Source organism: Peromyscus leucopus, chromosome 2 (genome assembly GCF_004664715.2).
Source record: "Peromyscus leucopus breed LL Stock chromosome 2, UCI_PerLeu_2.1, whole genome shotgun sequence".
NCBI lineage: Eukaryota > Metazoa > Chordata > Mammalia > Rodentia > Cricetidae > Peromyscus > Peromyscus leucopus.
In genome coordinates, this window is record NC_051064.1 from 146408033 (window position 1) to 146478732 (window position 70700).

The following is a 70700-nucleotide window of genomic DNA, read 5'->3' on the forward strand; positions in this document are numbered from 1 at the left end:
CTACAGATCAAGATCCAGGACAGGCACCAAAACTACACAGAGAAACCCTGTCTATCCCCAAGCTCAAAGATCTACTTGCCTCCGTTTCCTTGAGTGCTGGGATCAAAGGCATGTGCCACCAGGACATCTTTCTCATACTTATAAGAACAGCGGTAGTAAGAGGCGGGGAGAATAAGACCAAAAATCTTAAAATCAAAGTAGTTCTATAGTAATTCAGAATTGTGAGCCAATGCATTTGATGTTCATTTAAGGAGGGAAAAGAGAGGTTAAAAGCACCTGCTGCTCTTCTGGAGGATCAGGGTTTGGTTCTAGCACCCGCAGGTCAGCTCACAACCATCCAATTCCAGCTTCAGAAGGTTGGGTGCCCTTTTGCACCAGGCAGACATAGTGCATTCATACATATGAGAAAGCCAGGCCTGGTGGCACACACCTTTAGTCCCAGTTACAGACAGTTGTAAGCTGCCACATGGTGCTGGGAATTGAACCCAGGTCTTCTGTCTACTCTTCACCACTAAGTCATCTTTCCAGCTCCCAAGGAATTTAAAAAAAAAAAAAAAAAAAAAAGATTTATTTTATTTATTATATAGTGTTCTTTCTGCAAGTTTGCCTGTACTTCAGAAGAGGGAGTCAGATCTCATTACAGATGGTTGTGAGTCACCATATGGTTGCTGGAAATTGAACTCATGACTCTGGAAGAGCAGCCAGTGCTCTTAACCTCTGAGCCATCTCTCCAGCCCAGAATTTAGTTTTAACAGCCTAAATTTGGCACCAAATTGCCAATGACTGTTCCAATGGCTTAATATTTAAATAGATACTCCTTTAAAAGTCCCAGCTGGGCAGCGCTGGCACATGCCTTTAATCCTAGCACTCATGAGGCAAGGGGATCTCTCTGAGTTTGAGGCCAGCCTGGTCTACAGAGTGAGCTCCAGGACAGGCACCAAAACTACAGAGAAACCCTGTCTCGAAAACAACAACAACAAAAAAAACCCTAGTCCTGCAATTTTCAATTATCACTTATTTAGACTGGGAACTTGCCAGAGTAGTCTAAGCAAAATTGAAAAGAACTGGGTTGCAGAAGACACTTTGCCACAAAGACCAAACCCTGAGGACGAAGCTCAATAGACTACCTGCCCAGCAAACTGGATATTACACTGGCACCAGTCCCCACACGCAAATAATAATCTACAACTTAGGCTGGCCTACAAGTCTAACTGTAGTCAGCAATACTGCAAAACCTACAATGATTAACAAACCTTTGGGATAGTTGACAACATATACCAGATTGCCCCAGCCAGCATCTGGAGCATGCAGAATTCCTTCCACCAGCCGGACACCTCTCATACACTGAGACACTGGATTGCGGTAGCGCAGGCCACATGCCCCCGGAAACTGGGCTGTAACTGTGGACAACAATACTGTTCCATCATCTTCTGATGGTATTTCAATGGGCTCATCGTTCTCATCTTCTGTTACCCGAATATATTCAGACATCTTTGCTTAGTTTTCTAGAGGAAAGAGAGAGAGGGAGAGATGAATGATCAAAAGAGTAAAAGCAATTATCTTTCTATGTCAGCTGCCACCACAACACCCTGTGCCACCTGAAACCTATGGTTTCCTTTGTCATGCTCTAAAAAAAAAAAAAAGTGGTATTTTTGCCAATCCACTTACTCAAATATTTTTCTCAGGGCTTACTATATGCTTCAGTTGCTAAAATTCCAACATTGTTACCAGGGGGCCTGGTTGTTCCAAAACCAGACAAAAATAGAGTGTTAAAGAACTAAGCACTGGGCCGGGCAGTGGTGGCGCACGCCTTTAATCCCAGCACTCAGGAGACAGAGGCAGGCGGATCTCTGTGAGTTCAAGGCCAGCCTGATCTACAGAGCGAGATCCAGGAAAGGCACAAAGCTACACAGAGAAACCCTGTCTTGGAAAACAAAAAAACAAACAAAAACACCCAAGTATTGGCCAGGCGGATCTCTGTGAATTCGAGGCCAGCCTGGTCTACAAAGTGAGTTCCAGGACAGGCTCTAAAGCTACACAGAGAAACTGTTTAGAAAAACAAAAGAACTAAGTACTTGTCAAGACTTTTTCTCTTGCAAAACACCGTTTTCTTACCTGGCGTGCAAAGATTACAGACCATAACATTTCATCACCATCCTGAACGAATTTATTCTAAAGTCTGAGAACCTAAATTGGGTTTAGCACGTGCTCTAAGTGGGTGGAAGAAATCAACAATGGATTTCCTTTGGTGTTGGTGGAGCACGGAAACTGGCGACCAGAACAGAGAGATTCAGTCCTGTTCCTCATTTTCGGGGAGGGATAGCTAACTTGAGCGTCGAGGACCGCAACGACGGACGCTCCGTGATGCAGGCCACGGCTTCCCAGAAGGCTATGCGTGATGGACGACGTTGATCATTTTCTCCCCCCTTTCAACTCGGCCCGGGGTGGGGCCGCCAGAGTGCAAGGCCCGTGGCGGCAACGACTCTGTTCAAATGCGGAAACCCGAAGGGACAGGCACTGCTGGAACCCCGGGGCCGCGACAAACTTCCGCCCACGGCTTCACGGCCCGGCAGGCTCGGCGCCCCGCTCCGGCGGCCGCCCGCGCTAGGCCCTAACGACGCGGCGGCGCGAGGCCAGCCAGGCCCCCGCTCCACAGCTCCCTTCCCGCGACGCAGGTCGCCTTAGGCCTCCCCCGAGCCAACATCCGAAGCACAAAAGCCGCCCTTGGCTAACAACTCACCCGCTAGGCCGCGGTTAGGAAGCACGACGAGGAAACGGAGACAGCGAGAAACCCGATACAAGCCGAGCTACCGCTTCGTGCCCACAAAATGGCGCTAGGGCCGCCTCCCGCCCCCGCCCGCCTTCGGCCTCTCCCATCTGCTTCCCGTCGGGAGGGGAGCTCACCTAGAGGAACCACAGACGCTCTCTCCTCGAAGCGGCTCGGGTCCTATTAGACGCTTGAGCCTACATAAACAACGCGGAGAACACAGGGAGGAGAGTGGCTGTGCCCGACAAGCTGAAAAATGAAAAACAGTGTGGCTACGTAGGCCTCAGATTCCCCCCACGTAACGTGGCAAGTGGCTTCGTCCGACCAACCGCCGGCCCTAGCTGAGGAGCTCGCGCTCATTGAAAGTGCGCGAGACTAGCGTAAGCCGGGAAGAGCGAGGCGGGACCGGAGCGGGCGGGGTGGGGCTACGAGGAAAGGGGCGGAGCCAGGAGGCGGGCGGGGCGCGAGAAGGTCGGGCGCGGGATGGGGCGTCTCTCCGGGGACCCTGGCTCCCTGGTCTAAACGCTAGTCCAAATAGGTCTTCTGCCATTGCTCGGTAATTTCCAAACGTGTTAACACTAACTTTGGTTTACAAAATGGTAGCTGTCCTAAGTACTACTTTGTGTCAGGTACCTTTTTACCCACGCTGGCTGTAGGGGAAAAAAAACAGAATCGTGTGAATGGCAAGCAAGTGTTCTACCATTGACCTTGGGCTGTGCTCCTCCCTTGGAGTTTTCAGAGTTAGGGATAGTCTTTGCCACCAAGTATTGTTTTAGAGACAGGGATCTCAAAGTCACTGTGTAGCCCAGGTTGCCCTTTAACTCATCACGTCTCCCCATTTCCCATCCTCAGCCTCCCAAGTGTTGATGTTGCCCTAGCAGTCTGATGATGTCACTTACTTCTTGGTAAGTGAGGAAACTGAGGCAGAAAGCAACTTTTGCATGAAGTTTTGCAATGTTTTGCATGAAGCCAGGCGGTGGTGGCGCACGACTTTAATCCCGGCAGAGGCAGGCGGATCTCTGTAAGTCTGAGACCAGCCTGATCTACAGCGAGTTCTAGGATAGCCAAGGATACACAGAGAAATCCTGTCTTGGAAAAAAACAAAACACAGAGAAACCCTGTCTTGGAAAAACGAAAACAAAACAAAACAAAAATAAACAAACAAAAACAAGAAAAAAAAAACGTATCTTGCATGAAATCGCCAAAAGAGTAAATGGTCGCCCTAGGATTTGAGCCCTACAACCGAAAACACTTGGAAGTGCCAGTCTTTCCGTTCCAGTTGATGACGTGACCTAGTTAAACTTTGTAAAGGCTGAAGGCTAGCTCTACCACCAAGCGCTTGCAGGCTGTAGCTCCGTTAGGCAGGATTTAAATCTCTTGGTGCGTATGTGTATCTGATTCTTAGCTGAAAAGGTTTACACAGTGACGGGGTTTACACGGTTTTGCAGAACAGGATGGCCTTGAACTTGCAGTGATCCTCCTGCCTCTGCTTCCTGGAGGCTGGATTTACAGGCATGCTATCATGCCAGGCTGAGTCTTCCTACTTTACAGTTACAAACGAAATCAGTTCCTCTTCACAGCAACCTAGAAAGGAGGTGCCACTGTGAGCATGGAGATTAATGCCTGGCCCATTTATAGTCCAGGCTGGCCTGGAACTCCTGGATAATCCTGCCTCAGCCTACTGACTCCTTCCTCCCAGTATTATTTATTTATTTTGTGTTTCAAGACAGGGTGTCTTTTCTTTTTGCTTTCTTTCTTTCTTTGTTTCTTTCTTTCTTTCTTTTTTTTCAAGACAGGGTTTCTCTATGTGGTTTTGGTGCCTGTCCTGGATCTCACTCTGTAGACCAGGCTGACCTCAAACTCACAGAGATCCGCCTGCCTCTGCCTCCCAAGGGCTGGGATTAAAGGCTTGTGCTACCACCGCCCTGCCAAAATTTTTTTTTAATTAAAAAATAAGCCAGGTAGTGGTGGTGCACACCTTTAATCCCAGCACTCGGGAGGCAGAGGCAGGTGGATCTCTGTGAGTTCGAGGCCTCCAAAGTGAGTTCCAGGAAAGGCGCAAAGCTACACAGAGAAACCTTGTCTCAAAAAACCGGAAAAAAAAAATTTTGAGGTTGGGCAGTGGTGGTGCACACCTTTAATCCCAGCACTCAGGAGGCAGAGGCAGGTGGATCTCTGTGAGTTTGAGGCCAGCCTGGTCTCCAAAGCAAGTTCCAGGAAAGGTGCAAAGCAACACAGAGAAACCCTGTCTCGAAAAAAAAAACCAAAAAAAAAAAAAAAATAAAAAAAATTGAGACAGTCTCATGTAGCTCATCTGGTCTCCAATTTATTGTATAACCTGTGCTGACCTTTGTTTCTTCTATTCCTATAGTACTTGTAGTATAAATATGAACCACCACACCTGTGAGTTTTTATTATTAAAAAAAATTTTTTTAAATGTGTATGGGTGTTTTACCTGAATGTATGTCTGTGTACCTTAAGCATGCTTGATGCCAACAGAGGCCAGAAGTTGTTAGACCCCCTGGAACTGGAGTTACAGATGGTTGTGAGCTGCTATGTGGTTGCTGAGAATTGAACCCAGGTCCTCTGGAAGAGCAGTCAATGCCTCTTAACTACCAAGCCATCTCTCTTATCTTTTTTTTTTTTTTTTTTCTGAGACAGGGTTTCTCTGTGTAGCTTACACCTTTCCTGGAACTCACTCTGTAGTCCAGGCTGGCCTCGAACTCGCAGAGATCCGCCCGGCTCTATTATTTATTTGTTGTGGTGCCATGCCTCAAGCTGAATGCTCTGTTCATTACATTATTCCCCAGACCTACAACAAATTTTATAATTCCCCCACCCCCCAGATAGGGTTTCTCTGTGTAACAGCTCTAGCTGTCCCGGAATTCACTTTGCAGACCAGGCTGGCCTCAAACTCACAGAGATCCGCCTGCCTCTGCCTCAAGAGTGCTGGCATTAAAGGTGTGACCCACCGTGCCCCGCTCAAATTTTGTAACTTTTAAATACACACACACACACACACACACACACACACACACACACACACACAGTTTGTATTTTGTATATGTGTCTCTCTGTGCGGTGTGTGTGGTTTGTGTGGTTGAGTGGCCAGGGAGACCAAAAGGTATTAGAACTCCTGGAGTTAGACTGACCAGAGATTATGACTTTTATTTTGAAAATTTCAAAGCCTGCTTAGGTGAGGCATACTTTTGGTCCCAGATCTGGAGGGAGAGGCAGGTTGATCTCTGAGTTTAAGGCCAGCCTGGTCTACATAGCTAGTTCCAGGCCAGCCAAGGCTACATAGTGAGAACCTGTCTCAAAAACACTAAAAAGGGGGCTAGAGAGAATCATCTGCTCTTGCAAAGGACCCTGGGTTTGGTTCCCGGCACCCACATCTGGCCCCTCACAGCTGCCTGTAACTCCAGCTCCAGGGGATCTGAAACCCTTTTTTTTTTTTTGGTTTCCCTGTACACCTGCACTCACATGCACAAACCCACACTCAAACATATACATATAACAAAATAACTTTTTTTTTTTTTTTTTTTTTTTTTTTTTATTTTTCAAGACCGAGTTTCTCTGTGTAACAGTCCTGGATGTCCTAGAACTCACTTTGTAGACCAGGTTGGCCTGGAACTCACTGAGATCCACCTGCCGCTGCCTCCCAGGCATTCGCCACACCACTTCCTGCACTGCCTGGCTTTGTTCAGTTTTTTTTTTTTTTTTTTTTTTTTTTTTAAGTTATTTTTGTTGCTGGGCGGTGGTGGTACACATCTTTAATCCTGGCACTAGGGAGAAACAGGCAGGCAGATTTCTAAGTTCAAGGCCAGCCTGGTCTACAGTAATTTCCAGGCCAGCCAGGACTACACAGAGAAACCCTGTCTCAGAACAACCAAAACCAAAACAAAACAAATTCAGACATGAACAGTTGAAGTAATAATACAATGCATACCAGCATAGATATCACTCATATGTAACTCGTAGGGGGCATGTAGGTATTTGTGCTCACAGGCAAGCACTAGGGGAATCTGGAATGTTAATCACACAGGGCTGTTACTTCAAGGGAAGGAACGCAAGATCTGTTATTCACCTAGGAGGTTGGGAATGGACATGCTTTCTAGGGTGGTGACCTTTGCACTGTCAGACCACACCAAGACCTCCCGCAGACCCTTATGAGCTTGTTTTTTTTCTCAACTTACTATAGACACTATCTTTATGGAAGATGTCACCTACTTTGCAAAGACTTTTGATGAAGTCACATCTGATCTTTATTTGGCTTACTTTGTTCTTCAGAGATTTATGTGTGCTTTGTTGTACATATGAGTTAATTGTCACTAGAAAAGTTTTCATCAAATTGTGCCATGCTTAAATATGCCTAAAATAAACCGCCTGGGATCAGACTCTCAGAGTCTGAAACCACCACCACCTACTGAGCCCTGTTGAACCGAACTGCCTTCCTGCCTCCCTAGGAGCATCTCTCTGCCGGCTGTGGAGGCCGTAGAGAGCCCTGCAGTAACTGGCTCGTATTTTGTAAGATCTGCTTATGAATGCGTACCCCCAGGTTGGGCCCACTTTCCCTTCCCCCACCCAGGCCGCTTGGAAGTAAGATGTCCATATGCTACAGTCTCTTCTACCCCAAACAAGGGAATTCTCCTACGTGGCTTCAGTGACCCTATCTAGGAGGTGGGCTCGGTGGTGCAGGCTGTAATCACAGCTACTCAGGAGGCTGAGGCAGTAAGGTAGAACAAGGCAGAAAAGATCAATGATTAGTTACTGTTTTATTTTGTTTTTTGTTGAGTGATCACTTACAGCACAGCTTGTATGCCTATGTATGACTTAACCTGCTACTTGAACAGAATGGCCTGGAGAAATAGTTGAAACAATAGGTCGTTACCCTCATGTCAATTTACAACCTGTGGATTGTAGCACATGCCTTTGAAAACCCGAAGCCTCCAGGCTAACTGCCAAGTGTGTTTCTGCTTGCTCGCCCTGCCCCACTTGGTGGTTTTAGAGTGTAAATGAGACTTTGGGGCTATTCAGCTTCTGTCCACTGGTGACATTTCTTCTCTTTCTTCTCCTCCTTTCTTGGCTTTTCTTTCTTTTCTTTTCTTTTCTTTTACAATGCCATTCAGTTCTACATAACAGCCACAGATTCCCTTGTTCTCCCCCTTCCTGCCCTCCTCCCCTTCCCCCCAGTCCTCCCCCCATTCCCACCTCCTCCAGGGCAAAGCCTCCCCCGAGGACTGAGATCGACATGATAGACTCAGTCCAGGCAGGTCCAGTCCCCTCCTCCCAGATTGAGCCAAGCTCCCTGCATAAGTCCCAGGTTTCAAACAGCTAACTCATGCAATGAGCCCAGGACCTGGTACCACTGTCTAGATGCCTCCCAAACAGATCAAGCCAATCAACTGTCTCACCTATTCAGAGGGCCTGATCCAGATGGGGGCCCCTCAGCCTTTGGTTCATAGTTCATGTGTTTCCATTTTCAAGACAAGGTTTCTCTGTGTAGTCCTGACTGTCCTGGAACTCATTCTGTAGACCAGGCTGGCCTTGAACTCAAAGATCGGCCTGCCTCTGCCTCCTGAGTGCTGGGATTAAGATGTATGCCACTACCACCCGGCTCTTTTTTTCTTTCCCTTCTTTCTTTCTTTCTTTCTTTTTTGGAGAGAAGGTCTCACCACACAATTCTTGCTGGCCTGGAACCACCAGACATTTTTGAAAGGTAAAATAGTATCCAGATACAAAAAGTCTCCTTTCATTGTGATACACTTTCTTTCTGATTCCTGCCTAGAACCTGCCAGAATAAAGGCACACATACCTTATTTGGCCTAGGCCTTAGCTTTTTAAAGTCATTTTTGTAGGGGCTGGAGAGATGGCTCAGTGGAAAAGCACCTTCTGTTCTTCCAGAAGACAGGAGTTTGGTTCCCAGTGCCCACTAGGGCTGGGTGGCTCATAGCCACCTGTAACTCCAGCTCCAGGGGAGTTTAATGCCCTCTGCTGGCCACCATGGGCACTACATCCATATGCACATAGACCTATACAATACACATAAATAAAGATAAAATAAATCTAAAAAAAAAAAAAAAAAAAAAAGCCAGGTGGTGGTGGTGGTGGTGGTGGTGGCGGCACACGTCTTTAATCCCAATGGGAGGCAGAGGCAGGTGGATCTCTGAGTTTGAGGCCAGCCTGGTCTACATAGTGAGTTCCAGAACAACCAGTGCTACACAGAGAAACCCTGTCTCAAAAACAAACAAAAATAAAAAAGTAAATAATTCTAAAAAATAATAAATATGAATAATTTACAAGAAAAGCAATCAATGCAAACACCAATAACAAAACCCTGAATCAAACTAGGCTGACCTCAACTTGCAGTGATCCCCCTGCCTTAGCCTTCCAGGTGCTGGCATTATAGGCGTATGTACCATGCCCCTCTTTAAAATTCCTTTTATAAAATGATATCCTATTTGCATTTAACCTATGCAAATGACCCCATATACTTTAAATCGTCTCTGCATTCCTTACAATACCTAATAAAATGTAAATGCTATGTAAATAGTTGTTGTATTGAGTTATTTAGGGAATGATGACAAGGAAAATTTATGTACATATTTAATGCATGATTTTTTTCCTACTTTTAAAAAACAGATTTATTTGCTTATTTGTGTGTGTATGTCTAAGTGTGAGTATATGTGCATGTGTAGGGGGGGCATGTATGTGCACATGTCAGCCAGAAGATCACATCACACATGCGCCTGCATCACTCTCTACCTGTTCTCTCCCTGAATCTGGGGCTTAGGTTCTAGACCAGCAGCCAGAAAGACATAGTTCCTCTGTCTACTCCTCCCAGAGCTGGGGTTACAGACATTCTCTGAAATGCCCTGTCTGCTATGGGGTGTTGGGTTCCATACCGTTTCCCCACATTGCACAGTAACTGCTCTTAACTACTGAGCCATTTCTCCAGTCCCCTATGAATAAGTACTTTCCTTTTTCCCTTTGTTGTGAGACAAATTCCTGCAGCTTAGCCTAGGTTGGCCGCGCACTCACTGCGTAGGTGCTCAGATGGCAAACCCAGGGCAACCTTCCAGCCATCCTCTCTGTAGTGCTGGTAACACTGTGCTGGGGGATGGTCTGTATGTCAAATCTGTTGCTCTGATTGGTCAATAAATAAAACACTAGCCAGTGGCCAGGCAGGAAGTATAGGCGGGACTAACAGAGGAGAAAAGAAAGAACAGGAAGGCAGAAGGAATCACTGCCAGCCGCCACCAGGACAAGCTGCATGTGAAGATCCCGGTAAGCCACGAGCCATGTGGCAAGGTATAGATTTATGGAAATGGATTAATTTAAGCTATAAGAACAGTTAGCGGCCGGGCGGTGGTGGCGCACGCCTTTAATCCCAGCACTCGGGAGGCAGAGCCAGGCGGATCTCTGTGAGTTCGAGGCCAGCCTGGGCTACCAAGTGAGTCCCAGGAAAGGCACAAAGCTACACAGAGAAACCCTGTCTCGAAAAACCAAAAAAAAAAAAAAAAAAAAAAAAAAGAACAGTTAGCAAGAAGCCTGTCACCACGACCATACAGTTTGTAAGCAATATAAGTCCTGTGTTTACTTGGTTGGGTCTGAGCGGCTGTGGGACTGGCGGGTGACAGAGATTTGTCCTGACTGTGGGCAAGGCAGGAAAACTCTAGCTACAACACTGTATGTACACTACAAGCGTGTAACAATATACTTGGTCTAAATATTTTCAAGTCCATTTGTTATTGTTCTTCTTGTTTTAGAGACGGGTCCTATGTGGCCTGGGGTGGCCTTGAGTTCCTTATATAGCTGAAGATGATCTCCTACCTCCACCTCCCAGGCATAGGCTGCCATGCCTGGCTCATATATGTATGTTTGTTGAGAAAGGGTTTTTTGTGTAGCCTTGGCTGTTCTGGAACTAGCTCTGTAGACCAGGCTGGCCTCGAACTCCCAGAGATCTGTAGTTGTACTTTCTTGTTGGGACCACCAGCCCCCAAATATTGACACGGAAGCTTATTATTATGAAAGTTTGGCCTTGCCGGGCGATGGTGGTGCACGCCTTTAATCCCAGCACTCGGGAGGCAGAGGCAGGTAGATCCCTGTGAGTTCGAGGCCAGCCTGGTCTACAGAGGGAGTTCCAGGACAGGCTCCAAAGCTACACAGAGAAACCCTGTCTCAAAAAAAACCAACCAACTAACCAACTAACCAACCAACCAAACAAACAAACAAAAACTTGGCCTTAGCTTAGGCTTTTTTCTAACTAGCGATTATAATTTAATTAACTTGTTTCTCCTAATCTACGTTGTATCACATGGCTAGGCTACCTTTCCTCTGTCCTGAATGTTTGTTCCACAACCCATTGGTGTCTCTACCCTTCTTCCCAGAGTGCCCTCTCTGCCAGGAAGTCCCACCTATACCTCCTTACCTCCTGCTTAGCTATTGGCTGTTCAATCCCATCCCCCTGGGGTAGATAGAGTTTCTCTGTGTAGCTTTGGAGCCTGTTCTGGAACTTGCTCTGTAGACCAGGCTGGCTTCTGCCTCCCAAGTGCTGGGATCAAAGGTGTGTGCCACTACCTGCCAGCCCTAGTGCATATTTTGAAAGAGCTAAAGGTGAGGAGTTCAGATCTTCTTAACACAGGGAAATGACAAACGTTTAAAGAGACAGATATGCTAACTACCTGATTTGATGATTGTATATTGTATGCATGTGTCAAATTGTCATACTGTGTCTCATAAATATATGCAATTATTATGTGTCAGGTTAGAAACTGGGGTCTGAGGATGCAGCTAAGGGGTACAGCATGTGCTTAGCATTGTCTGAGACTCTGGGTTTGATTCTCAGCATCACAAAGCTTTCAAGTTTTATTTTTATTATTTTTAATTATGTGTATGTCTGCATGTGAGTATGTGCACACAAGTGTAGATATTCAGAGACTAAAGGGATTAGTTATAGGCTGCCTGATATGGGTCCTCTTGAAGAGAGTTTTCTTTGGGCCACCAACCAGCTCCCAAATAAAGACACAAAGACTTATTATTAATTCTGAGTGCTCAGCCTCAGCTTAGGCTTGTCCTACTAGCTCTTTTAACTTCATTTAAACCTGTTTCTATTATCTACATTTTGCCTCAGGCTTTTTACCATTCTTTCATTCTGTATGTCCAACCTTCCTGCTTCCTCCATGTCTGTCTGTCTGTCTGTCTGGCCCCTGGTGTCTTCCTGGCATCTCTTTTTCTTTCTTCCTTACTCTCCCTGCCTTGAAGTCTCACCTATACCTCCTCCCTCACTATTGGTCACTTAGCTTTTTATTAGACCAATCAGATGCCTTAGGCAGGCAAGGTAAAACAGCTGTATATCTTTACATAATTAAACAAATGCAACACATCTTTACATAGTTAAACAAATGCAACACATCTTTGCCTAGTTAAACAAGTATCTACAACAATGTGCTCTTAACCAGTGGGCTGTCTCTCCAAGCTCATAAATAGTTTCATCAGAACACAGCCAGACTTTTGTCTATCCTCTGAAGTTGTAACATTTAACATTCATAGTATCATCTGCAAAGCCAGAAGTGTTTACAGTGTGTTCTTTAGGGCAAAGTTCACCAACCAGTAGTCCATCACCTCTAAATGCTCACAGCATTCTGTAGATGACCACCCCATTTCACGTGCTTTCTCTGCTCATCCCTAGAGGTCCAAGACACCACAAAGGAACAAAGCTCCTGGCCCTCTGAGCTTATGGCTACAAGGCTGTGTTCACAGAATCCTTTGGCACAGGTACCATCTCAGCAATTGATGTCAAGAGTTGCTTGATTCTACTCTGTGAAGCAGGTTAATACCATCCTCACGTTCCAGGTAAGAAGGCAGCCAGAAGAACAGGCTGTGGTCCCGCCCCACCCAGCTCTCTCAGGCTCCCGAGAGCTTGAGCGCTGCTTCCCCGCCCACCTCTGCACAGCTTCCCCAGCTCTCCTCCTCACTCGTTTCCGCCTCCCTAATTTTTGCCATTCTGATGAATGTAAAATGCTCTCTCATAATGTCACTTTGATTTGCATCTCTCTGATACCTACTGAGTTGGAGTGTTCCTAGAATCTGGCCTCTTAACTGTTAATTTGCTTCTTGAAATCAAACTAGTATATTTTCTAAACAAGGTAAAAAAAAAGGTTTTAATAGACTCTGATGGGAGCTGAGAGACAGCTCGGGTGGAAAAGCACTTGCTACGCAAGTTTGACAATCAGAATTTAATTCCTGAACCCACATAAAAAAGCTGGGTTCAGCGACACGTCTCCCTCGTCCCACACTCCTACAGTGAAATGGGAGGCTTGTGGGCCAGCTAGCCTAGAGTACTCTGCCTCAACAAGGTGGAAGTGAGACCTGCCCTTTGAAATTGCCCTTTGACCTACACACACACACACACACACACACACACACACACACACACACACACACACGGAAGGAGGGAGGAGCTGGGTATGGTGGCACACACCTTTAATCCCAGCACTCAGCAGGCAGAGGCAAGTGGATCTCCAAGTTTGAGGCCAGCCTGGTCTACAGAGTGAGTTCCAGGACAGCCAGGACTACAGAGAGAAACCTTGTCTTGAAACCACCCCCCAAAAAAAGAAAGAAAGAGAGGGGTTTGGGATTTAGCTCAGTGGTAGAGTGCTTGCCTAGCAAGTATAAGGCCCTGGGTTCGATCCTCAGCTAAAAAAAAAAAAAAAAAAAAAAGAAAAAAGAAAAAGAAAAGAAAGAAGAAAGAAAGAGAAGGAAAACTGCAATAAAACGTGAAGATGACGACTGACTATATATGCCTGTGATCCCAGCTCTCAGGGAGTCTGAGACAGGAGCACCAGCCACCTCCCTGTCCCTGATGTGTGTATTTTACCACTTACAATGAAATAATTGATATAAATGTACCTCTGCCCAAAATACCCAATGTTAACAAGACCCAATTATTAAAGTATTAAATCCACCATGTTGTAATAACAGCACTCCTTTGTTGTGGGATGTCTGTACACAGTATGAAGATGTGTTGCTATGATTGGTGTAATCAAAAGTTAAATGGCCAGTCTCTGGTTAGAGAGTATAGGCAGGACTTCCAGGCAGAGAGAGAACTCTGGGAAAAAGGGAGACAGGAGTCACCAGGCAGACGCAGAGGAAGCAGGATGGGCACTACGGAGATGAGGTAACGCCACGTCGCAGAATGGAGATGACTATAAATGGGTTAATTTTAAGTTATAAGAGCTTGTTGAGAACAAGCCTAAGCTAAGGCTGAGCTTTCATAATTAATAATAAGTCTCTGTGTGGTTATTTGTGAGCTGGTGGTACTGATGAGAAAGCATGGCTACACTTCCTGGTGATGGACTGAAAGCCGTAGGTAACTGGTCACTGCCTTACCTCCAGAGTAGTGATAAAGAACTGGGGCTGTAGCTCAGGGGCAGAGCACTTGGCCTCCAATGTAGAACAACCCAGGTTCAATCCCCAGTAACGCAAGCAAGCAAGCAAGCAAGCAAGCAAGCAAGCAAGCAAAAACCAGTGATGACTATAAAAGCTGTCTCAGATTTCTGTAACAGTTGCCACAGGTCATAAAACCATACTGGATTAGAGCCAGGAAGATGGCTTAGTGGGTAAGGGTGCCTATGTCCAAGTCTGAAATCCTGATTTTCAATCCGAAAGACCCACGTGGTGGGAGAGAATCCATCCTACAAATTCTTCTCTGATTTCCACTTGTGTGCGGTGGCATGTCCACTCACACACATACACGCAAAATAAATAAATGGGGAAAAAAATGAAAGAAAATTCCTAGGCTTTCTCTTAGGGGCAAAATAATATCATGGCTCATTCACTATATTCATAATGGAATCAAATGCTAACTTTCAATTAGGTGTTAATGAAGGTGAGAACGTATTTTTCCCCATTCAAGATCAAGAACTCCTGAATTTATACAGGTAGGTGTTTTGAGGGTGGACCCCAGATTAGATGGCTGTGTCAATGCCTCAGAACGCTGTCTAACTCTGGCAGCTCATAACAAAAACTGGCTTGGGAGGCATGTAGCTCAGTTGGTAGAGTGGTTGCCTGGCATGCACAAGGCCATGAGTTTAATCCCAAGCATTGACAATAGTGTAAAAAACATTACATTTCTGTATCACAATGTCCAGATGTCCGTTTCCTGGTTCCCAGCCTGGAATGCAATGAGGTGCTTTTCATATTTTGTAACTGATTGACCAGGTAGACATTTGAGAAGCCTGGTGGGAATGGTGCTGGGTTTCCACGAGATGGGTAACCGGAAAAGCCTGGGAAGCATGGCAATTGGAGTTAATATATTCTTATTAATCTCTGACCTGTGAGTGGGTTGGTGGACCGCTTTCTAAAAACCAGCTTTGTGGGTAGCAGAGCCCATAGTTTAGATGCAATTTCTCATCGGCAAGGGAGGAGGCTGTTCATAAGCAAAACCCTGGTGAAATCCACGTGGGGGCTGGGACTTGGCCGTTTCTCAACTGTTATTGAGGAGAAACAATTTTCAAAATGTGACTTTTCCCAAATGGAAAAACGAAATTTGAGCTTATTTATGAAGACCCCAGTGAGACTGCCTTCTCTAAGAATATTCTAGAAGTGTGTGTGTATGTGTGTGTGTATGTGTGTGTGTGTGTGTGTATGTGTGTAAAGATGCATGCTAAGGCATGTGACTATTTCTGTAGAGATGTGTGTGTGTGTGTAATGAGGTTTATGTTGTCAAAAGGGAAGAGAATTTGCTTTATAATTCCTTCTCTATTTTATTTAATATTTTAAAAAATTCTATTTATTTATTTACTTGTCTGAGTATGTGTATATAGGGAGGGCATGCATCGTGGTACCTGTGCAGAGGTCAGAGGCAGCTTGTAAGAACTGATCTCTCCTTCCTCCATTCAGGTCCCAGGGACTGACCTCAAGCTTTCAAGTGTCTTTACACACTGAATCATCTTGCCAGCTGCATCTTCTCTTTCTAAAGCTTAAACAAGAGCCTCGGCGGTCCTCACAGGGTCTCTCGCAGGTGAGGGAGTTGTGTACCCAGGATGTTTGGCCTGGCCTTGGCATTCCTGTGTGGGGTTGTCTGAAGTGGGTGCTTCACAAGGGTCTGTGAAGGTTTAGCCAGCTGTGTGTCTCCATCCTGGGGCTTCTGTTTGGTGTGATGAGCACGTCCCACCTGTGTGTGAGCAGGGCCCATGGATGACACGGTTTCAGGACTCACACTGAGGTCCAGGTTCCAGCCATGTCTTCTCAGGTGGCTCAGGATTACCCAGGGCAGCGTGGGATTAAAGTTGTCACAGAGCTGAGTTAAGGACATGGTCTCCACGGAGGAAGCTAAACCCCAACAAAGGAAGGAGATTCTAGAAGATAGGTCCAAGAGTTTTCCTTGGACCCTGCTCAGTTTCTTCTGTGTTTTGAAAAATTTCATAACAAAATGGTGGAGGGTTTGGGGATTTAGCTCAGTGGTAGAACGCTTGCCTAGCAAGTGCAAGGCCCTGGGTTCAGTCCTCAGCTCTGAAAAAAAAAAAAAAAAAAGACAAAAGAATAAAATGGGGGAGGTCCAGTAAAGTGGCTCAGTGTCTAAAGGTGCACACCACCAGCCCTGATGACTCAGCTCCCTAGGACACACACACACAGTGGAGAGAACTGACTCCTGCAAGTTGTCTCTGACCTACACAAACCGTGTGTGTGTGTGTGTGTGTGTGTGTGTGTGTGTGTGTGTGTGTGTGTTGTTAAAATGTAAGTGAACAGAGCTCTAGTTTTAAGAAAAAGTTTTCCCCAAATCCCCAATTCTGAGATAACTGGCATAATTTCCTTTTAGTCTAATTAAAGAATGATAAATGCAGCCGGGCTCAGGGGTACAGGGCCCCCAGTCGTGCGGGAGGCTAAGGCGGGAAGATTGAAAGCTGAAGGCCAGCAGGGCTGCAGAGTGAGTTCAGGGCCTCCCTCAAGTTATTAAGACCCTTCTCAGTACACAGACAGAAGGCGCGGGGCTCCAGCTCAGCACTTGCTGGAGCACATGTATGAAGTTCCAGGACAGCCAGGGCTACTCAGAGAAACCCTGTCTCGGGAAAAAAAAAAGAAAAAAGAAAAGGAAAAAGACTCCACCTCCAAACATAGTTCCTGTTGACTCCCCTTTCCTCCTCCCAGTCCCCCTCACTCCTCCTGTTTCTCCCCCTTTCTCTTTCTCTTCTTTTCTTTCTCCTCCTTCTCTTCTTTTTCTTTGGGACCCAAAGGCTTCCATGTGGCAGGTAAGCCCTCTACTGCTCAGCTACACCCTTCAGCATGTATGTTAGTTAGTTAGTTCTTGTCACAAACTAGAGCCATCTGGGAAGCGGGAACCTCAGCTGAGGAACTGCCTCCATCAGATCGGCTTGTGGCTGTGTCTGTGGGGGCATTGTTTTTCTTTTTGATTGATTGATGATCAGTGTGGGAAGGCCCAGCCCACTGTGGATGGTGGTACCCCTGGACTGGTGGTCCTTGGTTGTGTGGGAAAGCAAGCTAAGCATGTCATGGAGATCAAGCCAGGAAGCAGCACTCCACCAGAGCCTCTGCGTCAGTTCCTGCCTCCAGGTTCCTGCAGATTCCTGCTGGGTTCCTTCAGTGATAGACTCTAAGTGGAAGACATAATAAACTCTTTTCCTCCTGAGTTGCTTTTGGTCATGATGTTTTCTACAGCAACAAAGAACAGCACTCCAATATTCTGAGGTCTCAGAAATAGAGCAGTTAATGCCACCCTGGGGGACACAAAGCAGTTGGGAGATGTTGACACCTATCTGTGCATTCTGGCACCTGGCTGGTACTTGAGTGACCCTTGGCAACCAAGGGAAGAAGACAGGCTGGCCTTTTACTTATGAGCTGGGAATACCGTTAGATAAACTCCTCCAGGGGAGAGAGAGCCACCAGGCTGAGGATGTGGGGGTCAGTGCCAGTTGTCTGGTAAGTAGTCTTACCCAGGCCTCCCAAGAGGGTCTTGTCTGGTCCTCATGGGAACTGAGAGACCAGGGGACCCCTGAGCTTCCTTTGTGCCCTTTGGAGCAGAAACCAAGTGTTTTCTTTCAGAATCCAGAAGCTTCATGTCTGAAGAGGAAGAGGTGGGTGGATGAGGGTTGGTTATGTCTGTGGCTGCAGGGGGACAGGAATGAAAAGGAGGCATTGCAGAAGTCAGTCTTCTCAAGGGAGGTCTGGCCAAAGTCACTGTCACCTTCCCCAGGCTCCACACCATCCCTTGTCCCGGGGAGTACTAGTGTCGCATGCGCAAGCCCAGGACTCAGTCTCCAGTACCACTGAAGAACAGAATAAACCCACTCAGAGCAGGAGGGAGGTCTCTGCCACCAGCTTGAAGGTCAACAGTAGCTGGCAGTCGGCCCCGGGCTCCTCACTGCAGGGCTTTGTGTGCTTTGTGACATTTGTAGATCTGCGGACAATGAGGGCCATGGAGAAGCTGGGTGGGGTGGGCAAGCTGGAGGAGGCCCGGGTCCTGTGCCAGGAACCACCCACTTCTCATAGCTGTTCAGTGTGGGGCTCAGCTTTGGGACGTGAAGGGTCATGTCTATCCCTAGGCTGGGAAAGGAAAGTTCAGGAGTTGTAAAGGCCAAGCTGGAATCTCGCTTCTAGGGGGAGCTGGAGGAGGAGATTGAGGGAGTGTAGGATGCCCCCTGCTCTACCAAGGCTGATATAATGCACTTTCCTGTTTATCAGCACTGGTGAGGAGAGGATGGCACAGACATCGGCCACATAGCTTGTTTCTCCTTTCCCAGGTCTCCTGGCCTTTAGCAGCAGATTCACCTGCTCTTGGGGGAATCTTGCTTTGGCTACATCTCAGGATTCACTTCTGCTTTGCAAACTAATCAAATGGCAATAGTGCTGCCCCCTGCTGGGAGCCAGGAGGAGACTCCAGCAGAGGCAGCAGAACCTGGGGCAGGGATGATAGTACCAGGTTGTGTCTGGAAAGGGGGTACCTCTCTGGCTTGCTTTTAGTTTGAGATAGGTTCTTGGTGCATAGCTCAGGCTTGGCCTCAAGCTCCAGGTATTCTGGCCTCTGTTTCCAGAGTGTTGGCATTGCAGGGCTGTGCCGCCATGCCTGGCTTTACCCTGGGTTTTGAGTGCAGTGGATAGGTGAAGAGTAGGCAGTTGAATCTGGCAGGCTGCAGGCCCGGCTCAGATTACAGGCTAGGGAATTGTCTACACCAGCAGTTCTCAATCTGTGGGTCATGACCCCTTTGGGTGAAATGACTCTTTCACAGGGGTCACCTAAGTCCATCAGAAAATACAGATACAGGGCTGGAGAGATGGCTCAGAGGTTAAGAGCACTGACTGTTCTTCCACAGGTCCTGAGTTCAATTCCCAGCAACCATATGGTGGCTCACAACCATCTGTAATGAGATCTGATGCCCTCTTCTGGCCTGCAGTCATACATGCTGTATACATAATAAATAAATAAATCTTAAAAAAATACAGATACAATTTGTAACAGTATCGAAATTACAGTTATGAAATAGCACCGGAAAAAAAAATAGCACGGAAAATAATTTTATGATTGGGGGTCACCACAACATGAGGAACTATATTAAAGGGTCGTAGCATTAGGAAGGTTGAGAACCACTAGTCTAGACATTCTTTGCTAACCTATTCTGGAAGACTGAGGGCCTTGGCAGTCGATCTGATTGGTACCCTAGCCTTGACTCTCAACTCATGTGACGTTCAAGAACCAGAGGCCTCAGTGACAGTGGCCTCTGATGGAAATCTAGTGTCCTTTCTTATCATTTTTGTCTTAAATACTTATTTGCTTTCATGTGTATGAGTGTTTTGCGTGCATGTCTGTAAGGGCACCAAATGCATGCAGTGCTCACAGGCCAACAGACTTCCTGGAACTGCCGCCGCCATGTGGGTGTCTGGGTACTCTGCAGGAGCGGCCAGTGCTCTTAACCACTGAGCCAGCTCTCCAGCCCTTTGTTTTTGTTTTTGAGACAGAATTTCTCCATGTAGCCCTGACAGGCCTAAAGCTCAGATTCTTCTGGCCACAGCCTCTGAAGTGTTGAGATTAGAGTTATATGCAGGCACACTTGGATCGATTACTTAAAATATAACTTTAGGCCTGGAGAGATGGCTCAGAGGTTAAGAGCACTGGCAGCTCTTCCAGAGGTCCTGAGTTCAATTCCCAGCAACCACATGGTGGCTCACAACCGTCTATAATGTGATCTGATGCTCTCTTCTGGCATCCAAACATACATGCCGACAGAACATGGTATACATAATAAAATAAAAAATCTTTAAAAATAAGTTTAAATATTTGCATATACATACACATATACATATGTGTATATATCTACAATATACAAATAGGAATTCACATACATTTTCCACTGGGGATCAAATCCAGGGATTTATACATACCATGTAACCACACACTGAACCAATGAGCTACATCTGAAACCCTCTACTTGAAAAAAAAATTAAGTCTCTGGCTGGGAATGTAAAGCAGTAACAATGTGACAGTCTCACATGTGCAAGATACTATGATCTATTACCTAGCACTGAAAAAACTAAATTGAAATATGAGCACTTTTCAGAGATTTTTATCAAAGGTTGTCTTCAGTTCAAAAGAGAGGTCCCCAGAGCAGATACAAATGCAGGCAGTCCAGAATGTGGAAATTAACTCCCTAAATGGAGGCAAAACTAGACCAGAGCCACAGATCAGCAACCAACTGCACCCCACCTGGGTATAATTTACTTAAAAAAAAAAAAAAAGACATTTTCTCATGTAGCCCAGGCTGGCCTTAAACTTGTCATGTAGAGGAGAATGATTTTTAACTTCAGATTCTCCTGCCTCCACCTCCCAAGAGCTGGGGTTACAGGCACTGGTGAGCAAGCCTGGTGTTCTGGAGTGCTGGGGATCCATCCCAGGGTTCCATGCATGCCAGATAAGAATTCTACCAACGGGGCTATAGCCCCAACCCTGCTTCACATTTTTCTGGCTAAGAACAATTTCCACAGTGCTCAGAGTGCCGTAGCTCCTACTGATAGCTCACAGATAATGAAAGAGGCACCTTCTAGAGAATATTCAGTTTTTTGCTGAAGAAACACAGTAACTTGTTGGGTCCACTCAGGAGCTTGTCAATTGTTCCTTTACACTTGGAAGACTAGTCACCCCCTGCCGCAGTGACTTCCGATTTCCTCCCTGGAGGAGCCACTATCTGCATCCCCAAATGCAATGACTATGTCTATTTTTGACCTTTCTATAAATACAGTCACAGACTAGATGCTCATGCACATCTGACTTCTTCCATTCAGCAGAACATTCATTGCGGCGGCGGCGGCGGCATATTGCCTTTTCTTGTGCTCTGGCCTCTCACAGGGAGAACAGATCCCAGTGCACCCAGTGCTGATGGGCATTTGGGTGGTTTCCAGTCTGAGGGAACAGCCTTGCTCTGTGGACAGCCTCGTGCATGCCTCTTTGGGCACTGTGCCAGAGATGCTGTAGGAATGAGATTGCTGGGTCGCTGAGCTGCTGTGGGATCAGCCTTAGATAATATTGACGTCTGAAAGTGGTGGGTTGAACCCATTTCCCAGCTTCTGAGAGCTGGAGCTTTTTCACTGGCCTGGCTCCTGCCAGCTCTTCCAGGTACTGCATTGACCCCAGGGCTAGTTCCCAAATGACACTTAAGGAGGCTGTCTTTCAGGAGAGTTTAGGTTCTTGATATAGTCCTTCAAAAGTGGATTTTTTTAAAAAAGACTTATTTATTTATGGAACTGGAGAGATGGCTCAGAGGTTAAGAGCATTGACTGCTCTCCCAGAGGTCCTGAGTTCAATTCCCAGCAACTACAAGGTGGTTCACAGCCATCTATAAGTGAGATCTGGTGCCCTCTTCTGGTGTGCAGGCATGCATACAGGCAGAACACTATACATAGTAAATAAATCTCTTTTAAAAATCTTTTTTAAATTTATTTATTATGTATGCAGTATTCTATCTGTGTGTTTGCTTGCACACCAGAAGAGGGCACCAGATCTCATTATAGATGGCTGTGAGCCACCATATGGTTGCTGGGAATTGAACTCAGGACTTCTGGGAGAGCAGCTAGTTCTTTTAACCTCTGAGCCATCTCTCCAGCCTCTTCTCTGTCTCTGTCTCTGTCTCTGTCTCTGTCTCTCTCTCATCCATCTATCTATCTATCTATCTATCTATCTATCTATCTATCTATCTATCTATCTATCTATCTATCTTGAGACAGGTCTCACCATGTAGCCCTGGCTGGCCTGAAACTTGCTCTGGAGACTGAGGCTGTAGCTCGGGTTGGTATGGAGCCTATCTAGAATGTACAGAGTCCTGAGAGCTATGCCCAGCACTGCAGAACTCACAGAGTTCTGCTTGCCTCTGCCTCCCAAGTGCCAGGAATAAAGGCAAGCACCACCATGTCCATCTATTTCATCTTTAAAAAATTTCATGTGTGTGTGTGTGTGTGTGTGTGTGTGTGTGTGTGTCTGTGTCTGTGTCTGTGTAGGGATATGTGCATGTGAGTACAAGACCTCACGAAGGCCAAAAGAAGGCCTCAGAGTCTCCAGAGCTGGAGCTGCAGATGGTTGTTAAGCACCCAGTGTGTGTGGTGTGTGCTAGGAACTGAAGTGTTCTTCAAGGGTGGTACACACTCTTGACTGCTAAAAACCTGGGCTCTTTGAATGCTAAGCAAGCACTGCAGCCCTAGGCACACCCCTGCGTTTTGTTGTTGTTTGTTTATTTTTGGTGAGGTGGAGTTGTGCTATGTAACCCCACCGGTACTTGTTCTGGTACTTGTTATGTGAGCCAGGCCTAGTGTGCCACTGGATGCACATTAGGCATGTAGGTATGCATGCATTTTTTTCACACTTGATCTTATTCAAAAGGCTGAGATTTGATTTTGTTTTCTGTTTTGAGACAGAGTTTCTCTGTGCAGCTTTGGAGCCTGTCCTGGAACTTGCTCTATAGACCTGCCTCTGCCTCCCGAGTGCTGGGACTAAAGTCATGCACCACCACCGCCTGGCTTGCTTTTGTTTTTGAGACAAGGTCTTAGTCTGTAGTCCAGTCTGGTCTGGAACTCATAGGAATCCTCCTGCCTCAGTTTCTTGAGTGCTGGGATTATAGGCGTGAATCACCACACCTGCATTTGTAGTTATTTATTTTTATAATCCTAAAAAAATATTTTTAGATGTAAAATGTTTTATGTGTTTGCATATAAGTGCGTCACATGTGTGCAGTGCCCATGGAGGACAGAAGAGGGTGTCAGGTACCCCGAAAGTGGAGTTACAGCTGGTTGTGAGCTTCATTCCCCATGCTTGTGGCTTTGTACCTGCTGTTCTCTCTGACTGGAATGCACCTCCCTGGATTGAAGCTTGGAATTCTTTGCTATCTCATCTTGGCTCAAATGCCACAGCTTTTTTGTTTTTGTTTTTCAAGACAGGGTTTCTCTGTGAAACAGTCCTTGCTGTCCTGGAACTCACTCTGTAGACCAGGCTGGCCTTGAACTCACAAACATCTGGCTGCCTCTGCCTTCTAAGTGCTGGGATTAAATGGGATTAAAGTTGTGCACCACCACCGCCCATCCCTAGTGATTTTTTTTTAAAGATTTATTTATTATGTATACAGTGTTGTGCTTGCATGTATGCCTGCAGGCCAGAAGAGGGCACCAGATCTCATTATAGATGGTTGTGAGCCACCATGTGGTTGCTGTGAATTGAACTCAGGACCTCTGGAAGAGCAGCCAGTGCTCTTAATCTCTGAGTCATCTCTCCAGCCCCCCTAGTGATTTTTTTTATATTCAGTTTATTTTATATTTTTCAGAGCTGAGAACCAAACCCCAGGGTCTTGCGCTTGCTAGACAAGCACTCCACCACTGAGCTATCATTCTATGTATGAGTTCTCTCTCTGCAATACGACTTTATGCCAGAAGAGGGCATCAGATATCCCACTATATATGATTGTGAGCCACCATGTGGTTGCTGGGAATTGAACTCAGGACCTCTGGAAGAGCAGCCAGTGCCCTTAACTGCTGAGCCATTTCTCCAGTCCCGGTTAGTGATGTTTTATCTGATGTAGAAACTTTGAAATAAACAAAAAGAGTTATTTCTTTGTTTTTAACATAGATTTATCTTGATGTACATGCTCACATACCCATGTGCTACTGCACACGTGGAATCAGAGAACAATTCTGTGGAGTTGGTTCTCTCCTTCCACCATGTGGGTTCTGGGGATCCAACTCTGCTTATCAGGCCTGGCGGCAAGTGCCTTTCCTGATGAGCCACCTCACAGGCCCTAAGGTGTTTAACAATTATTGGCTATGTCCATCGGAAATGGCTTGCTTAGTTAGTGCCGACATTTTCTCTCTCTGACTCCAACCTTCCTTACCTTAGTTTGTGATGCTTTCTTATTTTTCTTATTTATTATTTATAGGTTACATGTGTGTACACATGTTTGTGTGTATCTACCTTGTCAAAGGAGGCACATATGTACAAGAGTGTATGTGGGGGTGCATGTGTGCACTCATATGTGTGGAGGCTAGGGGTAGACACTGAGTTCCTCTTTCACTGCTCTCCACTTTCCTTTGTTTTGTTGTTTATTTATTTATTCTGAGTCATTGTTGCTGATGTTTTGTGACAGCGTCTCACTATGTAGCTCTGCCTGGACTGGAACTCACTCTGTAGACCAGGCTGGCCTTGAACTCACAGAGATCCACCTGCTTCTGACTACCAGTTCTGGGATTAAAGATGTGACCACCACGCTGGTGCTACTTATTATTATTTTTTTTTTTGTCTTTTGACTCTGATTTATTTGATCTATCTGTGCCTGCAAATGACACAATTTTCTTATCTGTTAGGTTGAGAAACAGTGAATAATTCTATTGTTTACAAATACACCATTTTCTTTATCCATTCATCTGTTGAGGCTATCCATAACTTGCCTACTGTGAATATAGGCATTCAGGGATTTCTATTGTACTACCTTATTTTTTTTTAAGACAGGATTTCCGCTGGGTGGTGTTGGCATACACCTTTATGGCATACACCTTTAATCCCAGCACTTGGGAGGCAGAGGCAGGCGGATCTCTGTGAGTTCTCGAGGCCAGCCTGGTCTACAAAGTGAGTTCCAGGACATCCAGAGCTGTTATACAGAGAAACCCTGTCTCGAAAAACAAACAAACCCCAAAAGACAGGATCTCTCACTGAACTTGGAGCTCACCAATCCAGACAGACTAGCAGGCCAGGGAGTCCCGGGAACCACATGTCTCTGCCTCGTCAGTGCTAGGATTCCAGGTGCACGTCACCATGGGTGGCTTTTTACATGGACACTAGGAATCCAAACTCAGGTCCTCATGCTTGCCTGGCAGATACTTACCATCTGTCCAGCCCCTTGTGATGCTTTAAGCTGCAGACAACTCTGGGGCATGTGAGGGCTTTCCATTCAGACAATTTCTGCCTTCCCCTATGCTAGTTTCCAGTCTGTTTGCAAATTCTTTCCAACATCCTGCATCTAGAAAAAAAAATGTCTGTTCTTTTGTCTTTTCTTTTTCCTCTCTCCTTTGAGCTGGCTGTAAATCTGAAGGGTTTTCTCATTAATAATGATTTAATAAAATCCATGGATTCACTTAAAACAATCTGTATGAGAATCACAATGTTGCCTTTTTGGAAATTATCTCTTTAGCTTGACCTTCCAGGAAACAGCCTCCCTCAGCCTCCTGGCCGCAGGTTCTCTGTGTCCCCACCCTGTCTCTTCTCCGTGCTTGATTGCTACGGGAGACCCCTTTTCATTTCTTTCTTTGTCTGGGCTGCTGCCCATGGTAGAGGCATGCAAACCATATATCTCTGGGGCGCGGGTATAATTCAGCGGCACAGCGCTTGCTTAGCATTCTGATGCCCCGGATTTGACCCCAGCAGAGCAAAAATAAAAAATAATAAAATCCATATATACATAAATATAACCGACTGAATGGACTGTGATTGAGATATCGCACACCTGTAACCGGGGCACTTGGTTGGCAAAGGCAGGAGGACTACGAGTCAGAGGCCAGCCTGGGCTATCTAGTGAGGTAAAGGTAGCCTAGGCTACATGGTGAAAGCTTGTCTTAAGACACAACACAAGACAACATTAAAAACAAAGAGTAAAAGAAAACAAAACCAAAGATGAGATCTAACTGCCTGACTGACTGAAGTCAGACTAGGCAGGCAGCCCTGCTGGGCTGGGCACCCAGTCCACACCCTTCTCTCTTCCTTGCAGGGCCATCTGTCTGGCTTGTATTCAACATGCTGTGTTCCCATGGATCCTCCCCTTCGGGTCAAACAAGGACAGGCCTCACCCGGCACACGGAGCTCTGACAGGTAAATCAATCATGCTTTTCTGTTCACACAGGCCTTGGGCGGTCCCCCTCTTCCTGCTGCGGTTACATGGCAGCAGAAAGCATTCACAGCCAGCACTAGCCTGGGAAGGCAGACCCCTCTCTCAGCTAGCACTAGCCAAGTGCTTGGGTTCCCAGGGATGGCTGGAGCCAGAGTCAGGGCTCCCTCTCCTCGAGGAAGCACTTGTTTGGAAATAGCCGGCACAGGCTCATGTACCAGACCCGGCATGGAGTCTGGGAGTCTTGGTGTCCACTGACCTTTTGTTTTGTTTTGTTTGTTTGTTTGTTTCTTTCTTTCTTTTTTTTTTTTTTTAAAGATTTATTTATTACGTATACAGTGGTCTGCCTGCACATATGCCTATAGGCCAGAAGAGGGCGCCAGATCTCATTACAGATGGTTGTGAGCCACCATGTGGTTGCTGGGAATTGAACTCAGGACCTCTGGGAGAACAGCCAGTGCTCTTAACCTCTGAGCCATCTTTCCAGCCCTCTTTCTTTCTTTTTTTTAAGACAGGGTTTCTCTGTGTAGTTTTGGTATCTGTTCCGGATCTCACTCTGTAGCCCAGGCTGGCCTAGAACTCACAGAGATCCGCCTGGCTCTGCCCCCCGAGTGCTGAGATTTAAGGCGTGCACCACCGCCACCAGGCTCTTTTTTTTTTTTTTTTGATACAGGGTCTCAATAGATAGTTATGGCTGGCCTGGAGCTCATTATATAGACCAGGCTGGCTTTGAACCCACAGAGATCTGCCACCAAGTGCTGGGATTAAAGACGCGTGTCACCACACAGGCATCACTAACTCATTTTACATTAGACTTCAGAGGAGGGAGGGGCTTGTCTTCAATCTCCCCACAACGGGTGGAAGGGCACAGACTCCAACCAGGCAGCAGAATCTGGGGTCTCCATCGTCAGCCACTCACTCACCACCCAGAAGACACCACAAGAGGAACAGGTATCTGTTGAGCATTTCATTCTGGGCCAAGCCCTGTGCCGTGGTCCTTCCCCACGCTCCTTGCTGACTTTTAAAAAAGAACTTCCAATTTTATCATTATTGTTAGAGTGTGTGTGTGTGTGTGTGTGTACGCATATGTGAACCGGACACAAACTGGAGTTATCTGAGAAGAGGAGCCACAATTAGAGAATGCCTCCATCAAAAAGCCATAGGCAAATCTGTGAGGCATTTTCTCTCCCTCCCTCCCTCCCTCCCTTTGTATTTATTTTATTTATCACGTACTTTATGTCTGTGAGTGTTTTGTCTGCATGCTTTATCTGCACACCAGAAGAGGCCATCGTATCCCATGGGACTACAGGTATAGACGGTTGTGAGCCAACATGTGAATGTTGGGAATTGAACTCAGGAGCCAGTGCTCTGCCCCTGAGCCATCTCTCCAGCCACAAAGTGGTGTAGGCTTTTTTTTTTTTTTTTTTTTTTTTGTTGTTGTTGTTGTTGTTGTTTTGTTTTCTGTGTGTTTGTTTTTGAGACAGGGTCTCACTGTGTAGTCCTGGCTGGCCCGGAACTCACAGAGATCCACCTGCCTCTGCCTCCTGAGGACTGGGATTAAAGGTGTGCGCCACCATACCTGGCCCTTCATTTTCTCGATTAATGATTGATGTAGAGGAGCAGCCTACCGTGGGCAATGCCGCCTGTGGGCAGGTGGTCCTGAGTTGTATCAGAAAGCAGGCTCAACAAGCAGGGGGAAGAACTCAGTAAGCAGCGCCCCTCCATGGCCTGCTTGGATTCCTGCCCCTAAGCTCCTGCCCTAAGTTTAATAAACCCTTTTCTTCCCAGGTTGCTTTAGACCATGTGTCTTCATCACAGCCATAGGGACCTAAGGCGTATGGATTCTGAGACTCTAAATGAGGTTGGCAGGTTGACATGGTTGGGTGACAAGTACCATTACTTGCCGAGCCATCTCACACTGGCCCTCACCTTTTTTTTTTTTTTTTTTTTTTTTTTTTGGTTTTCCAAGACAGGGTTTCTCTGTGTAGCTTCGGAGTCTATCCTGGAACTCGCTCTGTAGACCAGGCTGGCCTCGAACTCACAGAGATCCGCCTGCCTGTGCCTCCTGAGCTGCTGCACCACCACGCCCGGCCCAGCCCTCACCTTTTACAAATTCATTTATTTTGTGTGTATGTGTATGATAGATGCATGTGTCTGGGTGTGTGTGCCTCTTCACATACACGGAGGCCAGAGGAGAGTGTCAGTGGACCTGCTCCGTCCCTTTCTGCCCCTGTTCCTTTGGGACAGGCTCTTTCACTGACCCTGGAACAAAGTTGGTGATCCTCCTGTCTCCATATCCGTCGGCACTGAGGTGGGCGGTGTATATGTGGTCACCTGTGGCTGCTTTCGTGGGTGCTGGGGACTCGAACTCAGGCCCTCATGCTTACTCAGCAGGAGCTCTCGCCCACTAAGCTGTCCTCAGCCCCTATGTTTTCCCTTACTCAGCTCATCTTTGAGAGAGGGGATGGGACTGTGGCATAAGAACGGGGAGGCCCTCAGGTTTCCGTGTTCACTCGAGGGACTGTCAGACCTCAGTTACAGTTCAGCCTGGCGGAAGAATGAAGACTGCTATCAGACTCTGGAAGAGAAAGAATATTGGTCGGAGTCACCACCGGCGCCATCATCACAACCATGACTGTCGCCTTCCGTCATCATTATCCATATCCTTATCATTCCCATCGCTATGATACAATCAATTCTGGGAAGACACAGACTGAGCAACAGACACATGTACAGACGCACGCACGCATGGACGCACGCACGCACGCACGCACGCTCACACGGTGGGCATTTAGGCCCAGATGTTCTGACTCCGGTGCCTACACTCACTAGTAAATCACATTGTTTCCTGTCTCCCCATAAGACACTGGCTAGAAGCAGAGGTGACTCCTCTCCCGGCTGGTCACTGCAGCGGTGCTGGAAGGAAGTCTGTCCATCCTTCCTCCTTTGCTGTCTCTCCCTTGTGTCCTCTCCACCGCCTCAGAAGTGACTTCTTATCCCACAGGGAAGGTTGAGTGCTTCTCCGACTACATGACCCTGCAGATCCCGAGGAGCCACGTGCAGGGTTTGAGGCAGTGGCTGGCCAGGGTCCTGCACCTGCCAGGTAAGCCATCTTCTCAGCCCCCAGGTTCTCCAGTCCTCAGCCATTGACTGCCTGGAGCCTTTGTTAAGGGTTCCCAATGCATTCCTCACACCAGGGCACGGGTGCTGCATTCCCTGGAAAGCTTCTCTCTGGGCTTCATGCTCCTTCCTTCCCAGGGCTGCCCTGGCCTTCTCCAAGACAGCCCTCGCTCATCCCATTTCCTCTCAGTTCGTGGTCCTACTTAAAAAGACCTTGTTCACATGCTCGTCATCAGTGCCACCAGCAGGTCGCTGGGAGCAGGCACAGCCCTGTGCTCCACGTTGACAGCTGAGGTGCCTCCAGGATTAAGGTCTCTGTCTCATGCTTAGGAGACCCCTAGTAGATATTTGCTCAGTGGGCAAAAGGCCTCCAACCTGGATTGAAGTGCCCATCAGGTGCTAGTATGCCCCTACACTTAAATCCTTCTGTGAAGCTAATGGGACAATTAAAAAAAATGGATTCTTTAAAAATTCTGCTTATTAGTTGTGTGTCTGTGTGTGCATGCACGCTAAAATACTGTGTTTATAAACATGTGCCACAGTGTGCATGTGGAGGTCAGAGCAAGACTTGCAGCACTTGGGTCTCTCCTTCAACCATGTGGATCCCAGATTGAGCTCGGGTCATCAGGCTTGGTGGCAAGTGCCTTTACCCACTGAGCCATCTTGCTGGTCCACAATTCATTCCAAACCTTTATCGAATGCATATGGGTGTTTCGCCTGTCTGCAAGTATGTGCACCACACACATGCATTGCTAGTGGGGCCCAGAAGACGGTGTCGATCTCCTGTAACTGGGACTACAAACGGCTGTGAGCCACCATGTGAGTGCTGGGAGCCCACTCAGGTCCTCCGGAAGAGCAGCAGCCTGTGAGTCATCTCTCCAGTCCCTGGCCCGTGAGTCTTATCCACTGGAACCACCATCTCATGCTTGGCGGGGGGATCTCATGCCTAAAACAAGCCAAACGAAGGGCACATTATCACCTTCAGAAAACTTTGAGCAAAACCTGCAAAGTGGGAAGACCTTCTGGAAACTTCCAGAAGGAGCCGAATAGAGCGAATGTGCCTGCAGCTCACCTCCTGCTGTACCTTTGGTCACAGAGTAAGGTCGTAAGTAAGACACCCCAATTTTTCCTTTATTTTGTACAAAAAAGAAGAAATTGAGGAGGGAAGCCTTCTTCCCATCTCAGAATTTTTTTTCTTTCTTCCTTTGTTTTTTAAGTCAGGATCACATGCTGTGGTCCAGGCTGCCCTAGAACTCTCTATGCAGTCCAGACTGGCCTCAGTCCTCCTGGTGTTGGAATTACAGGTGCGAGCCACCACTCCTGGCTTAGTCTGGAAATTCTAAAGTGCTGTCTGGGACTGGTGTGTCCTGAATCCTGAACTGGCCCTGGGATGGTCAGTCAGCCGGCGATGCCTCTGGAACTGGAGCGGCGTTTGTGTATTAAAAGGCCACTTTTCCAGGGGAAAACGTGGAGGATACATTAAGCTGTCGCCTGTTCTTTGGAAAGCCATTATTAATGGAAAACAATAGATTAATAGTTTTAAAACGCTTGTTCAATAAGTAATTTTTATGGCTCTGGATAGAGCCCATTAAACATTTCTGTGTGTTATTATAAAGAAGTTTTAAGTGTAAAATCATAAAGTCAATAATCAGGGAATTAGTCACAGCAGCCAGCCACAGGCCATTAGTTTTAGGCGCTGTCAGAGACACCTGTGGCTTCGGAGGAAGAGTGTTTCTTTTCCTCACCAGCGCCAGGTGGGGATGCAGAAACGATGCTGCCTGCTGCCTTCCATAAAGTTGAAGGGACAGCAAGCAGGTGTGAGCAGCAGGATGCAGGCAAATATTTACAAAGTGCAGACGTGAATGGGAAACTAAAACGATCTGGGTCAATTTGCACATCCAGCCTTAGACACTTTATTTCCCCAGTGATCTGCCTTTCAGAGCCACAGGCTCGGCCTTGATCTCCTGCTAAAGATAGTCATGAAGGCTGCACGCTCTTAAAAGGAAAGCATGTCACCAGAGAGTCCCCCACATCCAGGCTGCTGGAGCTGTCTCCTGCAAGGGCGTATTCATCTCCCATCAACTATCTGAGATATGAAAGTGTGGGCTTGGGGCGGGAGGGTGGAGGACTTAAAAAAAAATCACCTCAAAAGCAACACAAGATAATTACGGAAACAGAAGAAATCTAAAGACGATAATGAAAACTGCCTGTAATCCCTCTGCTCAGTGATATTCCTCTTTGTGTTTTACTCATCCAATAAATGTTTACTGAGAGCCCTCTATGCGCCAGACGCAGCTTAAGGCGCTGGGATACATACGGCAGAGAACAAAACAGATAAATACTCTTGGCGCCGTGGGGCTGGCATTTGAGTGGAGGGCAACAAGACCATTTCTGTAGTCATAGACATTTTTCAGCAGGCGAGGTGGTGATGTGTGATGCAGAAAGGGGGCCTGAGAGAGGGGCGAGGTTAAGAGGGGGTGACGGAGGCTCTGCTGGCAGAGGCCTCGTTGACAAGGGGGATTTACTTAAAGGCTTGAGTGTGGTGGACTGAGCCACACAGGTATCGAGAAGAATGTTCCAGGCACAAGATGCAGCCAATAGAAAAGCCCCGAGAGCACCCACGATGCGTTAGAAGTAACAGGGAGGCTAGTGTGGCTAAGGCAGAGGGAGAACACTGAAAGCCTAGATGACCCTCACATGGGTCTCTCAATGGAGAGTGGAGTGATCTGCTGCAGGCTTGCATGGAACTCTGTGTGTTGCTGGGGGAAACAGACCACAGTGGAGGAGAGGAGCGAGAGACAGCTTCTACAACCCAGGCTGCGCTCAGAGCTGGGAGGTGGGTGGGAGGGGAGTCGGCATGTATGTCTGGCAGAACCAACAGGCTTCCTTCCAAGACTTCTGTCTTTGCTGTTCTCTGGTGCTCCCGAGCAGAGCAGCCATGGGCTTATGTCTGGGTGTCAGATACTCCTGACCTCACCTCTGCTGTTCTCCCAGGGTCCTGTGTGTTTCTGTCACAGGCACCAAGAGGGCCCCCAGCCACCTGGATTCTCTTCTTACCAAATGTGGTTTCCTCTTGCATCCTGCTCATGAGGGCGGCTTTATCTTCCGAGCGCTGTACTCTGGCTGCTTTGTGCAGAAAGAGGTGGGTTTGAGAAACTATTTATTTTCAGGGCTGGGGTCAGAACTCAGGGCCTCATGTATGATCGGATGCCAGGTGAGTGCACATCCACCGAGTTACATTTCTAGCTTTTTTTTTTTTTGTCGTTGCTTTGAGACAGGGTCCCATTATAAACCCTAGCCTGGAACATATTAGCTATGTAGACCAGGCTGGCCTCAAACTCACAGAGAGCTGCCTGCCTCTGCCTCCCAAGTGCTGGGACTAAAGTGTGCACCACCACCTCCAGCCCTTCCCGCCTCAAAAGAAAAACAACCTTTTATTTTGAGGCAGGGTCTCCCTGCACAGGCTGGCATTGAACTCACTCTGTAGTTCAAGCAGTCCTTGGATCCTCCTGCCTCAGCCTCCTGACTGCTGGGATTACAGGTGTGTATCCTCATGCCTGGCTTACCACCTTCTCTCCAGCAGCGCCACCGCTCCTCTCTCTTCTGTCATCACTACCCTCCCTGAGGGCCCCTCCCCCTGACCCCCCCCATACCTTGTTTTACCCCCTACTCCAGGGCTCACATTTGGGCTTCTTGCAGGGATGAAGGAAGACAGTCTAGGTACCTGTGGGACCCCTTGGCCTGACATGTTGAAGCTCAGTTGCCGAGATGGCCACGTGCTGTTGTTTCCTTAGTTGTTCACATCTGTGGAGCTTCAACTGCCTTGGCTGTAAAATGGGACCAAGGGATTTCTTACTGGGGTCGAAGGAAACAGGCTGTGGGCAGATACTTGTCTGCTGTCAGGAATGAGAGGATACAAACTGCCATGCTTCCTCTTTAAGAGTGACCTTCCTGAAAGATACAGCAGTTCCCTGGCCCAGGGACTTCCCTAGGGGCTTCCCCTCTGGGGGCTGAACTGCCACAGGCCAGAGTCTGACAAGTTCCCCAGTCCCTTGCTTTTCAGCTCTTCTGTGAGACAGGCTTCCAGGAGGCCTGCGTTAATCATGCCTACTGTGAACAGAGGCTGACCCATAATTGTGGCCTATTAACTGCATTTCCTTCTTTCGGTTGCACGTGTGAATTTTGCCTGACTTCCAGAAAGCAAATTACAGGTTGGAAATCAGAATGTTTCAAAAAGGGGCAAGAAGGTTGAAGCAGAGTGATCGCTACATAATGAAGTGTCCCGTGATCACGTCGAGGCTGGGTGAACAGAACGTCCGCTGTCACCCCTCATTCATTCAGGTAACAGTTCAGGAAGGCCTGGGAGGGCCCGGGAGGTGGTGATGGGCATCTAGGGCTGGCTTCTCTTCAAAGGCCTAGGTAGATGACTGGGGTTCCTGAGCCTTGGGACGTAGCCCAGCAGAGGTGACAGCTAGAGACACAGGGTAGGACCATTCTCTGTGGACATTTAGTGTTGGCTGGGCTTTTGAGCATTGAGGCGTGTGTCGGGATAAGGGGTGGGTGACTGATGAAACGAATCCCAGGAGCTGTGTTTTTTATGTCAGTCATCCAACATCACAAGAGCAGAATTGTGTTTTTTCTCTTTGCATTAAGGAAAGTTGCCGGCTTGACATCAGAGTCTATCCTCTGCTCCTCTTCCTTCTCCCCCCTTTTTTTTTTTTTTTTTGGTTTTCCGAGACAGGGTTTCTCTGTATAATTTTGCGCCTTTGCTGGAACTCACTCTGTAGTCCAGGCTGGCCTTGAACCCACAGAGATCCGCCTGCTTCTGCCTCCCGAGTGCTGGGATTAAAGGCCACCACTGCCCGGCTCCCCTCCTCTTTATTCTGTCTTTATTCTCTCTCTCTCTCTCTCTCTCTCTCTCTCTCTCTCTCTCTCTCTCTCTCTCTCTCTCTTTCTCTCTCTCTCCCCCTTTCTCCCCCTCTCCCTCCCTCCCTCCCTCCCTCCCTGTGCATGAACTTCTTGTGTGTCTCAAGACAGTGGCGGTCAGAGGAACCCTCAGGAGTCAGGTCTCACCTTTCTTTGTTTGAGACAGGGCTGCCATTTACAGCTCTGTGTGCCAGGCTATCCGTGGTCAGACTTGTGGGGAGTCTCCAGGCTCTGTCTCCTGTCTTGCTACAGGATTGCCGAGGTGACAGACTCCAGCCACGGCATCTGGTTTTATGTGGGTTCTGAGGATCTGCATTCAGGTCCTTACCATTTTGAGGCAAGTGCTTTACCCACAGAACAATTTCAGCAGCAATGGGTCCTCTTATTTAACCTAGGTCACATCAAAGAATTCTAGACATCAGGTTTGGGGGCTGTGCAAGGCCCCAGGTTCCATCCCCAGCTCTGAGGAGTGATGTGTTTCAGATATAACGTCCCCATTGGAAAGAACACAGGCCTAGGCACACTCCAGCTGTGTCACCACCTGGTGGCATCCTTGAGCTCAAGTTTCTCTGCAGTCCTGGAACAGAGAAAGAGTTGGCTGGGAGCAGGGGAAGGTTGCAGACCCACAGCAGAAATGAGTGTCCCAGACAGGACGGAGAAGGGAATTGAATTCAAGCCTTCCTTTCCCCAGGAAAGCTTATTTTCCACTCACCCTGCTATGCCGGGTATGGCCTTGGCTGCTGCTTTGTTATTTATTTATTTTGGTGCTAGGGACGGAACTGGGCACTTTGCATCTATTAGACAAGTGCTCTTCCAGTGAGCCATGCTGCTAGCCCCTCACTGATGGATTCCAGGCCAGTTCTCCACCACTGAGCCATGCCCCTGCCCCTGCTTTGCCAATGTTGGCCCATCTCACCTTTACAGCCCAGCAGGCAGGAAGCGTTGTTTATATTCCCATTCCACAGAGTAGACAAGTAGGCACAGAGGGCATTGCTGGGGTCCCGTAGCTGGTAGCAGCCGAAAGGGGTGATGAGCCGCTTTGATGAGCTGCCCTCCGCCTCCGCCTCACTTTGCTGGAATTTTCAGCTTTTTAAAGAGAAACAGGAAATCCATAACTGTATGTGAAGTTACATTTTAAAAAGTTGACTTTGAGCTGGGAAAGCAGTTCAGTGGCAGATCGCTAGGTTAGCGTGTGTGAGGCGCTGGACTCCCTCCTCTGCAAGGAAAAATGTTGACTTCATTTAGTGAACAGTTTTTTTTTTTTTTTTTTTTTTTTTTACAGTTGTTTACTTATTTTGATACAAGGGTCTCATGCATCTCAGGGTGGCCTTGAACTTGCTATGTAGCAGGGGATGACCTTGAACTTGTGATTCTCTTGCTTCCATCTCTCAAGTGCTAGGATTATAGATGCAATGTCACACCTGGTTTATGTGGTAGTGGAGATTGAACCTATGGTTCCATGCATGCTAAGGGAACATGACCCACTGGTCCACATCCCCAGCTTCCAAAAATGTTTTAACTTTAACTTTGCAAGTACCATGTGGCCAAACGGGATGCTGAATTTAGAGCTGGGTTTGATGGTGCACATCTGGAATCCAGCATGAAGGAGGTTGAGGCAAGAGGACTGTAAGTTTGAAGTCAGCTCTGACTGCAGGGTAAGACCCAGGCAGCAAGTGAGTAAAGGTGCTTGCCTCCAAGCCTGAGATTCTTTCCTGGAACCCATATGGTGGAAGGAGAGAACTGACTTCTGCAAGTTGTCCTCTGACCTCCACACATGACACTTGCATACACACATGCATACACCCACACAGTAAATTAAAAACCCCCAGCAGTCAAAAACCTGGATGTTCAATTTTGCCCGATGACTCACTGAAGGAGGAGGGGAGAGAGAGGAGATATCGGAAGGGAGGTTGGAGAGAAAGACCCACGAGTGACAGCTACCATCCGTTTAGGGGAGCATCCGTGCGAAGCACATGCTGAATGCCAGGCTCTGTGCTGGTACCAAATGATCAGATCTGAGCGGACAGCAGTCTTGCCTCGGGAGGGTGTACAGTTCCATTCTCATCTGTCCTGGGCTTTGACGTGAATGTGCTGAGACAGGGAGAGCTGAGCAGAGGCTGGGACCCCAGCTCTGTGCTTGCTCCCCGTAATCTTGCCTCTGGAGTTCTCTGCTGCTCAATGTTAAAGAGCAGTGCCTGAGGCAGAGGGCTGTTTAGGTCCCATTGTGGTCACGCCAGGGAAGGTGTTACATTGTTCCTAAGAGTCACAAGCCTCTTCCTAAACACCCCCAAGCGTGGTCATGGGTCATGGGTTTGACAGTGGGACATGGTTTTGACAGTCCTGGGGGCTGGTCACTTCTCTTTACACTGGCCTGTAATTTTGGGAGTGGCCACCAGAGGGACAAGGCTGCCTGTGTCGTGTAACACTGGACAGAAACTGGAGGAAAGCAGAGCTAGAGGCCAGCCAAGCGCCAACTTTGTCCCTTTGGACCTGCCCAGATCCCCAGCATCCTTCCCTAGTGTGGTGTTGGAGCCCACAGGACTACAGGACCCCCGTTCCCCTGGGCAGAGTCGCAGAGATCTCATGGATCTCAGCTGCCACCTCCTCAGCAGCCCCCCTCCTCCGTTTTTCCCTCACCCATCATAGAACCTCATCACCTCATCAAATTGACTGATTCATTCCCGGTGACTTCTGCAGCCGCTTCCATGGCTGCACCTTGAACTTGCATTAAGTTTTAATTAAAGCCGTTACACTAGCCTTGCCCCTGGCTAAATGCAGCCGCAGGCACAGGGCACATAGATATTTAATACTCTGCCTCTCCCCGCTGATGGCACAGGGTGCCCAAGGGTGTACCCGAGCCATGCCCTGCTTGCAGCGATCTGCGAGCTTGCTTAAGTGTGCCCACAAGCCCCGAGCGGGAGGCTGCGCAATAACTATTCATTGCCCTGGGTTAAGTGTGCCCAGGGGCACCGGTAAACTCAATGCAGTGATTAGCGATTGCTCCCAGGGAAGAATACCCGAGGTCCTGCTGAATGTCTGCAGGCCCTAAATATAGTCTGCTCGTGGCCACTTAAAGGGCATGGTGGGTTTGGACTGTGAACTTGATCCCACTTCCTCTGCTCCCTCCGTGGAAAAGCCCAGCCTCCAGGGCTGCCCTGTTGCTGTGGGACTGGCGTAGAGATGGAGGGAGGCTTTGGTGACTGACCTGGGAAATGTTGAATCCCTTTCCTGTCTCCTTCCTCTCTGCTCCCTGAGTGAAGGCAGCCCCTCCAAGGTGGGATTACAGGCTCACCCAACAGGCTCCTCGTGGGCTGTGCTGAGCCTGCCAGCAATGGGGTGCCGGGCTCTCTGAGGCCACGGCCCACAGAGCTGAGGCACTGACAAGCTCGAGGGGATAGGGGCCTTCCCTCACTTCATCCACTCGTCTCTGGGCCTGGAAGAATAGATTCTGTACATGCCGGGGAAAGGGGAGGCAGCCTTATGTAAGAGAAATGTCAAAGCTCATTAGTCCTTCTGGACTCGGTGTCCTTAACTTCCATGGAACGAGGGTGGGGGACGTAGCCGCTGTCTGTTGGCCTGTGATTCTGTCCTGTGCCTCAGTATCCCCGCCCATGCTTGCAGCAAAAGCAAAGGGGCCGAGGGTGGGGTTGAGGCAGAGGAGGTAAGAGGGAGGCTGTGAGACGGCTCAGTAGCTAAGGTTCTCCCACCCGAGCCTGACAACTTCAGTTCCAGATCCAGGGCCTCCGTGGTGGAAAGAGACAACTGACTCCCTAAGTTGTGCTTGGACCCCTACATGCACACTGTGGCAGATGCATGCCCCCCCACTTGGCATAATAAATACATAAATACTATAATAAAGGAAATGTAGGCAAGAGGACAGCTGGATGCAGCTGGGCTCAGGCAGGTCCCTTGCCCGCACCATGAGACTCAGGGGCAGTGAGGGGCCAGCTGTCCAGGTGTGCCTGGTGAGACCATTCTTATTTTAGCATTGAACGTTCTTCACTGGGGAAACCTGAGATGACTGGGTATCCTAAGCATGGTGCCTGGGTGAACACGCTTGTCTTCCTGTGCTTATCGGAGTCCATAGGTGAAGAAAAAGTGTGGAAGGGATGGGTGATGGGGTGAGATGGGGTGGGAGGGAGAGGCCTGGGAACCACCCCACCAGGTCCTTAACCTCAGGGTCACGGGGCACACACCCACCCTCCGCCTTGACAGCTGTGCCCTGCACTCCAGCTGTCCTGTTGGCCTGGCCCAGGGCAGCAGCTGAGGCGACATTTCCCTGGGTCTGTTGACACTTGAGTCCCAGAACATAAATGCTTTTCTTGTCTTAATGAGCAAACAATTGAGGCGGCGGCGGTGGTGGCGAGGCTCTCGCTGGTCTCCCGCTGCGGCAATTGCTGAGGCGTTTGCTCACGTACCTTTGCTCACAGTTTGCAGATGTTGCTTCTTCTCTGTTCTGCAGGTCTCTAGGCCCTTGCCTCCAAGGATGGACAGTGGACAGGTAGGTGAGGAAAAGCATTGTTCTGGAAGGTTCTCCTAGGTCTGGTGCTCTGGAGGCTCTGAGGCAGGAGGTTGTCACTTCCATGGCCCTTTTGGAGAGAGTGTCTGTGGACAGTAGTGACCTTTGTGGGCCTGGGTCTCAGCAGAACTGGAACTCCCCCTGGTACCCTCCATGCAGAGGCCTGAAGCTGTCTGGGAAAAAAAAAAACAAAACTGGTGGAACCCTGCTGGGGTAGAAAGCCTCTGGGTCCTGTCATGGTAAGATTCTCTCTGAAAGGTTCCCAGTGGCAGGAGCTGGTTCCGGTGCAAGGCTGCCCGTTCCTGTGGCACACAGCTGTTCTCTTTATTTCCTCCCCTCTCCTCCCCTCCTCCCCCGTCTTTTGTTTTGAGACAGAATTTCATTATATAGCCCTGACTGGCCTGGAATTCTCTGTGTAGACCAGGTTGGCTTTGAACTCACAGAGGTCCACCTGCTTCTGCTTCCTGAATGCTGGGATCAAAGGTGTGCACCACAACGCTCAGACCTTCCCTTTTTTGAGATACAGTCTCATGTAGCCCAGGCTGGCCTTGGATTCACTAAGTGACTGAGGACGACCTTGAATTTTTGGTCCTTTTGTATCCATTTCCTGAGTGCCAAGGAGGGAACTGAGTTTCTCCTGCTACTGGGTCTAAAGGGCCAAACTCGGTCATTAGGCTTGGCAGCAGCATCATCCTGTCATCCTGTCTCCTATTCCTTGATTGGGTGTGTACCACCATGCCTTTTTTTTATTTTATTTTTTTTTTTTCTTTTGGGATAAGGTTTCTCTGTGTAGCCCTTCCCTGGCTGTCCTGGAACTCACTCTGTAGACCAGGCTGGCCAAACTCAGATATTCACATGCCTCTGCCTCCAAAGTGCTGGGATTAAAGGTGTGCACCACCACCACCACCACCACCACCACCACCACCACCACCACCACCACCACCACTTGGCTTTTTTTTTTTTTTTTTTTTTTTTTTTTTTTGCAGTTTTGGGGAATGAAACCCAGAGTGTGCTAGGCAATCACTCTTCCAACTGAGCTGTGTCCCAGCCCCCAGTTTTTGTTGTTTTGAGACAAGGTTTTACTATATAGCCCAAGCTGTTACTTATTTATTTATTTATTTATTTATTTATTTATTTATTTATTTTGGTTTTTCGAGACAGGGTTTCTCTGTGTAGCTTTGCGCCTTTCCTGGAACTCACTCTGTAGCCCAGGCTGGCCTCGAACTCACAGAGATCCACCTGGCTCTGCCTCCCGAGTGCTGGGATTAAAGGCATGCGCCACCACCCCACCACCGACTGGCCCAAGCTGTTATTTAAATCAGGGAAATCCCCCTGCTTCACACTCCCAAGTGTTAAGAATACAGGCATGAACCACTGTATCAGGTACCCACTTTTTCTCTTGGTCTAGGTTTTCCCACAGCTACCTGGGAAAGAGCCAGCCCTTCCTCGCCTCACATCCCTCTGAGCCTCCCCAGTCCCGGACTGGGGTGTGCTTCCCCCTTGCACCTCTTGCGTTACTAGGTGCCCATCTTTATTCAAAAACCCCAACTGACCATGTCCCACCACAGGGTGGCAATGAGAGCCCAGGACAACAGACCGCCAGTTGTGCTGGCCTGGATGTTACAGGCTGTGTGGCTGGCCCTGCTTTTAAGGGCCCAGTCTGTTCATCTGTGCTCTAAGCACCCCATAAGAGGTCTGCTCCCCTGAAATGTGAGGGTACCAGCCTCTTTAGCTGCTGTCCTACCCCTGGGCCAATTGATCCTTTCCATGATCTGGCCATCCTTTTGAGTGCCCCCACCCCCGGTACCCACACTCCTTGACCCCAAATGAGCTTGTCTCCTGGTCAGCTGTCTTGACTTTTGCCTTCTGTCTTCAGACCCCGTGGTTGCTGTCCCTTCGAGGGGAGCTGGTGGCTTCTCTGGAGGATGCCAGCTTGATGGGCTTAGATGTGGACATTGGTACCAGCACAGTCACCATCCAAAGCCCAAGACAAGAACTTCTTCAGAGGCAGGAGGTCAGTGGTGGACAGTGGGCTATGCCAGGCTTCAGGGGGGCCCTACGGCCTGACACCCCAAGGAGCGAGCACTCTGTCACCCTGAAGTGCCAGTTCACGTGTCCACCTGTGAGACTGGACAGATTTAGGCAGGCGGCTTCGAAAATTGGGCCCCATTAGCGTAAAGTGCTCCGCTCGGCAGATGAGGGGCGCCGGCAATCATGTATTCAGCGCGTCCTGATCATGGTGGCAGGAGCATAATTACCATCTCTTTAAATAGCCCAAAGTTGCCGTGTAAGAGAAGATGGCTCACATGACATTTGCTCCGAGCTTGCTTCCTGCTAAAAATATCCTGGCTAAATAATATTTCCTGGTTGTGCTGGGGCAACAGGCCCTGGCTTGGGCTCTGACTCTTGGGGCTTTGTTCCAAGGTGAGACGGAAAGTGGAGTGGGTAGGGTGGGCACTTACGGAGGGAGCGCGCCTCTGAAAGGAGCGCTGGCCACAGGGGAAACTTCCTGCTTCCCCAGGTATGGAACACTTCCCTGGAGCTCCTGCCCCTCTGGTTGGTGAGCGGCTCCTATGCCTATTCTCTCAAGGCTGCGTGCCCGCTGGGTAAGACCCAGGAACGCCCCTGATGCCCACCTCTGACTTTAACACTGCCTGTCACTTCTGGTTCCTCTCCTCTGCCAAACGCCTTGTCCCCCCTGCCCTGCTCTGCCCCACCTCTTCTTCACCCCAACCTTGACTGAGGACTTCTGAAACGCTTGGTGCTGAGAGGTGTTTGCAGGAATGTGTAAAGCGTGACCTGTGAACAGTACTATCCACTGAGGGCGGCAGGCCCTAGGGACTGTGAGGACAAAGATGGGAGAGGGTTTGTGGTCTTACTCTGCAAGACTTAGAGGCAATACCCTCCCTCCCAGGCACCTTCTTCAATGTGGAGAGGCCCGGAGTCTGGAAGATCCCAGAGTCTGCTGACCTCTAGGGAGCTTAAATTCTAAAGATCTCACTATGCAAAGTTAGATGGATCAAAGGCTTTGTCCTGTGTGGGTAGATGAGAGATGAGGAGCACTGCAGGTCTGATTAGAATTTTATCCTGAGATAAGTTTCAGAATGAGAACTCTGGGGAGTCCAGGGGCCTTGGGGGATGGCCTTGCCAAGTCCATGCACATCTCCTGCCCTGTTGGTGCTATTTGAAATATCTTTATTTGGAGACAAATGCTTTCATTTAGCAACTGCAGAGCTGGTCAGAATGTCCCCGTGAGAGGGCTGACACAACAGAATTCTTGCTAAAGTGTAAACAACTGATATGAATTGTTTCCTACCAGCAGCTTGTAATGGAAGGGGCACCAGGCAGGGTCATGGAATACAGTCTTGACAGAGAAAGGCCGTCCTGCTCCTGGTACCTGCTTTTCCAGTGACCTTCTCAATTGGCAGCACCCTCTGAGAGCTAGACAGGGTGGCCTTTTTTTTTTTTTTTTTTTTTTTTTTTGTCCATGCAGGCATGGTCTCAGGATATCAAGTCCCAATGTCAAAGTAAATTGAGTCGTGTGTGGGCCTGGTCACAGGTGTGCCTCTGACTAAGACCCTGCGTGCCTGGAGCTCATTTTCTGGGCCGTGTTTCCCTCTGGTTCCAGCATCGTCTCAGCCAGGGTCGGAGATCTCAGTTCACATCCCCAAACAGAGACTGGGTCTGGTCAGGAGAGGATCCCGTGTGGAAGAGTCTCTGAGCCCCAGATTCCTTCGGGTGCACCAGTCCGACACCTTCACGGTGACCGAGGTCAGGGACTTCCTGGTCGTCAGCATCCCAGCACCGCTGCTGCTCCAGGACCAGGTCGGTGTCCCGGTGGCTTTGCCTTGCTGCTTCCTCTGAGGCCTCTTGCTTGGGCTATTGGTAGCACTCGAAGTCAGAAACGCACCCAGCAGGTCTTTGGGGGCTGGCTGGGTGTTGGCCTTACCATTTATGCCCTGGAAGCTCAGTTTTGTTTTGGAGATGGCCCCAGCAGGGACAGCCATAGGACATGGGATGTATCTCATCACATGTAACCAATGCCTTGCTGTCCCACAGCCATGCCCAGAGGCCAGAGACTCCCCAGGGACACGAGCTTTCTACAGGATAGACCTGAGCCTGGCCTTTGCAGAGATGGTCTCCCCGGTGCACTGGACAGTGGAGAACTTTTTCCAGTGTGTGGGTGAGTGAAGAACCCTGAAAACATGCCTGCTGGTAACAGGTACATGCCACACAAGGTCTCGTTGCCTGGCCCGGCTTCATTCTCCTTGGCAGTATTTCATTGTCTGATCTGAGCTCCACATCTGTGCAGCTTAGCAATTCTGTCAGGCATTGCTGCTGGAACTGGCTGAGGCAAAGAGAGGTCGAGGTCCTGAATGGTGAAAAGGTACCTGGCTGTGGATGGGAAACAGGCAGGAGTGCACAGACTTCCCAGCTCAGCCTCGAGTGTGTGTATAAGTGTTTTATGTGCACAGGGATGTGGAAGCCAAAGGTTAATCTCCAGTGTCTACCTTACTCAATCAACTTGTTTTTTTGAGACAGAGTCTCTCACTGAGCCTTGAGCTTTCCTAGTCAGCTAGTCTGACCAGCTAGCAAACTTCAAGGATCCTCCGGTCTCTGCCTCCCGAGTGCTAAGATTATAGGTGCACAGGGTTTTAAGAACTTTTAGGTTTGTTTATTTGTTTGTTTGTTTGTTTCAGTTTTATGTGCGTAAGTGTTTTGCCTACATGCATATCTGGTGCACAGGGAGGTATTCTGATCCCCGGAACTGGAGTCACAGACAGTTGTGAGCTACCACGTGGGTGCTGGGGACCAAACCCAGGTCCTCTGGAAGAGCAGCCAATGCTCTTACCCACTGGGCCATCTCTCCAGCTCCAAGGCTTTTTTATTTTTATTTTCAAAGAAGGGACCTAGGGCTGGAGAGATGGCTCAGAGGTTAAGAGCACTGCTTGTTCTTCCAAGGGTTCTGAGTTCAATTCCCAGCAACCACATGGTGGCACACAACCATCTGTAATGAGATCTGGTGCCCTCTTCTGGCTTGCAGGGATATGTGCAGACAGAACACTGTATACATAATAAATAAATAGATCTTTTTTTTTTTTTTTTTTTTTAAAAAAAAAAAAGAGTACAGAGGAAGGACCCAAGTTCAATTCCCAGCAACCACACGGTGGCTCACGACCTTCTATAGTGATATCTGGTGCAGGCATACATGCAAACAAAACACTATGTATAATAAATAAATAAATCTTTAAAAAAAAAGTTGCAGTTCCAGGCATATGCCACTTTGGTCAGTTTATGAAGTATGGGGATCCAACTCAGGGCTTCATGTATGTTAGGCAGTCACTCTGGCCACTGAGCTACATCCCTAGTTCCCACCTCAGTTTTTTCCCCCCAAATCTGGAACATAAGGAACCCAGAGCCTGTCCAACACTGATCAGAAGGTGCGACTCAGGAGCACACCTGTGCAGGGTGTTCCACATCCATGCTGGTGTGTCCCACCACCTCTGGGCTGCAGTGCCTCCGGTCAGTCAGTGCCTCAGACTCCTTAGCAGAAAGCCCTGGACTCTGCATTCATCCTTCAGCCACAGTGAGCTGCCCTGTAAACACCGTGTGTGCGAGCTTCACACGGGATGCTGCAACCCTGTCTGGAAGCGGGGTTTCAGTGAAAGCCGGACTACCAAACAACCTGGTATTCACACGTGCAAAACCACCAGGAGCAAAACCCATTCAGATCCAGCATGAGGAAATACACATAATTCACAAATGATGTCAATCACTTTCATCTCAGACTTCCTAACTGTCCTCAATAGAAGACAGACGGGAAGGAGATTGAACTCAGATGTTAATAGTGCAAGAATGCCCCGTTACCAGGATATGATGTCTCGGTGCTGCATAAAAATGTAATTATATTCAGAACTATATTTAAAGATTAAAAGGGGGACTGCCTACCACATCTAGCCCCAAACTCAGAATTAGAAACAAAGACAAAGGCGGGATGGGTTGGGGGTGGGGCGTGAGGACGGGTCGAGTTCTAACCGGCTGCTAAAAATGGAAATATTTCTCAAAAGTTTTTACATGTTTCGGCTGCTTTTGTTTTAACAGTTTCCTGCGGCACTGATATTGATTTTGGAAAGGGAGGGTTGGAACTCTACCCGGCCAGGATTCAGCTTGCAATGGGAGAGAGAGCTGGGAGGGAGCAGAGGCCACCAGACGGGGGTTTCTCCAGCAGCCTGTAAGGGGAGATAAGAGAATTCTATGGAATCTCGCGGAGGGCAGGTGGACTCAGGGGGAGGTGCCAACAATGAGGTGGACTTTGTCCTGGCCTCTGAAGGGTAGGTAGGTTGTTCACAGGGAGATAATGAATAAAAAACAAAAATAGCAACAGCAATAAAAACATTTTAGGAGGATTTTTTTCCCTCCCTGGGAAGATTTACACGGGGAAAGAATGTTCCCTTTCTGGTTTTATTAATTTCATATCAGCAGCCGGAATGAATGTCTCCCCTCCCTGGTCCCCAGCGCACCTCCTCTGTACCTCCCTGCAGCTTCTAGAGCTTTCTGTTCTTTTTATAGTCTCTCCTCTCCGCTCCTGACTTCCCTGCAGCCTAAGAGCCTGGAGACCAGGGGCTGCGCCTCATACAGGTTTTCTTCTCCAGCTTTTAGCAACCACTTACAAGTGCCATTTAGACCCAATGATTTTCACCAGGAATTTTTACAAAATGTTTTTCTTTGTTAATATTGTGACTCATGAGTTACACTATTAACGGGTCGCCTACGTGCCTTTGGTTCCTGAACTTTCCATTTAGACTTTTGTTCATTTTTTTTTTTTTTTTTTTTTTTTGCACATGGGTGTTTTTCCTGCATGTGTGCTATGTATCAGTTTATGCCCTCAGAGTCAGAAGAGGGCATCAGATCCCCTGGAATTAGAATGACAGGTGGTTGTGACACACCATGTGGCTGCTGGAAACCGAATGCTGGTCCTTTCAAAGAGCAGCCAGTGCTCTTAACCATCAAGCCGTCTCTTCAGCCTGACAATAGATTTTTAAAAGTCTCCCTCTTCCCTGAAAAAATGAAAACGAAACTCAGTGTTTTAAGAGCATCCTAACTGTTTCAGATGGCAGCTTTGAGAGTGGTAGAGTAAGTGGAATGCCCATCCCCAGAACAGAAAAGCCAATGGCAGTGGGGGCGTGGCGATGGCAGTGGGGGCGTGGCGATGGCAGTGGGGGCGTGGCGATGGCAGTGGGGGCGTGGCGATGGCAGTGGGGGCGTGGTGACAGTTGTCTTCATCTTTGGAAGACTGAGGGAAAGCTAACAAAATGGCTCATCAGGAAAAGGTGATTTGCGGCCGAGCCTGGCAGCCTGAGTTCCACCTCCAGGTCTCACATGGCAAGAGGGAAGAAGTGACTCACTCAGAGTTGTCCTCTGACCTCCACACACGCGGTGTGACGCGGGTGTTTCCCTGTAATAAAACGTTTTAGTATGTGAGTGAGAGGACCTGGATGGAAATGCTGGTGGGGTCAGATAAGAAGTATAAACCGGTGAGGGCGAGGGCCTCCGGGACCTAGGGGAAGGTGATAAAGCAGCAGTGAGGTTTAGGATAGGAAGGAGTGGTAGGCAGTCTGAGCAGCAGGAGCCCCCAGACTCCCCCAAAAGAGACAGGCCTGATGTCTCTGGAGACACATCTGGGAGATTTCTGCCTTGTAAAGAGGTAGACTCTGGTGGCCAAGTCTGTTCATTTTTCTGTGTGAAGCTGATTGTAGGAAGTGTTCTCTAAGAGTATTTTCCTGCCTGTGATCTCAGCTTGGGGGGCTGACATAGCGAGGATGGTGAGTCCAGAACAGCCTGGGCTACATGTGGAAGTCCTGTCTCAAACATAACCACACAACACAATCTCTACTAAACCTCGCCATTTTAACTGCCTTACAGCAGGAACCAAGAAGGTCAAATGGCTGTACTAGACCTATGGATTAAGAGTTGCTACTTAGCATGTTGGGAGGATGCCACTGGCATCTGGTACCCAGAGGCCAGGGATGCTGCTGACCATCTTAAAATGTACAAGATGCCCCCCAACACAGAACAACATAGTCTGGTCTAGGACATCAACAGTACTTGGGCTGGTTAACCTGAGATTAGTCAGGCAGGCAACATTACCCAGTTCTGATTGATTTCTGGGGTTGGGCCTCAAAATAGGAGACGGCTCTGCGATGAAACCAGCTGGTAGCATCCAGGCTGGGCAGTGAGTTGGGGTCGGGCGATCTTTGCAGAAACCTGGATTTATGTATTTTAAGTTTGTTAGTTTTTGAAACAGAGTCTCCAACACAGACTGGCCTAGAACTTGCTATCTAGTCAAGGATGACCTCGAACTTCTGATCCTTTTGCCGACACCTTCTGAGTTGCTGGGATTACGGCAGGTGCATCCCACCATGCTTGGCTTATGTCATGCTGGAGCTTGAGCTCAGGGTCTTGTGCATGCTGAGGCAAGCATTCTACCCACTCAGCTATATTTCTAGCGTGTGTGATTTAATGTCAAAGGTCTGTGAGATTCAGCCACGAGGACAGCTCCTAACTCAGTGCTGGGCACTGACCACCAGGCTTCCGTTCCGTGGGGAAGGGGATGATGCTCATGGCCTTTATGGTAGAGGTCAGGAAGATTTTACTTCCTGAGGGGGAAGGATGACTTCTGCTTTCCATTTTGGAAGGTTCAAGAGAAGAGTCGCTTGTCTCAAGAGCCACGCCAGGGACCGCTCTACCCACCCTGTCCCCTGGATGGGAGACCGCTGCAGCAGAAGCGCCATCTGCAGCCTCTCCCCAGTTCCAGATCTCGCCAATGGCTGCCCTGGATGAGCCCCTTAGGCGTTTTGTGCACCAGCCCGCTGAAGAAACCACTGAGGCAAATTCACAGGCATGTGCTGTCCCTACCCAAGAGTCTGGTCCCCATGAGGCAGTGACAGCCTCCACTGGGCCTAAGCCCTTTCTTTCAGCACCTTCGTTCAAGGACAGCCACACTTTGAGGCCCCTCCCCACAGGCACATTTCTTCCTCAGGTTCAGGATGTTTCTTAGGGAAAGTGGGGACCTGGATTGCATGCACCTAAGGGCAGAGCCCTTTCATCTGTCCTACCTGGCTCTCCCTGTTTTGTGTCTTGAGAGATGTGGCTGAAGGAGCAGTAGAGACCTTGGCTGTATTCACAAGGGGGTGGAAAACTGAGGTACGCTTCCACAGTCTGAAGGTGAAGGTCCTGAAGGCAGGCCTAGAAGCCCAGCCTGAGGCTTCTCTGGGCTGAGGTTCACAGGGGGGCTAGGGCCATATGCTTTTATTTCTGATGCTTTTCCTCTCTCTGCAGCTGGACAAGGGGGTACCATTCACTCAAACAACTAGACCTGAGGGAGGAGGCTGGGTCTCCACTGCTTCCCCTTTCCCGGCTACAGTGCAAGAGCGTCATGGTCTTCAGACTCCTCCAAAGAAAGCCGACTTAATTCCACATCCCCAGACTCCAGCGACACTCTCCTTAGAGCACACGGAAGCTTCCCAGGCTGCCCCCAGACCCTCACAATGGGTCTTCCTGTCTCGCACTTCCATGACCACACATTCGCCTTCAGAAGTCCCCTCTCCTCTGTGGCCTTCTTGGCGATCTGATGGGCCCCAAATGCTCCTGGGTTCTGAACCATCTGTTCCCCTACCCGAAGTTCCAAGAGCTATGATGGCTGGGCAGGATCCTGCCCAGCCATCAGGAAGTCCCTTCCCACTGGGCAAATTGTCAAGAGAGACGGTGAAATCAACAGAGTCTGTGGATCCCACCTGGAGGGAGCCTGCCCACATCAGTGAGGAGTTCCCACCATTGACAAGGCCCTTCGTGAGCAGCCTGGCTGAAGAGGGTTTGATTTTCCACCATGCTTCCAGAAGGCCTCAGGAGATACTACTGACAATCAAGGCTGAGGGGCCACTGCAGAATGACCGTGATCCCTCTGGAGAGGGGGCCAGAGGGTACCTGGACCCGTCAACCTCAGAACCCAGTCAGGGCATGGAAAGGCTGGGACTCATCATCTTGCCGGGGACTGATGTCACGTTCACCAGCCCAAGAGGGAGGCAGCCAGATGCCAGTGACCATCTGGTGACCCCAAGTCCAGAGCTCTCTGGGAGGCACAGGGTGGGCCCAGCAGATCCCCAGACAACACTTGCCAGGGACCTTCTGGCTTCCACCTCTGAGAAACCTGCAACCCCTTCTGAAGGAGGTACAGACAGGACCCTACAGCTTGAGTCAGCACCTATATGGCCTGAGGGCTGGCATGAGCCATGGGCTGGACACACAACCAGCCCCCTGCCTCAACACACCCAAAGCCTTCTGGCTCCTACAGAAACCGTATTGCCCCACTCCAGTGAGCCTTGGACCCCCCTCTCCAATGGTCAAGAGTCGATGGAGGCTAGGCTAGCCCCCACCCCTGACAGCCATCAGCTTCCTGAGCTTTAGCACATATGGAGGGGTGCTTTGAGAGGTCCTTTCTAGAAGCTTCAGGGGTGAGTCATAGGAGTGTCCAGGGAGGGGAGGAGCAAAGGAAAGGGAGGCCATGGTTTGGTATGCTCACACTTCCCTTCAGGAAGAGCTCTGTGACAGGACAAGGGCTCTCGGCCTCCCTGAGCTGCCCAGCTGTGTTTTACATCTCACTACTAAATCTGAGCAATGTGCAGGCCTTGTAGCCAGGCCCACCCGTGCCTAGGACTCTGGTCCCAGGGTCTCCACTCTAGCTCTGTGACCTTAGCAGGGCACTAGCCTTTCTGAGGCTCAGTTTCCCCATCAGCTGAGTGGAAATGATACTAGGTCCTCCCCAGTGAGGTCACTGAAGGGGGTGAACAAGGATCACGGAAAGCCTTGAGTACCCAGCCCCGCGCAAGCATGCTGGGATCCCCAGGGAGGGAGGATGGAGTGTCGCTGCCTTGCTTTCTGTGATCACATCCTGTGGTTTCTATGGCAGCAGCTGGTACCCTTCTGGCTTGGACAGACCCATTGACCTGCAGTGACCCAGAGCTCCCAAACTCAGTGGCCCAGAAGCCCAGCTGTGGCCTGGACCAGAACCCCATTCGGTGCTTCCCTGAGAGGGCAGTGCCTCACCCCCTCCAGGCCGACCTGTGGCTGGAAGTGGGATTTGAAATGCAGCCAAGAAGAGGAGGCCGGCGGCAGTGCCCGCCCAGAAATGCGAACTAAATAAATAAATAAATAATCAGGGTTGTCTTGGTTGATAAACGGTCCCTACCTCGAAGATGATTTCTCCCCCTGTGTGCCCCCCTCCTTCCTCTTTCTCCGGGCAGATCCATCCCAGGCAAAAGCTTAATAGCCCCATTTAAGGCTTTTCCTTTTCGCCACGGAATTGAGCTGGCCCTGCCATTACAAGGTTTTCAGCTTCTCTCTGAAATCAAATTACTGACTCCATTTAATTTTTTAAAAGCTCGGATGATTTCCCTTCTTGAATCTGAACCGTGACTCCAAGGCCAGCCCCCTTCCCTGCCCCCAACCAGGAGCATCCCCTGTGGGTAACTGCTGCCCACAGATGGTGGCCCCCATGCCAAGGCAAGCCTGACACCTAGAGGAGGAAGCCAAGAGAAGGCAGCCCGGGTCCCACATCCTGGACACACCACTGGGCGGTCTTGGCTTCTTCTGGGTCTATGTCCACTCACGGGAGCCAGGGATCCCACAACGGCAGACCTTCAGATGCTAGTGAGGCCGGTGGTCAGAGCCCAGCCTGATGCCTTGGCTCAAGGTCATTCTGCAGACAGTGCACCCCCTTCCACGGTGTGTGTTCAAGACTCCTATCCCTTGACAGATATCTATGGAGCCACTCCTCTGTACCAGGTACCATTCTAGCTGCGAGGAGTCCCTCCAGACAGAGGAAAGTCCCCCCACCCCTTCTCTCTGTGTGTATTCTAGGGTTGGAGGTGTAATAACCACACAAGGCAATTTCAGATGTTTCTCAGCGCTCAGAAGAGAACCAAGCAAATGGCGGGTGGGTGTGGGGTGGTGTTGCTTTGAGTAAGAACCGTCAGAACTCACCAAGGAGAAGGTCAGAGGCAAACTCAGAAAGAGCCAAGGAAGCCAGGTGCTAGGGATGGTGACACAGGCCTGTGATCCCAGTGCTCGGGATGCTGAGGCCAGCAGGGGCTACAAAATGAGACCCTGTCTCAAAAATGATAAACACAACAATCCCTCCCACTGAAAAAAGAAGTAGTTGGGTAAGGTCATCTAGGCTGAGTGACAGAAATTGCAAGGGCACTGGGGAGTGTGAAGGGACAGAAAGGTCATTGAAGAAGGTGTTTAAGCAGGATGGTATGGAAGGTAGGGAACCTGTAGGGTTTGAAGGCCTAGAACAAGACAGTCTGACCTCACTGGGCATCTAATAAGGCCTTTAGGAGACAAGTGACCTTAGGTGGATGTCTTATAAAGGTGGCCACCACTAAGTGGTTGGTCAGAGGGACAAGAGCAGCAGCCAGGAGCGTGGAGAATGGGGGCTGGTTCAGGACTTGCTTGCCCTACTAGAAGGAAAGAGGACCCTTCTGGATCATGTACCGCTCATGTTCTAATGATTCATGAGATGGGGCTGCTGGGAGTCAGGGCATGCCTTCCAATGTGGATCTTCACCTTTGCTATAATGTTGCTCCTGGGAGTCATTTTGTGTCTGTCTCTGTTTCTGTCACCACTCACTCTTCCTCTTCTTTACATCAAGGCCGCCTCGCTTTGGGACATCACGGACCGAGGCACGAGAGCACCCTGAAGTTCTGTGACTCGACGCTCTTTCCCAAGTCCTCTGTGTGCTCTCCCACCTGCAGCCTTGGACACCAGATGAAGGGAGTGGAGTTAATGAGATCAACCAGCTCAGGGTGAAGATGTAGCTCAGTAGGTAGAGTCCTCACCTAACTCAAGGCCCCGGGTTTGGTCTCCAGAAATGCATAAACTAGGCATGGTGGCACACACCTGGAATCCCAGCACTCCAGAGGTGGATGGATGTTCAAGACCATTCTAAGCTGCATGGCACATTGGAGATCAGCTTGTGATATATGAGACTATGTCTAAATAATAAAAGCAAATCACTGTAAGTGGTTCAGCAATTCACAAGGCAGGAAGAGCCTAGGCACGAACTGGACTCGGCTCTGGGTGCTATTTCCAGCCGGAACAAACCATAGGCAGACTTTTCTGCCGCCTCGCCTCACTCTCCTCATCCTCTCAAAAGTGAGACAGTCTTCTTTAATTAGAAAGTGCTCGGGGTTCTGTGCAGGACTCCTGTTCTCTTTTAAGATGTGACAATACCGGTCCTGTGACCCCCCAACTCTTGATGTACCACGGCCAGAATGGTACCCATGACCAATGTGGGACTAGGGCAGGCATGTTTGTGAACATTGCCCCTGCCTTGAGGACATCTAACTTCTGACCGAGACCTCCCAGGTCTTGCAGGCATCTGTTTATGCCCGACACATCTATGTGCCGTGACATCTTGGAAGGGGTGGTTGTGCTGGGGTTGGGGGTGGGGGTCTTGGCCAACCCAGGCTATTCGATGTGATTAGACATCATGGGTGCCTTGGGTTCTCATTTTCTCCCCAGTGACTGTGCAGAGACCACAGCCAGTATGCACACATTGTATTTCTTTCCTGTCTGTTCTGTGGAGTAGTTAACACAGGGCCAGGGCATGGCTGGGTTTGCCTCTGTGAGCACCAAGCCCGTGGCCCGGAACTCTCAGATTTTTGATGTTTCCTGTGACAGTTTCCTGTCACAGCACACCCTTTTAGGGTTGGACTGCGAGTCTCTGCTAGGTATTTGAAGCTTACTTAAACTGGAGCTGTAGTTATCAACTCAGTAATTCTCCAAATTACTGAGTCACCAGAGAGGCTGTGTGTGTGGTGGGGAGAGCTTTCTTCTGGCTGTCAGGGGACCAGACTGGTCCCGCCCAGGACTGGTGTGACCTCGAGTCAGTCAGTTCACTTGCTGATCCTGGATTCAGTGGGGAGTGTTCATGTAGGGTGGCTGGAACCTCTGACCGAGGATAAGGCTGGCCATCTGTCGGCAGAAATGAAGGCCAGCCCAGGCCTTGCCTCGCCCTTGCTTCTTTCAGGTGTGGGTTTGGTGTGCCGGAGTGTGTGTGTGTGTGTGTGTGTGTGGTGTGTGTGTGTGTGTGTGTGTGTGTGTGTGGTGTGTGCTGCTACAGGCATCAGGGGAAGCCAGGCAGGATGACAGCAGGCTCAGAAGGTTGTTCTTATGTACCCAGCCACAGGTCACCTCTCCTCTTCTCCATAGCCACTCCCCTTTGCTTATGCTTTGATAAACATCCAAAGACAGTCTCAAAACTCACTGCGTAACTCAGGATGACCTTGAGGCCATGATCCTCCTGCCTCTACTCTGGAGTTCTGGGATTACAGGCATGAGCCACCTTGCCTTATGTCATGTAAGGCTGGATATGGAACCCAAGGCTTCCTGAATGCTAGACAAGAACTCTACCAATTGAACTACATCTCAGTCCTATCTCCTCTCTCCTCTTCTGAGACCTAGGGTGAACCATCCCACACCCCAGGGCCATGGCCCTCAGAACTGGTTCTTACAGTGAGGTCCCCAGTCAACAGCACCAGCATTCCCTGGAAAATACTAGAAACACAAATTACTAATTATTTTTGAGACAGGGCGTCGTGCTCTTGAACCCACTGTGTAGCTGAGGCTAGCTACCCTTGAACTCTTGATCCTCCTGTTTCCACCTCCCAGTTGATGAGATAGACTACAGCCATGCCCCACCACGCTCAGCTTAGAAATACAAATTCTTGAACTGGGAACGTAGCTCAGTTTCCACTGTCCAGTGCGGCCACTGCAGAAGGGAACAATCAGACCACACCCCAGATGACAGATCAAGAAATTCAGTCGGTGCCCTCTAGCAGTTGGTATTCTAAAGGGGCTTTAGAGGATTCAGCTGCCCCGTTGCACACATGAAAACAACTGCTTCAGAGAGAGGGGGAGGGGGAAGAAAACTCTCTGCCTCCAGAATAAAGGCGACATTCTGTTTCCAAAGACTTGCCACCTCCCTGTGCCCACTGCATGCAGAACCACCCCTCTGAGGAAGGAAGAAATGCTTCTTCCCATTTCACAGATGACGAAACCGAGACTCATGGCCTTGCTCAAGGTCACACAGCAACTCAAGGGCTTCTACCAGGGTCTTCTTATTCTGAAGCAGGGAATCCTTCCAGCACACCTTGGGTCCTCAGGATTACTCAGACCAAAGCAACAAGCACGCGTCGTCCTTTGGCCAGAAAGGAGACCTGCCTTCCAGCCTTCTGCCCAATTTCCAGTTGCAATCACCAGAGAGAGCATCCAGGAAGCATAAATTTTGCCTGGCAGTTGAGTAAGAGCTCTGAAAGGAGTTACGCGTCAGGGAGATGGGACTTTATTTCTCAATGAAATAGCCTTTTTATGGCTGGAATAAAAGTGCCAGGGGGAGCCTAATGCCAGGAAGTAGCAAGCACATTTGATAAACTCCTTAAGCTAGGGCGGGGCGGCATGGGAGGCCGTGGTCTGGCAGAAGTCCTCACAACTCCAGTTAATGTTTCCCTGCAGATTCAAGTCATGGAAGAGATCTTGAGGGGTCCTCATGGCCCGACCTGTGGGAGAATGATTGACATGGAACCCAGGAAGCGAGCCTGCAACTTAGTCTCCCCGTCTTAAGAGCAGAGCTGCAATGTGGAGACCAGTCAGCAGGGGGCAGCATAACACACTGTTCCAGCTTGACCTGTGGCTGCTGCAGGGGGAGGGGGGTTGGGCATGGGGAGGGCCTCTGGGGTGTAACCCTCAGAAAAGGTCAGCAGTAACTCACCCCTTAGGGAGTCTTCCTCCTCATTCCAGCCTTTCTGTCTTCAATTTTCTCATATCAAAGAACGGTTTCCCATTAGCAAGAGCCTCGTACGTGCCCTCATCTAAGCAATAGTGGTGAGGGGAGGCGCTTTCCATCTCTTGCCCACCCTCTGCCTGGCTTCTTCAGCTTCTACAGGTTTTGCTTTGGGCTTGACTAACCCCTTGACTTTCTTCCCATGGGGTCTCTCAGATGATCTTAGTGTAAATATGTCTAAATGGGCCAATTTTGTGGGTTGGGGGTCACCACCTTCAAAGTCACTGCAAGTATGAGAGAATCCTGAAGGACAAAGAGAAAGCAAGGAAAACTCCTCATTTGAGAGTGTGTGTGATTGGCAGGTTTACGGCCTCAAGAAGGTGCGTGGTATTCCGCACAATCAAGTCATTTTTAAAAATAATCTCCCTGCTTAGGTTGTACATGCTGCTAATTGCATTTTAATAAGTCTCTTAAAATCTTGCCATATTTTTTAATATCCTAATATTAGGTAAGTGATTGCGGGGGACACTGGAGGGCACGGGGAGTTTATGTAACAGAGGGAGGGCTCTAGTGAAGCTGGAGGCTGGGAGTGACTGCCGAGTGGCCTGTGGTGTGTGTCGTGTAAGGTGTCTGCATTTGTGTGTGTGGGGGGGGGATGGAGAGGGTGTGAGCGTGTGTCCATCGGGATGAGCGTGTGTCCATCGGGAGTGTATTCAGGGTGTGTGCGGCCTCAAGACCAGCAGTCTTTGCAGGCCCTCTTTGGTCACTAGAGCAAGATCTATGGTGGAGGCAGACCAGAGACCCCTTTGTTTTCTAGCCCCAAACTGGAACCTTGGAGCCTCTGACCGGCTTGCCATTCCCCACCTTTTTCCAAGACCAAACACCCGGGGCTCAGAGAGGCCACAGAGCAAGGCAGAAACCAAACCTCAGGCTTGTGAGGCCAGGGTGTGGACCATCCTTTCTCCCCATTCCAGCCCAAGGCTCTGCCTGTGCCAGCTGGTCCTAGCATCCTAACAGGACTGTTCTAAACCTGCCCTGCCCAATGACGTGAGAAGCAGTGGTGAGCATCTGCCTCTATAGACCTCTTACCACACACCTGGCATTAGGCTGACCACTTTCCGCTAAGTAACACTGTAGGGCAAGTGTTTCAGAGTCTTGGAGTGGACCCACAGTTGAGAAGTAGTGGAGATGGTATTTGAGTCTCCAGTCAGCTCCTGTGGCTAGTGGAGAGTGTGTGTGTGTGTGTGTGTGTGTGTGTGTGTGTGTGTGTGTGTGTGTGAGAGAGAGAGAGAGAGAGAGAGAGAGAGATTGTGTGGGTGTGCATATACACACATGTGTACATGAATGTAGGTGTCTGTGGAGACCAGAGGCATCAGACATGCTGGATCATTACAAGCAGCTATGAGGTACCTACTGTGGTTACTGGGGATTGAACCCAGGTCCTCTGAAAGAGTAACCAGTGCCCTTAACCACTGTACCATCTCTTCAACTCACACACCCATTAGATCACGTGGGTCTGGTGATCTAATTCAGGTCCTCACCATTGCATGGGAGACACTTTATTCAATGAGCCATCTCTGAAGCCCCTGGCAGAGAGGCTGATCATGGCTGGACAGGAGGATGAGCCAGGAGAGGCTCCAGGGACTTCCTGCACAGCCAACCATCCAGGCCCGTGGGACAGCAGAGGAGCCTGGCAGAAGCTGGGGAGATCATCACAGGATGACTCCTGGGCTGTCTGTTACTACAGGGCAGGGCCCCAAAGCCAAAGTCAGTGTCTACCCTTCTGGAGGTCAGAGGCCTGGAAGGACCCTGCTGAGGTCACCGAGGCAAGCGCTTTAGCAGTTTGGACTACTCGAAGCTCCTGGATGGCCCCGCTGGTCCTGACCATCCTCCTTCCTCGTCCTCCTTATCCACACCACCAGCCCGGGTGGGAGGCACATGTTGAGCGAACTTCTGAACAGGAAGTCAGCGTCCAGGTCGGCCCTAGTCCCTTTTCATGTGGTTTCTTTAATCCCCCGGGCTGGGTTTCAGAAGCGTTTTATAGTTTCAGTTTTACAAAGCTATGCTCCCTTTAATGTTGGCGTGTTCCAGAGGTGGGGGGAGAGGGCTTCAGTCAAAACATGTGTGCTCTGCACCAGCCAGCTGCAGGGCCACGCAGCCCAGGCAGGAGAGGCGGCAATGTGGCCTCCAGGCTCCCCATCACGGAGCCTGGATGGATGCGGATGGGGGCCTGGATGGATGCGGATGGGGGCCTGGGTGGATGTGGATGAGGGCCTGAATGGATGTGGATGAGGGCCTGGGTGGATGTGGATGGGGGCCTGGGTGGATGTGGATGGGGGGGTGGATGTGGATGAGGCCTGATGGATGTGGATGAGGGCCTGGGTGGATGTGGATGGGGACCTGGGTAGATGTGGATGAGGGCTTGGGTGGATGTGGATGAGGACCTGGGTGGATGTGGATGAGGGCTTGGGTGGATGTGGATGGGGGCCTGGGTGGATGTGGATGGGGGCCTGGGTGGATGCGGATGGGGGCCTGGGTGGATGTGGATGAGGACCTGGGTGGTGCAAACAACATCCGCTGGTCTCTCACAAGCTCACACTTATCTGCGTCTGGTCTTCCCCATGGTCAGTAGTGCCAGGGTCCCAGCGCCCTTCCCATCAAGTGCTTCATTTGGGCAGGACGCTGATCTTCGGATGCCTTCACACCTTGAGCCTTACCCACTAGCATCCTGTGCTGTATTTACTTAGCATTTTCTCCTTACATAGCCACAACCTAAGCAGAAATAGCCAGGAAACGGTCAGTTTGATATGTCAGTTTCTCTCTCTCTCTCTTTCACACACACACACACACACACACACACACACACACACACACAACTTTTAAATGAAAAGAAAAGGCTAAAATGATACCATAGTCATTAGTGTTTCAGGGAAGTCAGTCCAAATATGTCCCCCTCCGCAGAAAAGAAGACAATTTTTAAAAAATTCAATTAAAAAATTACACTTACTTATTTATTTCAGGGAGGGGAGCATTGTGCACCATGGCATGGAAGCCAGAGGACAGCTTGCAGGAGTCAGGTCTTGCCTTCCACCATGTGGGACCCAGGGAGTCAGGACCTTGGACTTGGCGGCCAGCTCCTTTACCTTCTGAGCCGTCTCTGCAGCCTGAAGTTGGTAGTGTAGACACTCGGTGTGTTCAGCCCTTTGACGTTGCAACATTCGAGGACTGCGCAGTATGATTTTGTTTGGGGGCTCCATCTGAAGTAATCCTGGGGTGTGTGAAGTCCTGTGAGGTTGCCACGGTAGAGACCAAGTTTCTGGGGTGGGTGGGGGTGTCATGGAGTCGGTGTGGTCTCCACCTGATGTCTGTCTGCCAGGCCACCACTCTTCTTCCCGGAGGCCTGGTCTGGAGGCCTTCAGGTATCCGACAGTTGCCTGGGTTTGCTGTGAGTGCGGCAAGGAAAAGGCCCCAACTTCCCGCGTGAGTTAGGTGGAAGGAACAGACTTGGGGTCAGTGGGTCCTGGCTCTGCTTCCTCCTAGGGGTGTTACCGTGGGTGAGTTCCAGAGTCTCGGGGCTTGGAGCCTGGCCTGCCCATTGGTGACATGGGAACCACAACACTGGGTAGAGACAGTGAGGCAAGAGTGAGCCAGTGTCAGCTCCTGGTTGTTTGGGAGCCGGGGACCCTTGTTGTGAGCCATTTCGTTTCTGTCCTAGCCTTGGCTTTGCCGTGGGTCCTGCCTTCTCTGCAACAGGCAGCAAGAGCTGGGCGGAGAAGAGCTAGGTAAGAGGCCTCGGGCCCGTGTCCCGAAGAGTGTGGGGACAGAAGCAGGATTTGGACAGGCGTCTGCCTTGGGGTGGTCGGCCTATACTATGTGAGATGAAGGGAGGGGTGTGGGTGTCATGGAATGCAGACTGTGTTCCTAGCAAAGCATGTGCTTTCACCCTCGCTGCCCCAAAGTTTTGTGGGCATTCCATGATCTTCAGCTGCTTGTGCCCTAGAGCCCTAGACACAATGTCCCTTCTCTGAGTTCCCCCTTCAGCAGTCAGTGGTCTCTCACTGCCCCTCACCTCCCTGGTGAGGGCTTGGGTGTGAGTGTTTTTCCCAGAGCTGGCTCCCTTTCCTCAAAGCTCAGCAGTGGTCAGCGGATTCTGAAGAAGCAGTGATCATGGTGGCGGGTGACGTGGCCAAACACTTCCGATGTGACACATTTCTTCTCTTCTGCGTCACTCACAAAAGGGGAATCTAGAGCAGTGCCTGGTACATGGTAATCCCTCAAAAAGATTTACGAGGGCTGGGGAGATGGCTCAGTCAGTAGATGGTCTGTTGAACAAGCATGGGGACCTGACCTCCCAAAACCCACGGGAAAAAGCCGGGTGTGGCTGAGTGCCTGGAACCCCAGAGCTGAGGAGGTTCAGACAGCAGGCCACCTGCATCCTGCCAGCCTAGCCAAATCAGTAAGTTCAGGTTCAGGGAGCGATTGGTGTCTCGAAAAGTAAGCTGGAGAGTTCTGTTGACCTCCGGCCTCTGCAGGCGCGCACACATGCACACACAGTTACTCAAGTGCAGAGGCTTATCCAGGGTGGGTGACAGCAGTGGTCCCGCACTCCTCTTGTGTTTCTTCCTTGCTGATGGTGGGTGCTCCATCACCGTCTGAAGAGGCTGTTCCCAGGGGTGTTATGCTGCAGTTCTGAGGCTCACACCTGCTGCTTCCTCACTTTCTCTTGGGTGAGACTGTCCACTCACCCCCCAGCCACCCAGGGGAGAACTGCCTTGGGCCAGGGGCCCCTTCTGTCCCCTAGGGCAGTGAAGGGCTGGGCGCTGGCCCTGCTACAGCTGCTTGGGGCCCAGGAGGAGAGAATCAAAGGCAGGCCATGTGGGCCCCCGCTTTCATCTCCCAGCTTCAAAGAGGTGCAAACAAACCCTGTCCCCATGCCAGGCTCTGCAGCAGCTCGCTGCTTACAGCCTCAGCCTGTCCCTCCCCAGCATCTCCTCTCTCCCAGAAAGAAGACAGGGCCCCAGTCCTGGTCCCGGGGTACCCCGAGGGCCCCGAGTACTGGAGGAGCAAGCAATGCTAGACAGGGGCCACTGTGCAGCCAAGGGGAGGTCTGTCAAGTAGGGCCGAGGTGACTGAGACCCTTCATCTACATCCTTTTCCACTGTGGGCCAGCCTGGGATCTGGGGCTCACACACTCCGAATAGAACCTTCCAGTCAAGAGCTGCACTGCTCAGGATGATGGTCATGAGTGGCTCCTGAGCCCTGGGGATGGGGCTAGACCAAATGGACGTGTCCCCGAGAGTGCAGTGCACATGGATAATGACAGGAGGGTGTGGCATAGTTCATTGATCATTTTTACATCAATTCCCACGCTGAAATGAAAACAATGCATGCTATTGGGTTTAACAATGTTACTAAAGATAACTTCACCACCAGGTCCCTTTTGCCCCTTTCAGTGTGTGACAAAGAAGTTGAAAATGGCGCAGGGTCCCTTCATTCCCCTGGGAACATTCGGCTCCAGGCTGCATTCCCATTCTGCAGATGAGGGGTCTGAAGCTCAGGGGGTCTCGTCATGTGGCTCCCAGGTGATGCTCAGGAAAAATCTATAGGATGGATAGGCTGGCGGCTGGGGCAAGAGGTCTCATGCTGGTTTCTGGGGAGACACGGATGAATCGTGTTCACGAGCAGACAGTCCAGAGTCTGGTCCAAAGCCTGGTGGATATGACTGCAGAATCAGATCCCAAGTCTCAGGGACACTTCTGGCCTCTGAACTTCAGGGACAGATAGCAAGAGGCTTTTGGGCTCAGAGTCTGGGTTTTGCGTCTTACCTGTTGTGTGAGTTTGGATCAGGGTTTGCTTATTTTTGTTGGTTTGTTTGTTAGTTTGTATTGAATCAGGGTCTTATGTAGCCCAGACTAGCCTTAAGTTCACTATGTAGATGAAACTGACCGTGAGTTTTTGATGAGTTTTTGATCCTCCTGCCTGTACCTCCTGAGTGCTGGAGCTGTAGGTGGGATATGGGATTATGTGCCCCGCCACCCGCTTGACCTGGTGCTGGGACAGAACAGGGCCTTGTGTCCGCCAGGCAAATACTCTACTAACCAAGCCACGGCCCTAGGAGACCTAGCCATTCTTCAATCGGTAAGATGAGGGTGATATTAATAATTATAATAATGGATAATAATAATAATAGTGCTTATTATCTCAACTCCTTCCCAGGGAGGCAGGGAACAGTGCTGTGAGGAATGGGGGCACCCCTCATTCCACTCCCACACAACAGAGCTTCAGTGGTGAGCACTCCGTGTTAAGGAATTAAGTGACACACTGTGACTGTCCCGTGGGACATGCATCACCCAAGGTCACACAACTGATAAGTGGCAAAGCCAGGGTTTGGGCCCAGGAGCCCCGTGAACCCCATTGTTGCTCAGAGACCTGAGGTTCCCCAGAGAGCTGGAGTCTGACTCTGCCACTATAACCATACCCACCTACCACTGGACTAGGGCTGAGGGCACCGACCTGCACTGAAGAGGACTGCCAGGGGACTGTCACCACACCCAGTGGTAGGAGAAGAAAGACTCTGGCGTCCCCTCCATCGTTCCTCTGTGTCCACATGGGCCTTGGGTCCCTTCTCCCAACACTGATTTCCTCCTGCCTTCTGGAACTGTCATTTCTTCCCTGACCCTCTCCAATCCCATCCACACACTATCCACACGCCATCCATATCCCACGTACCACCAGCTCTGCGGTCCTGTGGTTCCTGAGAGTGGCTTTGGGCTGGAGTTGGACCGCCCTCAGGTAGACACACCTCCGCGCTGCTCTTCAAGGATCTGGGAAAGGACAGAAGGAGCTCAGCGTGCTATTGTGCTGTGCAGCGAGGGTACACGCAAGCTCCCATGGTGGAGTGGAGAGACCAGGCTAATGGGGTTCCTGAAGGTCTGAATGGGATCTAGAAGGCTGTAGTGGACACTATGGAAGCCCAGGACACCCCAAGAACCAGGGAGAGCAACCACAGTAAAGGTCTGAGGGACAACAAGATGAAACATGTACACGGTGGAGACCTAGAAGCAAGGTCGGGTCATTGGGGACCCCACTGGGCAGAACGTGCTAAAGGCTGAAGGAGGGGGGGGCTGCTCCCACAGCTGGTGAATGGGGGTTCCCAGAGGTGGTAGCAGGAAGTGAGTCAATTGGAACCAAACAGGGCCAATGGGAACCAGATGTGATTAGGGTCGGGGGCTCTGGCAGGGGAGATGTTTTCCCTTTCCTTCCAAGCTGTGGCTGGGGGAAGGGGAGAGGTGCAGCCTGCTGCTGCGTTCTCGCCCCACCCCCACTCTATCTGCACCTTTGGCCCAGTGTGGCATGGGGGCTTAAGACAAAGCACCAGTCCCTGATGGCACAGAAAGCCAAGCTTTGGGGGGTGGGGGTTGGGTTCCCAAGGTGCCCCGCAGACAGGAACCTCCCGCCCTGGCCTCTGCCTGCAGCTGTTGGGGTTCTTGTAGGGACTCAGGCTCTCACTCTCATTGCTTGCTGCCACTGCAGGTTCCTTGCTGGTTAGCCTTAGAACATAAGCTCTGGGCTTGGTTTTGGATGCTTCTTCCAGGAAGTCCTCTTGGGTCCTTAGGTTGGACCAAGTACCCAATCTGCATTCCCAGTGCCCTTAGTGTATTTTCTTGTTTTGTTTTGTTTTGTTTTGAGACAGGGTCTAGTGGTTAACCTGGAACTCACTGCATAGATCAGTTGGCCTTAAACTTGACACAATCCTTCTGCCTCTACTTTTTAAGTGCTGGGATACAGATGTGCACTACCATGCCCAGCTTCTTTCTGTGTTCTGTTTACTGGTTGATCGACTGAGACAGGGTCTTTTGGAGCCCAGGCTGGCCTTGTTACTATGCAGTTGAGGATGATCTTGAACCTCCAACCCTCCTACTTCCACCTCCTAAGTTGGTGGTTCTCAACCTTAGGATGTCGCATATCAAGTATTTACATTACAATGCATAACAGTAGCAAAATTACAGTTAGGAAGTAGCAATGAAATAATTTTGTGGTTGGGGTCACTGCAACAAGAACTGTATTAAGGGGTCGCAGAAAGGTTGAGAATCCCTGTTTAAGTTCTGAGATTACAGACATGTACCACCACACCTCATTTATATGGTGCTAGGGATAGAACCCAGGGACTATACATGCTTGGTATTGAACCCTGGGCCTGTACTTGCTGGGTAAGCACTCTGGTAGCAACTAAGCTGCATCATCAGCCCTCCATGGATTTTATGGCACAGGATTTTAATTCCTTTCAGCGAGTCACTTAGAATCCCTGTCCTCATCTACAACTCTCAGCACTGAGGCCAAGGCACAGAGCCTGTAGCCACACCCCACCTCCCTTGCTGTGGAATACTCCTTATGAACACTGTGAAAATGTGTTGTTATCATTGTTAATAAAAAGCTGATGGGCTGATAACTAAGCAGGATTTTTGGGGCAGAGAGAATATTGGGAAGAAGGAGAGCAGAGTCTCAGGAGTCAAGAGGAGTCGCCAGCCAGACATGGAGAGGAAACAGAAGGTATAAAATGAAAGAGAAGTAACTTCATGTGGTGGAATGTAGACTAATATAAATAGGTTCATTTAAGTTGTAAGAGTTGGCTAGTAACAAGCCTGAGCTATTGGCCGATCATTTATAATTAGTATTAAGTCTCAGTGTGGTTATATGGGGAACAGCTGGCAGGACAGAACTGATTGGCGATCTGGATGGAAAACTCTGCCTACATCCCTCATGCCCACTTTCCAACTCTCTCTGTTTCTGGGGTCACTTTGAAACACACATACATACATATACACACACAGAGACAGACACACAGAGAGAGGAGCCATTCACCAGTTAGTGCCTACTACAAAAAAAAAAAAAAATGCAAACCAGCGTGGCTGTGGTGGTGCACACCTTTAATCCCAGCACCCAGGAGGCAGAGGCAGGCAGATCTCTGAGTTTGAGGCTAGCCTGGTCTACAGAATGAATTCCAGGACAGCCAGGGCTACACGAGAAACTCTGTCTCGAAAAACCAAAACCAAAACCAAAACCAAACCAAACCAAAACAAAACAAAAATTGGCAAACCACACAGAAGCATAGAGCACAAATGTGAAAGGTCCTCTTGCCTGTACTGGCCCCCAGGCCCTTCCCAACCATAGCGACCACTATTTGGCTTGGTGCAGGCCTTTCAAATTCTGTGTGTATATGTGTTAAAAATACAACATCAAGCCGGGCAGTGGTGGCACATGCCTTTAATCCCAGCACTTGGGAGGCAGAGGCAGGCGGATCTTTGTGAGTTCAAGGCCAGCCTGGTCTACAGAGCGAGATCCAGGAAAGGGACAAAGCTATACACAGAGAAAACCTGTCTCAAAAAACAAAACAAAACAAAACAAAAAACAAAAACAAACAAACAAACAAACAAACAAAAAAAAACCAACATTAAGCTTGCCAGTTTTACTATTGTTAGAAACACAGTTCAGTGGCATCAGGGATGCTCACATTGCTGTGGGCTCATCACCAAGGTCCGTCTCTAGTTCCTTTCCATCTCCCACTGCAAGGCTGCTCAGGGCAGAATTTGCTCCCCGCCACCCCTCCCAGGCCCCTGCTTTCCTTTCTGCCTCTGTGAAGCCTGAGCACTCTGGGCGCTTCATGACAACAGAATCACGTCTCTACCTTCTGTGTTTGGACCGTGTCACCTAGGGGACTACCCCCAAGACTCCCTGTGTTATAGTGGGTGTCAGCATTTCCTTCTCAATCTTAGAAAAGGTGCTTTGGGGCTGGGGATAGAGTAGCTCAGTTGGTAGAGTGTTTGGCAAGCATGCACAATGCCCTGGATTCCCACCCCCAGCATAGACTGGGTGTGGTGGTGCACGCCTCCCCTGCTGGCATGAATAGGTATCTTGGCATGTCTATATGGGTATGTGCAGAATATATGCTGTTTGAATACAAAGCATGCCTTCCTCTTTTATTATGTGTGCATGTATACATATGTGTTCATGTACATATGTATGTGCATGTTCATGTATGTGCTGGGCTGGTACATGTGTATACATAAGCATGTGGAGCCCAGAGGATAAATCAGGTGTCACCTTGAGTAATGTTGTCTACCTTTTTTGAGGCAGGTTCTTTTGTTCTCTTGTTGGCCTGGAGCTCCCTGGTTACACTAGACTGGTTGGCCAGTGAGTCCCAGGATCCATCCTCCTGCCTCTGCCTCCTCAGCACTGTGTGTACCCCCAGGTCTGGCATTTTTTCATGGGTTCTAAGGATTGAACTCAGGTCCTCAGGCTTACAATGCAAGAACTTTATGGATTCTGATCCCTTGCCTGAGCCCCCAAAATGTATTTCTTTTTTTTTCTTTTTTTTCTTTTTTCTTCTTTTTTTTTGGTTTTTCCGAGACAGGGTTTCTCTGTGTACCTTTGCGCCTTTCCTGGAACTCACTTGGTAGCCCAGGCTGGCCTCAAACTCACAGAGATCTGCCTGCTTCTGCCTCCCGAGTGCTGGGATCAAAGACGTGCGCCGCCGCCACCGCCCGGCTAAAATGTATTTCTTACTCTGAAGGTCTGGTCAAGAATTCTGAAAAACGCTGCCTCCATTTTGGCATCAGCCTAGTTCCCTAGCATGACAAGGATTCTCTGGCTCTAAGCCAGCCCACATGGGTCCGCCTATCAAGGTGCACCCTTCTTCCACTCTTTGCCTAAATCTTTCTTCATTTTTCAAGTCTCTGGTGGGCTACAGAGATGGCTCAGTGGGTAAGAACACTTGTTCTGCAAGTGTAAAGACCCGAGTTCAAATCCTCAGCTCCCACATAAAAGGCCAAGCACAGCTCCATGTCTGTAACCAAATACTGGGTGTTAACAACAAGTGGCTCCTGAGAGTTGGCTGACTAGCGGCCTCACTGAAGGAGTGAATCCTGGTTCAATGAGAGATCTGGACTTAAGGCAGTGATGTGGAGAGCAATCAGTGTCCTCTTCTGGCCTCTGCTTGTGCACATGGGCATGCACACATGTACCCCCTCTCCCCAAACACACTCAAAACTCAGCTCCAATGCTGATTTCTCTGGGAGGCCCCCTTTGCTCCACAGACCCAGGGACCTCTCTCTCCTGAGCTTCTGCAGCATCTTATAGGCCCTAGATCCTTTGACAGTGGTCGAGTACCCATGCTCTCCAGCATGGGTGACCAGGCCTCTTGATCCTGAAGTCAGCATCTGTAGGAGCTCCACCACCCACGCGCAAACTGTCCCACGTGAGTGCGTGAGATTGTGTGTAATGGTACACCTGCTTGTAGAAGTGTCAAGGCCAGGTCTGCTGAGTGCTGCCGGGGTAACACTGGTGCTGGTGTTAGTGGTGATACACTAGTGATAGGAACTGGTGGTCATCACAGGGGACAGTTTCATAATCATGAGGCCACCTGATACTTTTAGATTTGAGGCACCTCTTACATTACGCTCTCCCAAGCTGGAAATCAGAAATTCACTTCCAGCTTCCCTTGCAGCTAGGATAGATCCATGTGACCTAGCCTCTACCAATCAGATACAGCCTACTATTTTTACTTAAAGAGTCACTGGACTGGCTTGGTGCTCATGAGCTCCTGTAGGAGCTTGGTAGATTTATAACCAGACACTAGAGGTGGTGGTGAAGGGGTCATGGCAGGGGCACCCCTGACACCTGTGGTGGATTGAATTGTCTTTCTTAAGCTCAGAGACAGCAACAGACATCTCTTCACCAAAGCAGCCCTAGGTGCCTGGTCATTTTCCACACACGAGTCAGGAGAATGTGGTGGTTTGAATGGGAAGGGCCCCCAAAGGCTCATAGATTTCAACCCTTGGTCTTCAGTTAGCGGAACTGTTTGGGAAGGATTAGGAAGTCTGGTCTTACTAAAGGAGATCTGTCACTGGGGTTGGGCCTTGAGGTTTCAAAACATTTCTGTCGTTCTCCATGTGCCGTCTCTGCCTCCTGCTTGCAGCTCCGGATGTGAACTCTCAGCTGTTCCTGCCACCATGCCTTTGCTCTGCCAGCATGGACTCTTAACTCTCAGGAACTGCAAGCCCTATTAAACATTTTTTTTTAATAAGTTACCTTGGCCATGGTGTTTTGTTACAGTAACCGAAAAGTGATTAAGACAGTGAGTTACCCTCCACACCCCCACATCCCAACTTAAAAAGAATACGTTTTTTTAAAGACTTTATTTTTATTTGTGTTTCTCTGTGTGTATACCATATGTGTATGAGTGTTTTCAGAAACCCGGAGAGGGCTCCAGATCCCCGAGAGCTGGATTTATAGGCAGTTATGAGCAGTCCAACATGAGTGCTAGAAACTACACTCTGGTCCTCTGGAAGAACAGCAAGTGCTCTTAGCTACTGAACCATCTCTCCAGCCACTCATTCCCATTTTATTCTTTGCTATAGGGTTATTGAAATAATATTTACAGACAGTAAGATTTGTAAAGCCGGCATGCCCTTAATCGCAGCCCTTGGGAGGCAGACACAAGTGGTTCTCTGTTCAATGCCAGACTGGTCTACAGAGTGAGTTCCAGGACAGCTAGGGTTACATAGAGAAAACTTGTCTTGAAAAACAAAACAAAACAAAATTTTCAGAAACTTTTGTGAGCAGGAGGTTAAGCCAATGAATGCCTCGGTCCTGACTTCTTTCCAGACAATTCCCTATTTATTCACACTCTTTGGATTTTGGCCTTTGATGTGTAACTACTAGAACCCCATGGAAAGATGTGATACTGGGCAGTTTTTCTCAGCTCTGGCGCCGACTGCATGTTGGCAGGCTGATGTTGGCCATGGTAGAAGTATTTACACCAGAGAAATTGGCAGTGCCACAAATATGGGCTTGATTGATTGCTTTGCTTATTGTCTAGACAGGAGACATCAGCAGAGAGAAGGTGAACAGTGCTGATGAAATTTAAAAGTGTGTCGTTCCTACAGCCATTCACTCTGAACAGCACAAGCAAGCCAGCCTGCGAGTACACGCGCACACACACACGCACACACACACACACACACAAGCAAGGAACTGTTATTTCAGGATTATTCTTTCCTGATCTCAAAACCATCATCTGATTCAGCAAAGTGTCACTCACGTGCATGACGAGCGAATGAAGTTCGGACATATGTCTTTGTTGTTTTCTTCTTTTCTTGTCAGGTGATGGCTCCTTACTAGTTCCCGCACCGCCATTCAGCAAACAAAACTGAGCTTTATGGCTGACCATGGTGAGGGGGACATCACATCTGCAGAGCCCTGGGAGGGCCTCCGTGTGAGGATGCAAAGGTGGAGTTGATTGAAACTGGAAGCTTGCTTTAAGGAGGGTTCTTCTGAGCCAGGTGTGGTGGTATACTCAGGCTGGCCAAGGGCTACATAGTAAGACCCTGCATCAGAGAGAGAGAGAGACAGAGAGAGAGAGAGAGAGAGAGACAGAGACAGAGAGACAGAGAGACAGAGAGACAGAGACAGAGACAGAGAGAAGAGACAGAGACACAGGGAGAGACACAGAGAGACAGAGACAGAGAGACAGAGCAGAGACAGAGAGAGAAGAGTCTTTCCATATTGAGGTTTGACTGGGGTCACAAGAGAACAATGCAGGATTGCTGGAGAGAGCAAAATATAGGTACCACCCCATTTGTTGCTGGAGATTCACCCCAGGGCTTTGTGCATATTTGGTAAGTACTCTATCCCTGAGCCATACTCTCAGTCCCATAAAATACAGGGTATTTATTTATTTATTTATTTATTGGTCTCATTATGTGGCCTGGCTGTCCTGGAACTCACTCTGTAGACCAGGCTGGCCTCAAACTCACAGAGATCCACCTGCCTCTGCCTCCTGAGTGCTGGGATCAAAGAAGATCACTACTATGCCAGGCCCGGTGTCCCTCTTTAATCCCAGAGCTAGGGAGGCAGAGACAGTAGGATCACAGAGCTCATTGGCCAGTAAGTCTAGCCAAATCATGACCTCTAGGTTCATTGACAGACTGTTCTCAAAAAATTAACATGGAAGGCTAGGGAGATGGTTCAGTGGGTAAAGGGTGCATGTTACCAAGCTGGAAGACCACAGTTCAATCCCAGGGCCCATAGGGTGGGAGGAGAAAACTGATCCTGAAAGTTACCCTCTGACCTCCATATGTGTGCCTTGGCACAGTCATGTGCACACTTATATAAGTGAATGAATGAATGAGTAAATGAATGTGAAGTTAAAAAAAAGATGGAGTGAGATCACCTTATGCCAACCTCTGGCCTCCACATGTGCACATACTCAAACGTATAAAAGCTATACTGTCCCACCCCCAAATCTATTGATTTAACGCCTATCAAAATTCCAGTGGCCTGGCAGGAGAGAGATAGCCCAGTGATGGAACATGTGCTTAGCATGCATGACGCTCTGAGTTCAGTTCCCAGATAAAGAAAATTAATAGTCTTTCAGGCAGATCACAAAAGAAAGAAAGAAAGAAAGTAGGAGGAAATCAATTGAAGAAGATACCTGATACCAACCTGACCTCTGACCTTCACATGCACATGCATACAAGGGCACAAGCAGCCACACACATGGGGACATGGACACACACACACATGTATTCAAAGACTCCTGTGTAAGGGTGTCCATTGCTATATTGTCTATTGTAGGGGAAAAAATGAAATATCTTAAATGTCCATCAACAGGAGAATGGTGGGATAAATAAATAAATAAATGAAATATGGTGGAATAAATAAAAACCAGTCTGTCCGCGTTGTGAAATACTATGCAGACTTCAAAAAGAATGAGGTAGATATTTATGGCTAGCCAAGGGAGGAACTCTACGATACATGGCGAAATGTTAAAAGCAACTCGAAACAATACACGCAAGCCCATTTATAAAAATGTACACAGACATTTGTTTGCACATGCAAAGCAAATGTCTGGAGCCACACACGCAGAGCGATGAATAGAGTTATTTCCAAAAGAGACTTTTCGCTGTGAGTGCTTCTGATCTCCTTGAGTTCTTTGCCTTGAGCAGTGACTTTAATCTAAAAATAAAAACCACACACAACCACACACACAAGGTGAGGTGCGGTGAGCTGATTCTCTTCCTTTAGAAATCAGGACATGGAGGCGCAGAGGGGCGGTGCTGTCTTGACTTGCCCAGGTGGATAGCCCAGGGAGCCACAGCGAGGAACTAGCTGTGTAGAAGTCTCCTGTCTGGCTTCCCAGGCTTTGCTCCACCCCGCCCTATTCAGAATCCAGGGCTCCTATTTTCTTTCTTGTGCCCCTGGCCAAGCTGCCCTCAGCCTGCTCAGCCACAGAGGAGGTGGTTGGAGGTTGTGGTCTGGGCCACATCAATTTCGCCTCTGGTCTATGTTTTTCCCTTGTGGAGTTCCCCAAACCCAGTGACTGGGTGGAGGGTGGGTGGTGGAGGGTGGGTGGTGGGCAGGGCTGATGCAGGCTGTGGACCAGAATGCTGGAGGATGAGGTGCAGCCGCTACAGCTGCTACAGCAGAACTTAATCATGCTTACTCTTAAGGGCTGGCAGGATGGCTCAGTGGTTAAGAGCACTGTCTGGTAGTCTAGAGGGTTGGGTTTGGTTCCTTGAGGTGGCTCACAACCAACTATAGCTCCAGTTCTAGGGCATCTGACACCCTTTTCTGGTCTCCATGGGCACCAGGCACATGTGTGGTTCACATCCATCCCTGCAGACAAACATTCATACACATATATTGTTTTAAATAAAAGAATGCTGATTCTCAGGTTTTAACCCAAATCTGCTGTATCTGAATTCCTTGATGAAGGAAATGAAGCCTGAGTTTTACAGGGTCTGGGGCACAGTTCAAAGCTGTGCTTCTCAACTCTCTCCTCTCTCCCTTAGAATCATCTGGGTGCTTAATAAAATAGACACCCCCCAAAAAAAGTACCTGGCCAGAGACGGATGTGCCTTAGTATTGGTAGTGTTGATATTGTTTCAAATCATGCTGACAGACAGACTTTTTATTATTATTACTAGTGTGTGTGCACATACATGTGCCAAAACACACGTGTGGAGCTGGATCCCTCTTCAACTTTCATAGTATTTCCAGGGATCGAACTCAGGTTGCACCTTTACCCACGAACCACTTCACTGGCCACCAAATGACTTTAACGTGCCAGTACCCAATTCTGAAAACTACTGGTCTCCCATTGAA

The 70700-nt window shown here is 49.2% G+C and overlaps 2 protein-coding genes across 6 annotated transcripts in view; one reads left to right on the forward strand and one right to left on the reverse strand.

Annotated features, from left to right (window-relative positions):
• Positions 1 to 2847, reverse strand: part of LOC114709640 (TAR DNA binding protein) — a 9002-nt gene extending 6155 nt beyond the window's left edge. For 4 of the 5 annotated variants that reach the window (XR_003736959.2, XM_028893603.2, XM_028893602.2 and 1 more), the window contains exons 1-2: positions 2741 to 2847; positions 1254 to 1505 (exon numbers count right to left, since the gene is read on the reverse strand). Coding sequence is in view for 3 of the 5 variants with exons in the window: in XM_028893603.2 (XP_028749436.1) it covers positions 1254 to 1491 (238 nt within the window). In the remaining 2 variants the exon portion in view is untranslated. Of the gene's footprint in view, positions 1 to 276; positions 425 to 1253; positions 1506 to 2740 lie in introns of those variants that run through there. The other variant, XM_037203189.1, reaches the window with a different exon arrangement.
• A 15347-nt stretch (positions 2848 to 18194) lies between these two features.
• Positions 18195 to 49910, forward strand: C2H1orf127 (chromosome 2 C1orf127 homolog). Its single transcript, XM_037203356.1, has 11 exons — positions 18195 to 18306; positions 29114 to 29233; positions 32268 to 32392; positions 33448 to 33591; positions 38639 to 38677; positions 40572 to 40709; positions 41217 to 41301; positions 42324 to 42520; positions 42755 to 42878; positions 47392 to 47594; positions 48035 to 49910. Exons 1-11 carry the CDS (start codon positions 18195 to 18197, stop codon positions 49157 to 49159), a joined length of 2412 nt encoding a protein of 803 aa, XP_037059251.1. The 3' UTR covers positions 49160 to 49910.
• Positions 49911 to 70700: the final 20790 nt, after the last annotated feature.

Coding starts and splice junctions, on each gene's coding strand:
- C2H1orf127 (XM_037203356.1), top strand. CDS start 18,195: ATGAGGGCCATGGAGAAGCTGGGTGGGGTGGGCAAGCTGGAGGAGGCC. Junction 29,234..32,267: donor CAGGGTCCTGCACCTGCCAG/GTAAGCCATCTT, acceptor TTTCTGTCACAG/GCACCAAGAGGGCCCCCAGC. Junction 41,302..42,323: donor CAAGGCTGCGTGCCCGCTGG/GTAAGACCCAGG, acceptor CTCTGGTTCCAG/CATCGTCTCAGCCAGGGTCG.